Source organism: Esox lucius, chromosome 1 (genome assembly GCF_011004845.1).
Source record: "Esox lucius isolate fEsoLuc1 chromosome 1, fEsoLuc1.pri, whole genome shotgun sequence".
Taxonomy (NCBI): Eukaryota; Metazoa; Chordata; class Actinopteri; order Esociformes; family Esocidae; genus Esox; species Esox lucius.
This window is the reverse complement of record NC_047569.1, coordinates 5,385,046-5,457,134: the sequence shown is the minus strand read 5'-3', so window position 1 is coordinate 5,457,134 and position 72,089 is coordinate 5,385,046. Positions and strand designations below refer to the sequence as shown.

At 41.8% G+C, this 72,089-nt stretch overlaps 2 protein-coding genes and 1 pseudogene across 3 annotated transcripts; 2 read left to right on the top strand and 1 right to left on the bottom strand.

Annotated features, from left to right (window-relative positions):
• Positions 1-23,670: 23,670 nt before the first annotated feature.
• Positions 23,671-27,676, bottom strand: LOC105008361 (succinate receptor 1). Its single transcript, XM_020046293.2, has 2 exons — positions 27,608-27,676; positions 23,671-25,016 (listed from the first exon to the last, which is right to left on the bottom strand). The coding sequence occupies exons 1-2, from the start codon at positions 27,608-27,610 to the stop codon at positions 24,003-24,005; spliced, it is 1,017 nt and encodes a 338-aa protein (XP_019901852.1). The 5' UTR covers positions 27,611-27,676; the 3' UTR covers positions 23,671-24,002.
• A 6,795-nt stretch (positions 27,677-34,471) lies between these two features.
• Positions 34,472-65,354, top strand: LOC105006436 (succinate receptor 1). Of its 2 annotated transcripts, none has more exons than XM_020045305.3 (3): positions 34,472-34,634; positions 62,891-62,998; positions 63,274-65,354. In XM_020045305.3, exon 3 carries the CDS (start codon positions 64,083-64,085, stop codon positions 65,046-65,048), a length of 966 nt encoding a protein of 321 aa, XP_019900864.1. In that variant the 5' UTR covers positions 34,472-34,634; positions 62,891-62,998; positions 63,274-64,082; the 3' UTR covers positions 65,049-65,354. The 2 variants fall into 2 exon arrangements, with proteins under 2 accessions (XP_019900864.1, XP_019900836.1); XM_020045277.3 differs by lacking the exon at positions 34,472-34,634 and adding an exon at positions 60,854-61,001.
• Positions 39,652-42,758, top strand: LOC114837854 (annotated as a pseudogene).
• Positions 65,355-72,089: the final 6,735 nt, after the last annotated feature.

The window sequence follows — 72,089 nt, the reverse complement described above, 5'->3', positions numbered from 1 at the left end:
ACACGACGCAAAATTGAAGACACTTGTTGCTAATGCTGTGACCACATGTATAAAAGCAAGTTCAGAGTGCACAGTTTGCTGAAGATTCCAAACAAACACAATGGATGAAGGCAGAGTCAGGGGAAGAGGAATTCGAGTCAGAGAAGGGAGAAGAGCTGGCCATGGAAGAAGAGGAGCAGGCCAACAAGGAAGAGGAGTTCAAATCAGAGGAGGAAGAGGAGCAGGCCAACAAGGGAGAGGAGGAGGCCAACAAGGGAGAGGAGAAGGTCCAGGAGGGAGAGCAAGACAACCTCGCACCATCATTACGGACAAGATGCGAGCAACAGTCATTGACCATGTCATTGTCCATAGCATGACAATGGCTGAAGCAGGACTAAGAGTTCGTCCAAACCTGAGTAGGTTCATCGTGGCCACCATTATCAGGGCATTCAGACAACACAACAGGTATTGTACTCTATTGCTTTCTTTGTCACAATACAATTTTACAAGCCTGTGAAAGTAGTCTATTGGTTTCAAATCAGTTGTTACTGTATTGTAAAACATGTCAATAGACAACACATGTTTCTTTCTTTAGAGCTGAAAGAATGCCACATAGAGGTGGGAGGGTTGCCATATTTACAGCGGCACAGAAACCCTCATTGTGGATATGGTTCGTGAGAACAACCTCATCAGACTCCGGGAGATCAGAGACAAAGTCATTGCCGATAATGTCAACTTTGAGAGCATTGATGATGTCAGCTTGGCCACAATAGACCGAGTTCTCCGGCGCCAAAAGATGCGGATGAAACAGGTCTATAGGGTTCCCTTTGAGCGCAACTCTGCGCGACACAAAGACCTACGTTACGAGTATGTGCAAGTAAGTATACATCCATGTTCACAGTACAGTTAGTGGACATACTGTGTTGCTCAGTGACCTACATTACTTCTGGACAATACTGTGCTACCTGATTGACTGTTGTTCTGAACACCTGTGCACTTTCACATTTTCACAGAGGATATTACAGTTGGACGCGATGGCCAGACCTCATGAGTACCTCTTCCTGCAGAAACGAAGGCAAAGAGGCCGTAACATCATTGGCCAAAGAGCTATCACTGAGGTTCCTGGCCAACGGGGGGGTAATATTATTCTTTGTGCGGCCATGGGTTTGGAGGGGCTTGTCCACCGCCATGCTGTCCTTGGGTCTTACAACACTCAACATCTCCTCACCTTCCTAGAGGAGCTAAAAGACATCCTCCTGGACCGCCAACAACACCATCCTGGGCCCGCACATCACATTTGTGATCATTTGGGACAATGTACGCTTCCACAGAACAAACCAAATCAGAGAGTGGTTCACCACCAACAGCAACCACTTTTTAAACGTCTGTCTGCCACCCTACTCCCCTTTCCTGAACCCTATAAAGGAGTTCTTCTCATCGTGGAGATGGAAGGTTTATGACAGACAACCATACACTAGAGAGAACCTCCTAAGGGCAATGGAGCTGGCCTGTGTTGACATCCCAGTGGAGGCCTTCCAAGGATGGATTTGCCATTCCAGGGCGTTTTTCCCGCGGTGTCTGGCAAGAGACAATATAGCCTGCGATGTGGATGAGGTGATGTGGCCCGATGCAGCTCAGCGACATGATGCCGCACAGTGATTGTGGTGTGTGTGGTGTGTGAATAAAGTAAATAAAAAAACTTCACACCCTGATCATGTTTTCAAGGGTACTGTTGTGTGCAATAGATTTTGTTTTTGCATTGAGTTGTGTTACAGTAGTGTACATGCAGAATTTACTATAGATGTATTCTGTTCATATGAAACTCACAAATCTAAATGCCTAATCCTCTGCCGAGATCTAAGAAGATCCATTACTGTAAAGTTTCTAAAAATATGCATTGACAGTTATGAAACAAAGAACCTTCTCACAAATTGAGCATTGTGTTTTCAGTTGTTTTGCTGTAGTGTGTAATGATGTGTATAGTGTAGGGGTGTAACGATCCATCTAATACATCGATGTATCGATTTATAATACTATGATCCAACTACATCGATTTGTGCTCAGCAAGTTGGCCTTCCGGACGACATATATCGATCTAACATCATTTTAAAATGTAATCAATCGATTGTATCGATACTAGGAAATAACCCATTGGATTTAAGCACGTCAGACTTTATAGGAATGTTTTTTCTTAGCACTTTTAATGATAAAGGCGATAAACGTTACTCGATTCAGTCTGCCTATCCGTGACGTCATCGCCCCGGGCCAGCAGCAGCGCAAAGACAACAAAAAATAGCATGGCTGATGGCAGAGGAGAAGCCGACAAGTGAGAAATTATCAAGCCACCATTGCGGCCCAGTGTGTGGAAAGTGTTGGTTGCACTTCATTTTTGATATTAATACTGTATTTGTATTATTTCTATGTTGAAAAACAACAGCAAAAGTAGCAGGTAAACCTACTGTTAATTCAACCTGAAGAAATGTTGGTTGCACTTTATTTTTGATATTAGTACTGTATTTGTATTATTTCTATGTTGAAAAACAACAGCAAAAGTAGCAGGTAAACCTACTGTTAATTCAACCTGAAGAGATGTTGGTTGCACTTTATTTTTGATATTAATATAGTAGTATGTTTATGTTGAAAAACAACAGCAAAAGTAGCAGGTAAACCTACTGTTAATTCAACCTGAAGAGATGTTGGTTGCACTTTATTTTTGATATTAATATAGTAGTATTTTTATGTTGAAAAACAAAAGCACAAGTAGCAGGTAAACCTACTGTTGAAATGTTGGTTGCACTTACTGTACTTTTATTGAAAATTTTGGAAAAAAAAGTCAACTATGGGACAAGAATATGGGACAAGAATCATTCAGAAGAATAAACTGAACTATAGAAATCCCTCAACATATCATTTATTATTTTATTATCATATGTATAACCCTCAGCTGTTTCTATCTTTGTAATAAGTTGTGAGGCAGCTGCTTGTTTAAGTTGATGGGCAAGAATCTTACTAGCTTTGTCGCCAAATTCATAATATGTGCGTCGGGATCTCCAGAGCATGTTCTCTGCTACACTGGTTGATACGGTGTCAAATTTATTTTTCTCAAGCAGAAGCTCCTTCAATAAGTCAGGTGAGGGGGAGTTTGTGTATGCTAGTTCTAATTGTGAGATTCGGGCAGTTATGTCTGACAGTTTTTGATTAGCTTGCTTTTTATTATAAGATATACGTGAAATTATCTGGCCTCTCAGATAAGCTTTTAGTGACTCCCACATAGTTGTACAAGAGATTTCCAGAGAGGAGTTAACCTCGACAAAAAAATCCTATTTGGTCAGCTACAAAGTGCACATTATTCCTCCTGGGATAATGTAATGGAACTAAGTCTCCAGCGAGGTCTAGGAGTGTTGTGCGCAAACCTAAAAGTAGTTGTAAGGGGGGAGTGATCTGATATTACTATGGCATTGTATAGACAGGCTTCGGCTGAAGATAGTAAACGATTATCTACTAAGAAATAATCAATCCGGGAAAATGTATGTACCTGGGAGAAAAAGGAGTAAGTCCGAGCAGTGAGGTTCATGCTTCGCCATAGATCTGAAACGGCATAGTCTTTAAGAAAGGAATTAATCACTTGGGCAGATTTAGATTGTTTAGAGGGGTTAGCTGAAGACCTGTGGGTGGGTGTCCAAATTGGGTAAAATATATAACAAATTAGAAGAAAAAAATATAATTGTCCCAATTAGGTGCATATAGGTTAGCTAGTATCACAGGTGTATTAACAATACGACCTGTAACGATTATGTAGCGGCCCTGAGGGTCTGCAATGACATCTGAAGGGGTAAACTGCAGAGATTTATGGATCAAAATAGCTGTGCCTCTTGACCTGCTATTGAAGAGAGAGTGATATGATTGTGCTACCCAGCGACTGCGTATCCTTGTGTGATCTGACTTGTTTAGATGCGTTTCCTGCAGATATGCAACTTTTGCTCCCAAGCTATCAATGTGAGAGAGAACCTTATTAAGCTTGGTGCCCACGGACATTCCAACTGGCAAATGTTATTGATGTTCCTATGGGGCTTTGTAATCCACTAAGTGACACCATAAAATAGAGCTGTTACATGTTATGTCATGGTGTCTACACACAGTGTGACTCCCGCTTGGATAATTTGCGAGTTCATCTCGAGATGTATTTCGTAATATATCAAACAAAAACGAACGAAAAATAAACAAAGTCATGAAACAGAGAAAAAGACAAAAAACACCCGCCCTTACACCTCCCCAACTTAGGTGCATACAAGATCCCATCAGACTTTCTATTAACATAACCCTCAGAAGAGTCGCAAGTTAAGGTCTGTTCTACATATTACCTGCAGAACTGTCAAAATCGCCAAGAAAATAATGTATATACTCAGTCAAAGGAAACCTATTTTGCTCTCTTATTACTTTAGTCACAAATTCAGCATCTATAGATTGTTAACAACAATTAACAATTAGTAACACTGCGGTCGGTGGTGTAGTCAGGATAAATATGGACAATCGTCACTTTGTACATCAGGGGGCCCTGAGAGGATTTACGCAGTATCTCATCCCTCATATGCGTGTAGTGCACGCGCATGATAAACACACGCGGGGGTTCCCCGGGTTTTGGTTTTGCTCGTAGTGATCTATGAGCACTGTCCAGCAGCGGGGCTTCGCTCAGGTTTAGGACGTCTTGTAAAAGTTGACCATTCTCCAGTCCTTCCTCAACACCAGTAAGCCGCAAATTGTTCCATCTTCCAGGTCTTCACATTTTCCCCGCAGCTCCCTCACATCACCTTGAAGTTGGGATACAATGGCGCGGAGCTCAGTAGTGCAGGCGCCATTATAGTCAGCAGCTTTCTCCAGCTCCTTCAGTCGGGTATCATGTGATGCTAACGAGGCCCGCAGGCTAGTGACCGCCGCCGATAGCTCGCCCTTCACGAGTCAATATCTGATTTGATATCATCCCGCAGTGCCTGAATGGCCACCCCAATCTTTGCACAGACAGAATCCTGGAGCGAGTTGAGCGAGTCAGAGAGCATCTTCGGTGTTAGCGTATCGTTGCTGGACGAAGCCTCGGGGGTAGCCGAGGTAGCTGTAGCGGCCGGCGCCATGCCTGAATGAGTGCTACGCTGTTGTTTCGCCGACTGGTTTTGAGTGTTTGAAGCAGCCATTATAGTCTCAAAACAGTTTCAACTTGTTGTTCAACACTTAAATTACTTTAAGACATATGAGTTAGGTCTCGGCACTTGTTTTGACAGAGTTATATTAAGTTAAAGAAAAATAAAAAATATCGACCTTGTAGGAGCTTGCAAGAGACGTGTCTACATTCTAGCTTGCGCAACAGCGCCCCCTCCAAAATTTCACTATTTCTGCCAGTGTATGCAAACCTATGAGCACAATAGTCCATATTCAAGTCAAGTTTCAACAATACAAGTGTATGGTTGTATTTTTTACAGATACACTAATAGGCTGTGATAGACCATGACTGGATATCTAAACTCCAGCTGTAGACACCATAGCTCGGACCAAGGGCCTTTTAAATGAAGCTCATTGCAAACTACTATACATTTATTTAATATACTGTAACAAAATCTTGTTCTGTCTAAATTGGTTAAAATGTTTTAACCAAGTCAAAGATCATATACTACCAATTGAGCCAAAGGTAACATATTACTGTATACATACTAAAAAAATCTAAATTCTAATTTAGAAATAATGTATGCATGTTTTCTTTATCCTTAGCAAGGAAAACATAGTTTCAGAAATGTTTAACAAATTTGCTTAATTGTGGTGAAATGAATGCCTGATAGTCGTACTTTCAAACATGATTTGCCACAGCATGACTGGTTTGCAGCTTGGCCCCAATGGTTCCTTGCTGTGGGAGATTCACTGGTATATTTTCATGTATCATCATATCTAGTATTTTAACCTTTATAGTAGGTATATCTTGAGATTAAACTGTATTTTACCTGATGTAAAGTAAGATCAATTTGGCCAAGCATTGAATTACAATAAGCCCCATTTATAGAAACGCTTAACAAAATTATTTAAAATATTTAATCTATCCTGCCCTGGTGTGGAATATTTCCTGCTCTGCTTATGGCAATATGAATGCCATACTTCCATATACTTTAACTAAATTCAATGACCCTTGCACCTCACTTTGGATTTTCTGGTACATTTTAACCTAATCATATTATTATTTTCTTAGATTCAGTTCCAATAATTATATTTATATCAGATTTGCAAAGACAGCATTGAAAAGTGAGTTTCAAAAAAACGAGCATGTTATTGTGTTAATGGTGTAAATCAAGCATGCATACATGTTTTTAAAGTGTTAAATTAAATCCTGGAGGGCCAGATGTGTTCTGAAAGTTAGAAAATATATAACCATAATAAACATTCTTCATCAAATATGTAAAGAAATTAATAACACAAACATTTGCTGTTAATTTTGTTCTTAAGGTCAGCCGTTATATAATCACATTTTAGGCACGGTTAGCTAAGAGTTTCTAATTTTGCTGCAAAGAGTTTCTAATTTTGCAACCAAGTTTTTGCAAGCCGAGCCAAATATTAGATAACACAAGGTCTCATATTGGCGCTCTTTTCTCTCAACGTGTCTTTCAGTTTAGCACATAATTTGTTACGGAGAGAGATCAATGAAATAGAGCCAGAAAACCCACAGAACCCATCAAAGTTGAGTATTGACCTTTTTCTATTAGCTATGTAGAATATGATTACACATTTGCGTATGATAGTTGTTTTACCTCGGCAACAGTAATAGGTAGATGTAGTTATCGGTGTTAGCTAGCTAGCTAGTTAGCTATCGCCCCATCGATATTTAGCCCACAGCACGAAAATTCTTTTAGTAATTATTTCATGGGGATAAATGTGTAGAATAGATTTTTCGTAATGTTTTCGGGATACATTATATTTGTGATTTGCATCAAAAAGAAAGTTTAACAAAGTTAACTGCTGTTGTGCTATTGCTTACTACACTACATAGCTGGCTGTAATTACCATGTTAGGTTATAGTTTCTTATCAAATACAGTCAGTATCATAAATGGAAATAAAGGCACAAAAGGCTCAGAGGCATAGATAACATTATAGTTGCTGTTTATTAATTTAGATCATTTTTACTTCATGGTAGATTTTGATAATGGCTTAGAACTACTCTAAATTTCCCATATATGTTCATCGATTGCCTGAAAGGCAGTATTCCAGGTAGCATTTACATATAAATGACATTTCATTTAAAATGAATAACTGAATCATTCAGCACTTAAATAAAACAGAATTGTAACTGAATGGAATAAAAAATCCAATTGCACTTCATGCCAAATTATTAAGTGTCAATTAAAAACTTAAGCAAATACAGAAAAATTACTACCTCAAAAGAATGGCCAGGAGGATGCCACAGGTGGTAAGAGATTTATTTAGTAGATCAACATTGACTCCACCAGCTTTCTGCATCACTTTTACGTCCAATTGAAATTGGTCTGAAACATCTATTTTGGGAAGGACCAAGACATCCACCAGAAGGTCAACTATTCAAATTTGGCAAGATGGTAATGCATGACAAGATTATATAATGTCAAGAGGCTATACCGACACCCAGCAAATGTACAGCTCTGTGGCGTAGTGGTAAAAGACACAGCTGACCCAGGTTCAAATCTCCAGAGGGCAACAATGATCAACACTTTCTTTTGCGGGCCGGCTGAACTAGGCTTGCCTGGTTTCTTGTTTCATGACATCAGTAATCAACTAACTATATTACTTAGAATAATCTGTGTTCAATTATCAGTTATAAACACATCTTTATGATGTTCCTACCTTGATCTATTTTTCTCTGCAAACGTACATAGACGTTGATTGGATGACTGAGCTGGAGGACCGGGTATGAGGGAAGTGATGTTGTAGAAATCCGCTGTCAATCATTCAAATGAATGATAAAATTGAATGAGTCACTAGAAAAGTCCCGATTGACTAAAAAGATTTGTTCAAAACGAACGAATCATTTGCAAACTGCGCATCACTAGTGTGCACTTGGGGAAGAATTTTGCGAATGGACTCACTTATCCAAGCTACCCCGACCGCAGTCTCAGGCCAGGGAATAAATACATTATAAAGCGTCCTTGAAGACCTATACTTTTTACAATCATTATTATTTTAATGAGCATTAAAAGAAAATTTTGTGGGACCAAACACATTTTTTTTCTCATTTGAACCCTGTATAAGGGGACATACAATCAAGCTCCAATACAAAAAGAAAACATTGAAACCAAAGTCAGAGGAGTTTTTGGTTAGTTAGATATGTTTTGTAACATAATTTTCAGGCTTAGGGGAACTGTCAATGTCTACTCTTGATTCTAGGCCGTGTTAACTTTTGGAGTATGCAAATGGTGGTCAATAAAAGTGTTGAAAGAAAAAATAAAAAGATCAACTTTGGAACATCAAGCACTGGTGAGCTCATCAATTGCAAATATAGTGGATGTAAAAAGTGTACCTACCCTCAGTGAATATTTAGCTTTTGTTTGTGTAAATGCTGTGTGGATATACTGAATGTATAAGTTGTCAAACTGTTGTGAGCATTAAACCAAAATATTGAATGTAGGTGGCATAAGCTGAAACTGAAAGTTGCAAGTAGAAAACAGGAAATCTTATTTAGGCTGTTTCTGGGGAACGAGAGCAGACTGAGCTTGTATGTCAGACTACAGGAAACAGAGGGGGACAGACTAACAACACACACACATAGTCTGGGCAGGGCTGAATTAAGAATAGACAAGACAGAAACCACAAAGGGCAAGATGCTACATTTACACATATAAGGTAAAGAACATAGAATGGACCAATGGCACACATGCTTGGCTATCTCAACCCCCCCCCCCCTCCCCCCCTCCAATTTAAGGCGTTTTTGAAGTATAAATAATACTGGTGTGACTGCTAAATCTTTGGACATTGTGCGGCGACACACTGTCTCCAGAAGCTTCTGTAATAAGTGGAATACACGGTACGGTAATTGACCTGACTCCTGGTGTGTTATTCTCCTTTCCAACAAATCCAGTCAGACCTTTTTATTTTTATTTTAATATGTTATTATAAACAACTACATTGAAGTGAAAAATAAAAGAACAATTTCTCAGAAAAACAATCATTTTCAGAAAAAATGTTGATGTCATAGTTTCCTCTCTATAGAGGAAATAGTGTTGACACACATGCACAACATTCACACAAAAAAAACCAGTTAAGTTGACTGGTAAATACATTCTGATTTACAAGAAGGATCTTGGAGCAATTAATGTTTACTGCTTTGGGACAGAATAAAATATTTTATTTGGGATTTATTCTGTCTTTCAGTCTCCCTTTATATGCATTAACAACTTGACAACCTATTTTGGGTATTTTAAAAGTTACATTTCTAATCACCTGAGAATAAACTTCTGGGCATGGCATCAGTAACAGCATAGGCAGGAATGTGGTGTATTTGTTCACACTGAATTTCTACAGAAACCAAGAATTACCGTGTTGTGGTTTTTATTCATGCACCATGGAAGGAAGTCTAGCTGCTAGCAGAGTTCCTCTAATTAAACTCAGGTCAGTCTCTTTGTCATATAGTAAAGAAATACAATGAACTGTCCATTTAAGCTTACAAAATGTTTAAATGAATACTTCAGAATAGACACACTCAAACATAAAGTATGTGTCTATCATAGTGTCCTATCACAAATATTTTGGTCCAGACTCAGCTTTGTAATGGTATACAATACAATACAGTTTGATAGAGTTACGGGAAATATATGCTGCTTTAAAAGTTGGCTATCTGCTCTACCTAGTGAAAAACATTTCTCACTTGCAAGGGAGCTGCTCTTTGTTTACACCATTCAGCATAGTTTACACCCTTTTGAGACTTAACCCCACCCAGCTCTTTAAGTCTGGTTGGTCTCTAATAAACACTCTATATCAAAGCAAATAAATTAACAAACTAAGATGATCGTAAGTGCCACACTATCAGTGTGTTTCCCTGAAAGCATCGTTACTTAAGTGGCACGTAACATTGTGCGTTAATTAACGAGTGCTCAGAACCTTTCATTAGTCCATCGTAACAGGCACTGTTACTGTTTTTGTACGATAGTGCCTCCCTAAACATTTGAGGAGTGATTGCGAACAGTTAATATTAAGGCAGCAGTACAAATAAGAAGTTACAAAACTGTTTTGGTGTTGACCAATTTATTTAAACAAGAAACCAGGCAAGCCAAGTTCTAGGAGGCGTTCGATGGTTGGTGGTGTCCATAAATGGAAGGGCGCCACGGTATTGGACAGCAAAACATGGATTTGTGATATGTGATTTGCTAAACAAAATGGAATTTATAGGCAATAATTGGACTGAGTAAATGGAGTGGCGATTAGTGAATGGCTGTATAAAATGGAATTGTGATAAGTGATTGGCTTTACAAAATGGAATTAAAGGGTGATGATTGGACATTTTTTGCCATACTCCCACATGGAAAGAACCTATATGCACATATATGCTGCATATATACAGCATATATGCACATATATGATAATATATATGCTGCATATATGCGTGTATATGCCACATATAGGCAAAATTTAGGTGCATATATGTGCATATACAGGCCATATAGGTCTCCTGTATTGCTTCTTTATATCCACATATAAGCCCTATATGTACATACAAGATACGTCTCCTAGCTCATGACAAGATCTGGTCATTTTGTAGCTCATATCTCACTTTGGCAACTGTCATACATGCCTAGCTCATATTTTCTATTATCAAGGCAATAACTAAGAACTAACTAAAAAAAATTATGCAAGAACTTATGTTTGTGCGAACACGTGAAATTGGTATCACATGTAATTGGCATGTTATGGAATTTAACTATGGCACTTAAGTGAGAGGAGATGGAAAGCTATGATGTCTACACGTTTTCCTGAAACATTTACAAGGTCAATTCATTCTTGTATGAAAATAGTGGAAAAGAAGGAAATGTATAACAAAATGGTTTGTGTTTTTTTTTATTTTGTCAATCAAGCCTTTTTTCCAATTTCAAGTCACTTCCAGATTCACATTACAGCTCATACACATCCACACATTCACCGTTACATCCACCAAATGCAATGCAAATGCAATGTTTTCTGTATTGTCTTAATGCATTTTCTAGAATATGGCTGAAAGGTCATTATAGTCTAAATGTAGCAAAAAAACAAACAAAAGAAAAGTACATAGAACATACATTCAAGTAATCATCATCATCCCACATCTATCTGAGCATTTCACTGTGGTTAATGAATTTGAAGACAGTGTCAACATTTCTGTTCACAGTTTTAATGAACAGACACTTTTCTTTTATCTGAGATGCTTGTATAGCAACTAAAGGCCCCTGACTTTTCCCTACAGGGATGAAATAACAAGGATTCTTAAATTGACCACAGATGTCCTGTTTCACTTTTTGGTAGTACTTCCCCACTGCATAACATGCCTCCCCCTGCCCCAGATCACAGACAGTGGATGTCCTCACAGAGAAAATACTTTCCTCTCGATCAGAAAGAATGACAGTGCACGAGTTTCTCCCAAAAGTACGCAAGTAGTTTTGTGAATGAACTATTTCAAGATTAACCACTACTCTATTTTCTCGGTTGCTGATGCTGTCAAGGCCGGAAAATCATAATTTCTGATCATACAAGTTTTAGGCCTACCCAGAGATGTAACACCATGATAGCGACTTACTTCCTGCACCATTTTTTTCTCAACTGAAAAAGACTCAATGTTGGTCTGCTGTAATAAAACAACCACATGTTCCACTCGTGTGCCTTCTTTTTCTCTTTCACTGAGCGAGGGACACGGGAAACATTACAGGGGGGTTTAATAGAAGTTAAAATGTCATCAATCTGTTCTGTTGAGTGTCCGATATACCATGGCGATTGGTTGTTTTCAGAATGAAACCACAGCGTGGTGATGCTTCTTGCTACACCCAGCAGCACACTGTGCATATAATCTGGAACACAGCCATCAATGATATTAAAATCAGGTAGACAAGACAAAATACTAGGCCCTTTCACTCCCTTAGTGGGGTTTCCAGCAAGAGCCTCTTCTACCAGATCATCAGTCTGGGAGGGATTCCTCAACTCTGCTTTTTCATAGGGATAAGCCCTTACACGCCCCCTGCGTTTTAACACACTCGTTCCTTTCTGCATACAAAAAGAACACCCAAACTCACCATTAAACTGTTTAAAGTTCTGAATCAGTGGCCTAGCAACTGAATCTGCCACCATGGTAGTAAGCAGTACTTTACTTGTACTTTAATTTCCCCACTTTCACTATCCCATATAAGACAATTCGAGTACAACTCTATGCATTCATCGACAAATGGTTTCATGTAAGTGTTCATATTTGGTTTGTTTTGACCAAACCACAGGCCACAAAGCACAACATGTTTTGCACGTAGCTGTATTGGCAGTTCATTAACAGTACACAAAATTGGCCACAAACTTTTTGTGTTTGATTTGTGCACTGGCACTCCATCACAGTTGAAAGTCAGTGATATTCTGTCTGGTGATGCAAGGGGTGATAGTTTTTTGTATAAATGTCCATCGTATATATCTTTGATGGAGGCATCCTTCTTCTCAAAACGGTGTTTCAGGTGTTTCCCTAATTGGTGGTCCTCAAGCATTTTTTATTTGGTATTTTAGTGGCAAGTAGAAAAAACACTGGTCTTTTTGTGCATGCATTTTGATGTGTCCTGGTCACAGACTGGGCACTTGACATTAAAGGGACCTTCCTGCATGCTTACCTTGCAACTCTTGCACACATAATGTACTTCTAATATGTCTTTCACTGAATCAAATGCTTTGTAGAAAAGGTACTTTGAGCCACTAACCAATTCCCCACCAGGACCAGCAATAAAGTTGATAAGATGCATGATGTCCTCCAAGGCTCTATTTGTTAATCCATGTTTGAGTTTTAATGCCAGCAGCAGGAGTTCCACCTGTTCTTTTGTTGGTTTCTGGTCTAAAGTTGGACCTGTGGGGTCTTCTAGATGTTCCTCTACTGGCTCCCCAGGTGAAGAGCTAGGGCCAGGTATGGGTTGGTTCATCTGTGAATTTAAATCATTGGATTAGCAATCCCAAATTTGCACAGACTCATACAAATGTACCATTTCATGTGGTTGGTAACCACTTGCATTTGAAGTCAGGCTCAAGTGCATTTGTTTATTTTTTTAACAGTCTTCTCCATTGATTTTTTTTGTCATCATCAATAAATTTTATGCCCCCTTTTGTCCACATGTATATTTTTCTGACACTTTAAGCAACATCAGGAGGAATTGGGTTGTGGAATTATCTATGATGATTTACATTAACTAGTGTGCATGCACATGCACGAACAAAACAAAAACACTTAACTTTAATATTTTAGGAATTTTTAGCAACTTACTGTGTCATCTGAAGCAGTAGACACCGGGTCATCTTGATTGTCCTCAGGGGTGAGATACCTAAAATAAAAATAAAAATCCTTCAGCAAGAAATATGTAGGCCCAATGCGTGTGTGCGTGTTTTCTACTTACTGAGTTGTAGAAGAAGAGGCCACAGCTTCTTCATCATCACCCATATCTTCAGAAATGTCCCTAACAAAAATGTTGTGGTAATGTTAAAACACTTCATGCATCACTCAATATAATAGGATTGATATGACTGATTGATTAAGTCCAAGCAGGTAAATTCCATTCATGAGGTGAAACCTTTAAGACTGTAGATTCAAAACACACAAAGTGAAATATTTTCCTGGCTAGAGTTCCAACTTTTTTTTTGGGGGGGGGGGGGGGGTACAGTGGACATGGAAAGATAAATGTTACCTTTATACAAACATACTTAACATACATTAAGGGGAATTATGCCACATGCGTTTACATGGTATAGGAAATTATCTGTAGCTGGTAGCTTTGTTAGCTGGCTAATTTAGCAAGCTAGCTTCTAGTATGTTTTGTTACAATACTTACTTTCGTTTACGTCTTCTCTTTGTTCTTTCTGGAACGGGTGCTTCGTCGTCAATGAGGTACCTTTTGTAACGTACTGGATCCATATCTATTGCTTTTCATTGATTGCGTCTTATTTCCATAACGTTATTTATACTGGCAAGCATTTCTCCACTCTGCTGCTACCGATCAGCTGCTACAGCGTTGCGTAGTTGATGACGCCATCCGCATGCGGCCCAGCACGCTATCTTTCGCGCCAAAAGATAACGGCTGGGCGTAAAATGGCGATATCAGTGTTGGTGATCCGCTATGTCCTACTTGAATGGACTGAGGGTGAGGATAGAGGGGCCCATAGTATTTTGGCTCTCGACTGTGTCCGGAATTTTTCAGTTAAAGATTTTCCTTGAAAGGACTGAAAAACCTGAGAAGCTGGTGGAATGGCGAAAAGGCCGCCAACCCTGGCCGGTGCACCGAGCAAGAATTATTGACGTGGCAAGTATGTTACACGCTAACTTTAGCTGACGTTATGTAGTTACATACCACATTTAATGTTTTTTCTCGCTCTTAAAGAAGTCTAAAATGGATCTTGCTAGGTACCTGGCTAGCAATAGCTTCGCTTTCTGGCTCATGTTAGCTACATAACTTGCTAATGTAAGCAAAGTCCAATTGGGACTAATTTTAGATTTGGTAACGTTAAACATGATTAGACAAACGTTTGCAGTTCATGATAACATTTCAATTTTATTGCACCAGAATTTGAAAAAAACTCTCCAAATTAAACTGTGTGGGATTGAGATGGAGAAAGAAGTCACACAGCAAACAAAACATCCTCACATCCCAAACTCAAAGTACCGTGATCAGGGGCAGACTGAGAAGGCTTCAAAGAAAAGGGTAACTGACTGCACCAATTGGTGCTTTACTTAAATGATCTCCCCCTCTCTCTCTTGTTTCTTAATGTATAGGCATGTGTGTAGGTTTGTAATTGTGTCATCTATGATGATTTCATGTGCTTTGTTGACAAGATGTATGTGCAAGGTGGTGTAACGTAAGTTAATAAGAGTTGGGCTAAAAGTCAGTCTGTTTCTCTCTGTCAAGGTTGACAATAAAAAGAGATGTCCTTCTAAATACAACCACGAGGAGGAGGAGGAGGAGAAGAAGGAGGAGGAGAAGGCGAAGGCGGCGGAGGAGTATGAGGCGCGTCATGACAGACCTTCAAAGAACAAGGTACACTACCAGTCTGCATCCAGTGTGTGTTGTTACATTGCAATACAGTAAAGATAAGTAAGACTTTTATAATAAAGTGCATTACCAGTAGCTGTTACAAGGTATGACACCAGCACAGTAGGCAACTTTGTCCTCTCACTTTCTCTCTCCCTCCCAGCAGGCCAGCGAAGAGGAGGAGCGTATTGGGGATGAAGAGGACATAGTACCACCCTCTAAGAAAGAGGTAGCCTAAATGATGACATCCAGTGTGTGGTGTATTACATACATATATTACATGAAATACAAGATGTGGAAGTTTCATGTTTTAAGTAAGGAATAACCACCAGGAGGCCGGACAACCAGTTACATATAGCCAAGTGGAGGGACTTCTGCCCTAGACTTCTTGCCACCTTCCTCTTACACCTCTCGTGACATCCTCCCAGCCAATCAGAATCAACCATTTACAAAATAAGTTATGTTACAATTAGCCGTTGTTCTTCTCTCTGTCTCTTTCTCATAGACAGCTGCTGAATTTAGAAAACACATGGATGAACAGATGTGGGAGAGAAGGAAACTTGACCAAATGCAAAGAAATTAGCAGGAGTTGAGAAATGAAGTCCTTTCTCTTAAAAATGAAAATGCACGTCTGAAAGACATTATCATCAATCGTAAGTATTCCTTTAATATTTATTAGCAAGGTTTTTTCTGGAGATGGATATTGCGGTGGCAGAGAAGTGTAAACTTAGAAATGTTTTGGGCTGAAATATGTGTTTGGCAAAATATGTTGTTAGCTGGTGAGTTATTGTATGTGCTCATATAGCCGTTGATAAGATTCAAAATAGAATTATATTTATTTGTCTCTTTCTGGAGGAATTAGAGAACATACAGTTAGAGAACATACAGTTCAGGAGAATAAATGATGCTTTTCTGCCTTCAACGGCTCAAGAAGGCAATCGGCTCCAGAAAAAAACCCTGGGGAATTAGAATTTGGGAGAAATTGGAGAAAGAAAATTGCGTTCACAACCAGGTTTCCTCTGCAGAGCCTTATCAATGGGCTTTGGAGGGTTTTAGCTTGAGTTCAAAGCTGCAGGAAGAGTAAGGGCACTGAGTTGCTGGGTGCTATTTTGATCTAGTGATTGTAATTATTGTTTTTTCTTTATATAACCTCTTTCTAGAAATCCCTCAAATGAAAAGTGACCCCGCCATTATTGCTCAAAAGGTAAGTTCCTCTGATTTCCATTGCTTTTTAAAATTGTTTCCCAAGCAGAACTGGAGAGATGTTGGGCTGATTGATAGTGTTAATTATTTGATGTATTTACATTTTAATTTATTGAAGAGAATAACTATATTTTTCTTCTATGAAGAAGACAGGTAGGACTCCTGTGGAGGATCTAGATTCCTCCTTCTCGACTTTTGGAGAAGTGCAACCGGTGAGTAACCCCCTTGCATTTTTATTTATTTATTTATTTTACTTGTTACTCAAACAGAGCTATATGGATTTCTATGATGTTTGGCTGATTACTTTTGGATGTAACTTTAATTTATTGGCATGTTTAATGTTTTCCAAGCCCCCCCTGTAAATAAGAATCTATAGTGGCTTGCTTGGATGAATAAAAATTGGTGAGTTTTACTATGTTTCTTTCTTCTCTAAGACTCCAGAGAGGAGACAGAGCCCAGAGGAGACCGAGCCCTTTAAAGAGAGTCCCATGGTTACTGAGCGCTTTCGAGAGACACCACAGGTGTGTTTAACCCTTTTATACCTCAGATTTTACTTAAGGCTCCAACTGAGCTATAGGGATTTTTATTTTGGGATAGTTAGTGGTAATATGTAATTTACTTGCCCCATATGCATAAAATTGTTGAAGAGTTTAACAATTTTTTTCTTCTCTAACAAGACTGCAGCAACAGCTGAGACCTCAGCGAAAACCCAGGTGAATAACATATTATGTAGTAAGGATGGGTATAAACTGTGTGCTCTATAGGAGCCAATTAGTGTAATAAGTGACAATCATCCTCTCCTCCTGCCCCCCTTCGCTCCTGTCCACTCACTGTCTTTTCTCCTTCCCTACTCCCCATCCAACCTCCTCCTTTCCCCCCACCCTGTCCTCCTCCTTCTCTCCTTTAATAACGTTTAGGGCAATGATTAATTTGTTTCATTTCTTTATCATTCATCTGCATTTATACATATCATTAATCTGCATTTATACATAAAAACCTATTAACTATTGGGAAGCTAAGCATAAGAATCAATATGAAACATGAAAAAGTTTCTGAAAGTTGCCAATAAATTAATATTGTGATATGTAGTGCATTCCAATCCTCTTAATTTCACTGGTCATTGAAAATAGTCACGCCCTCACTCCTGGATCCAGATTGGATTATTTAGTTTATCATCACTACACCCTCCTACTTCCATTAATTTGATTGGCCTTCAAACATACAGTCTATGCCTGTTTTGAGCCATAATCGGAAAACAATGTGTCATCTCCGCTCTTTTATTTATTTAACATCCTAAATGTAATTTGCTACAACGGACTTGAGTCCAGTCCCTATAATGTCAAATCGCAAGGCAAATTATCGCCAACAGAGAAACTGGCCAATGCAGCAGTGTGCACAAAATGCAAAGATATTTGTCGACACAAGCTAAGACAAAAGCAGAGAGGAAATCAATAGACTGAAAAGAGTGAGAATAACCAATTGACCAGTGTTTCATTTGCAGTTACTTCTGATATTATTTGCCTTCCCCATAAAAATCTGTTTGTCATGTCAAATGAAGATAGAGAGGATCTGCATAGGGTTTTCAGATTTATTATATCCATTGAGAAACCAAACTTTTGCACACCTGTTGGGGAAGACCAATGGTCGATTCAAGTAAGCAAAAGAACTCCCGCACCCAGTCTGTATAACTAGCAATAAGAATTTAATAAAGTTTCATTACCAACTATAGGTTGCCTACTGAGTGTAAACTGTTGAAATCTTGGTACCGAAACATTATTAAATTCTTATTGCATGTTAGGCAGACTGGGTGACGGAGTTATTTTGTTCACGTTATTATATCCAAACAGGGATCTTGCCCTTATTCAGCTGACATTGTTTCTTGAACTTTGCATTATAACATCAAACATCTTGTGAATCTGAATCCTCAACCAGCCTTTTTATAAAGGCTTTTATTCAGTGACTCCTTTATTATTTCATTTTTCCTTTGTTGCCATGTTTAACAGCCACACACTTGTAAACAATAAAAAATATTATTTTGGAACAATTTTGTTGCACTTTAAACATTGGTTTAAAACCATATAATATACTAAATATGTTTCAGTGTGTGTAAATGATAGTATACAACATTTTAAAATAACTGTGTTATTTCACTCAATGAACCTTTTTTATACAAATTTTTGTCCAAAAGTACAACACTTTAAGTATACTGATTTTAACTTTAGGTTGCCTGTTGAGTGTAAACTGTTTGAGGTGTTTCCAGAAATGTCAAGAGCTGACTTCTTACGACTGGTTAAAATAGTTTAATATCGCAACTTCTCTGTACTGGCCTTTTACCTGTCACCATTACAAAGATTTTTACTTGTATGTATTTACTTGTATCGAAACAGGCCTTTTCATGCAGTGTTTGTGTTGCAGTGTTCTGTACAACATCAGTGACATTGAGCATATTTCCAAGGCAACCATCTGTCGGGCTGTCAGAGATGTGACTCTTGCACTGAAACGTTTACTGTACACTTTAGTAGTGTTCCCAAGTCACAGACCCACAAGACTCATCAAAGATGAATTCCACAGAATTGCAGTAATCTATTTATTTAGTATGAAACTTTGAGACTGGAAGCACTAATCAGTTAATATTTTAAGGCTTCCAGGTTTGATTGGCTGCATAGATGGCACTCATATTCCTATCACAGCTCCTTCAGTAAATGAAGGAGATTGTTTATAGGAAGTCATTCCACAGCATTATGTGCAGGGAGGCCAACAAAGAAATGTATTTTTGAATTGTTTTTGCCGGACCGCGTAAGCAAAGCTGGCTAAGAAGAGCGAATGTCTCTTACTGAGTGAGTGAGTGAGTGAGTGAGGGACTGACGGACTGACTGTACTTAGTATCTACATTATGGTAAGCCTGAAATAAAACAGTTTACGGTTATATTGCGACTGTTTCTGGTGGATTTTCAAAGTACGCATTCATGCATGCGTTTTGGGTCAGGATGGACAAACACATTTGCTGGCTTAAAAACATAGTTATGTTGCTTCTTGATGTTAGTGCTGCTTTTGACACTATTGATCACTCCCTTCTCTTAGAGAGACTGGAAACCCATATTGGGCTACGTGGACATGTACTAGCCTGGTTTAAATTAAATTTACCTGAAAGATATTAGTTTGTTAGTGTCAAAGGCATATCCTCCGAAAGGTATGTTTTGGTGTTACTTTATTAGCAGATCTCACTGTGAACCTCGACGGCTGCATGGCTGATCCCTGATGCAGAAAAACTAATCCATGCTTTTGTTACTTCTAGACTAGATTTCTACAATGCTCTACTTTCCGGTTACCCTGACAAATCAATAAATAAAGAATCCTTTTGATAGAAATGGTTTTGCAAGTAGTTCACAAATATAAGAATTGCGACAGATAAATGTAATAGTTTCCAAAATTGGAATGTAAACAAAAGGGCTCTGCACGACACTTGTTCCTGCAACTTCTGTACCATTTTGTAAACTGTGAAAATCTGCCTGAAATGACTCTGAGGTTTCTGCATCACCACTTTGACAATCCTTATCATGCACACTAATCAAATGCTTTTTAAAACCTGAAAATGTTGAAAACTGACGCCTACAATGACCCTGTGCACAAACTAACTTAAACCTAGTGCTTGGATAGAAACTGTGGCAGATTCGCAAATGAGTTATGAGGCCCTGGCTGGTAGCATGCACTGCTTGACATATGAGACATTTAAACATATTCATATGTCATTCAAAAGTTTTGCCCGCAACTCACGAACTCTTGGAGACTCATCTTTTGTGGTAACATCAATGTGGTAGACCGTTGTCTGCAGAAAAGTGTAGAAATGGACCAGGGACTCATCATAAGATAAGTTGAACACGTAGTGGGATTTAAACAGCGAGCTGGTGGCTTGACAGAGGATGAGCGGTTTGTCAACGGCGATGTAGAATGTATCAATTGCCTTCTGGGTTCGGCCAATGGCAAGGATGTATGGTTGTTTACTCTCTCTTTCCAGCAGATATTCATTGATGCTGCAGCATGACAAAAAAAAAAATATATATTATGTGTACACCTTCAAGTGAATCTGGTACTTGCTGGTCCATGTTAATGTTATACTTTGTAAACTGCCCCATCCCCATTGAGATAATTTGCTTCACTGGAAAACGGGCTTCAAATAATGGGGACATACTGGCCTGCAAAACCATTCATTTGGAAGGAACGCACTTTAAAAGCAACATATGGCCAGGAAAAGCTTGCTAATGCATATAACTAAAAAACTGTCTCGTGGAATTTTAACATATGACGCATATAATGTACCTTATGAAAGTGCACCATTTTGTCCACTGCATCACTTGGACTTATTTTGGTCCTCTTCCGTCCAGCTGTGGGTGGCAAGAGATAGAGAAGAAGCAGCATAAAAGCGATGTCACTCTCCCAGTCTATTAGGAAGAAAAACAAGGCATTAATGTCTAATAGGAAAAAATTTAAATAGCTAACTAATTTGTAATATGAACCATGCATGCTGTGTAGCTTACCCGTTTCATGGTTCTCTGCGAGTTTCTCAGCAGCTTTTAGAAGTCGGCACAGCTCAGTTGTCTGAGTCAGTTGTTTGGCCTCTTTGATGACTTGGGGCTCGAATGATGTCTCCCACTTCTCAAGCATCTTGGAGGATGTTTCAGCACCAAACAGCAGGAGGAAGTCTTGATTCACCTGTTGATTATACACACACAAGCATATATACTGTATGAAACCAGGACTCAGTGCATTGTTAATGGTGTGCTTAGTGGTTTTTGATATCAGTGTGTGGTATATTAAACCAGTGTAAATCAGAATAAAGATTTTGGAAAAAAGAATACAGTCAATAAGCCAGGAAGATGAATGATTAGGTGTTTTCATGGCTAACATCCAGCAAAACATGGGATATTAAAGACTTCAGTTTAAATAAAAGAAATGTACAACTCACCAGTCCTTTGACATCCAAAAAGCGTGGAAATATTTTGAAGACATCTGTGCTTCTTTGTGGGTCATGCACTAGGTCCTAACGATGTTGAAACGTCATCTTCATCTTCTGAAATACACTTGCTTAATCAGGAGAGTGAACAAGAAATGAAATGCCCTCCCTGCAGGCATCTCCATCAAGCTGCTGAGGCAGTGTGGTTGCTGATCTTCGGCGCTTTGGTCCTTGTGCTTGATGCACTGAGACTTCCTTGACTGGCCATTTTCCTGTAGTCCTGGAAATGGTTTTGAGCTAGCTAAAACTGTGCTATCATAATAGAACCATAGTAAATACAATGTTAGGCACTTTTATCACATTTAAACACGCAACGTATATTTTTACCTGTAACGTTAACGTACAGTTGATCAATTTAGATAAGGAAAAAATGCTAAATTAATTGCTAGCTAATGTTACACACACAAATCAACACCCATTCACTCAGAATAATTTACACTGTGAATTTAACTCAAATTAACACTACAGATTTTGCTGTGTAGGCTGGAAAATTGGGTATGACTCTCCGGGACTGTCCTTGATTGGTTCAGATCTTATCTAGATGGCTGGATTTAATTTGTCACCAATGGTAATCAGGGTGGCTATGACATGCAGATTTCCACAGGGATCAGTTCTCAGACCGCTTCTGTTCAATCTCTATATGCTACCTCTGGGCCAAATTCTGCAGAACAACAACATTAATAGACTCATCTCAATAGACTCTCTGTCACAGTATAGAGCACATAAATATCTGGATGAACCAAAATTTTGATTATTGTGTTTGGCAACAAAAATAGAAGAACAAGTATTAGTAAAGAGCTGGATTCTTGGTCCCTTAAAACCAAGGATCAAGTGTGTAATCTTGGTGTTCTGATCGACTCAGACCTCACATTTAACAGTCATGTCAAAGCGGTCACCAAAACAACATTCTATCATCTAAAAAATATAGCCTGAATCAAAGGCTTGGTGTCCCAAAAAGACCAAAAGGAGCTCATCCATGCTTTTATCTCTAGTAGGGTTGACTACTGTAATGGCCTCTTAACTGGACTCCCCAAAAAGTCTGTAAAACAGCTGCAGCTCATTCAGAATGCATCTGCTAGAATGTTAACCAGGACCAAGAGAACCGAGCACATCACTCTTAAATCTTTGCTTTGGCTTCCAGTCAGTTACAGAATAGATTTTAAAGTGGTGCTTTTAGTTTATAAATCTCTGAATGGTTTGGGACTCAAATACATTTCTGATATGTTTGAAGAATATAAACCGAGCAGGGCTCTTCCATGAACACAGGTCAGCTAGTAGAGCCCAGAGTCTAAACTAAACATAGAGAAGCTGCGTTTAGCAGTTTGTACACAACTCGAATAAACTACCAGAAGATCTTAAACGTGCCCCAAACGTATACATTTTTTAATTCAGGTTAAAACACTTCTCTTTTCACGTGCCTATGACTGAGCACTTAAACTTTGTTTAGCCTTATATCTACCTATGTTTTATCCTGTTTTCATTATTTTTATATTTTCTTATTCTATATTTATTATTATGATGTTGTTTTGATGTTTTCATTTGAGTATTTGTTTTTATGTTATTGTACTTTCATATTCATTCTTTGTAAAGCACACTGAATTACTTCAATGTATGAATTGTGCTATATAAATAAACTTCCTTACTGCTATACTGACACTCAGCAAATGTACAGCTCCATGGTGTTGTGGTTAATGACACAGTGTTTCATGTGGATGACCTGGGTTCGAATCTTGAGATGGCAACATTTTCTATTGTGGGCCGGCTCAACACTGCTTTTATACAGACAGAGGTTTTGTAAGTAATCAACAAAAGTTGGGATACCTGTAGCAATTTTTAGCATGAACTTTCAAGGCTTAATTTACTTCCATTGTTGCAGAACTGCAGTAAGTTGTTAATCCATTACTTGTTTACTGAAAAATGCCTTTTTATAACTTATAACATTTCAGGTTATTCACTGGTCTTGAAATACATAAAGTAATATCGTGGTGAAATACTGTGGTGTTTTAAAAACAGTTTTTGCAATTACACAATTACACAAGATGTGAAGACCGTGAAACCACATGGGATCCATGCTATTAAAGGTTTCATATACTTCATGAAAACAGTGAATATTTTTATGAATTTGTTTAATTGCACTTATTCATTATTAACTTAGTTGACATGTTATGCTTGATGGCATTAATACATGAGTAAAAAGAAATGTATATAAAGACGAAAGAAACCTTAACTCTCTTCTCACCATGTTTTTCAAAAGACCCAAATGATGTCACCTCCAGGTCGTCATTAGATTTTTTGGAATATACCATAACATTTGACATGGGTGGATGTATAAGAGTAACATAATTGACCAAAATGCAGGGGATGTCAATAAATGGAGTAAAATCTTTTATTTAGCATGCAATAAATCTGGAATGTCAAGTTTACAATGATAAACGACACCATGGCATGTCTAAGAAAAGTTAATTCCACTTATTTTATGTTTGATGTCTATGTTTTTAGCTTTTTTTTTACTAAAAGTCCAGTGAATTGACTCATATCTTAATTTCTTTGATCTTCCTATTTCTGTGGCAGCCTCTGTTTCTAATTACATTTGTGTTTGGGTTTGAATGTGAGTTTGTGTGCAACTATGCATGCCTAAGTCTGGGTTTCTAACAAGATCTGAAGTCCGTGACACTCTGTTTGTTTGTATTACTCTCCCTAGCCCTCTGATCTTGGCCAACAGCAGCTCTCTAAACTGGTCTCCTATGAGGAAGTAGAACACAGGGTTGATAACGCTGTGGGCAAATGCCACAGGCCTGGTTAACATGTAAGCACCCTCTATACATTTTTGCTGGTCCAGAGACAGCCCTGCCAGGGAAAGCTGCGACATTATCCTCACATTCCGCATAACATGATACGGTAGGTACAGTATAAAAAACAAGGCTGTTGCAGCAGAGACCACTCTTAGGGGCCGGCGGAACGTTGACTTCCTGCCCTGTATCACACCCTCCTGGGCATGGAGGAGCTTGTAGATGTCGTAGGAGAAGAAACAGAGTCCCAGCAGGGGAAGCAGGTAGCCAGTCACTGTCAGCGCCAGACTATATCCAAGGGTGTAATCCACATCCCCTAGGCTCCCAAAGTCACGGCAGATGTTATATTTGTTCAGGTCCTGGACCATGTAAGAAATGAGGGGGGCAACCTGGGCATTTACTGACACCCAGGTAAGGATGGACAAGCAGACAGCCGCACGATTTGTCAGCAGAAAGTGCTGACGTGATGGGTATCGTATGAGCAGGAAGCGGTCCATGCTGACCCACACCATGAAGAGGATGGAGGAGTAGAGGTTGGTGTGCAGGATGTAACGGTTGATTATACAGCTAGCGATGTTCTTTAGGTTGTTGGCATACAGGTAGGAAAGATGTGGAAGCGTACACAGGAAGACTAGGTCAGAGACCGTCAGGTTGAACAGGTAGATATTGGTGCTCCTCCACTTCTGCAGGCAGAACACATAGCCCAGGACCACCAGGAGGTTGCCAGGGAAACCCAGGGCAAACTCTACAGCATAGGCAGGCGACAGGTAGTAGATCCGCAGCAGGTCTTTCCACTCTGTACAGTTAAACTGAATGGGGGGGGGGTAGAAATCAGAGTTAAGACATGGGAGAGGGTTTTAAAGTGTTTCATAACTAATGACATAGCAAGTGATATCATTATCTCAACACTGTCATTACCCATATTTTTTTATATTTATATTAAATTTAATTAAAAGTTTGTTATGATACTAGCTTGAGGGTATAGCCTGTGGGTAATGTTAACCTATATCACTGCAAACCATTCCATTCCATTAGTTCCTAAACAGTTATACTCACTTATATTACTCTCACACATATTAACCATTAGTAAACATAAGAGCAACATCAAATGTAATGTTTTAAATTACCCTGTGGCATGCTTTTCAACAAACTTCTCTTCATTATGTCTTCAAGGTATTGAACATGACCTTACCATAATTACTGTGTAAAACAACTGCACTTGGTTTACCTTAGCCTCCTGAGACCCGGCCATTCATGAACAGTAGTGTTGAATAACACATATTAGCTCACTGACGGGATAGAAGGGTTTTTAATAAAATTGTTGAGGGTGACACCCAGAACTAGACCTATTAGATGAGGACTTTCCAGAGGCAGAGGTAGAGGCTGTATGAAGGTGCATTGCACAGTGCAGCTGCCATAGATGGTTTATTCGGCCAGAACATGCACAAGCAAAGGATGTACAGGGAAAATGTACATCAGATGTGTCAAATGTTTCTCTGCTTAAACAAAAAGATACACTATAAGACCAGAAGTATGTGGACACCCCTACTAATTATTGAGTTCAGGTGTTTCAGCCACACTTATTGCTCACATTTGCATAATATCCAGCACATAGCCATGAAATCTCCATAGACAAACATTAGTGGTGCAATTGGTTGTACTGAAGAGCTCAGTGACTTTAAACATGGCACTGTCATAGGAAGCCACCTTTGCCATGTCAGTTCATGAAATGTCTGCCCTACAAGATCAACCCTGCTCAACTGTAACTGCTATAATTGTGAAGTGGAAGTATCTTGGAGCAACAGCAGCCATGCTACGAAGTGGTAGACCACGCAAACACACAGAGCGGGGCCGCCGAGTGTTGAAGCACATGGAGCGTATAGATCGCCTATCACTCACCAGTTCCAAACTGCCTGGAAGCAACATCAGCACAATAACTATGCGTTGGGAGCTTCACAAAATGTGTTTCCATGGTTGAGCAGCTGTACGCAAGCCTCATATCAACATGCACAATGCCAAGTGTCGGCTGGTGTAAACCACGCCACCACTGGACTCTGGAGCAGTGAAAATGTGTTCTCTGGAGGGATGAATCTGGGTGAGGCAGGTGCCAGGAAAACAATATCAACTAGAATGCATAGTGCCTACTGTAAAGTTTGGTGGAGGAGGGTCTGGGGATGTTTTTCAGGATTTGGGCTAGGCCACTTAGTTCCAGTGAAGGGTCAGCTTAATGCTACAGGATACAAAGACATTTTAGACAATTGGGTGCTTCCAACTTTGTGACAACAATTAGTGTGATTGTTACAAAGAGATATCTACTATACATGTATTGTGTGATTCAATCCCTGTATAATAGACATCGTTTTTGAAGTTAGGGGTCCTGATGTCCTCTACATAAACCCAACAAATAACAAAATGTAAAAAATAAAAAGATATGGTATTATAAATCCAAACAATTATAATGTGAAATAAAAAACATATTTGAGCAAAAATTTTCTCCCTGGGTCTCAGGAGGTTAATGTACCATATTTTCCTTATCTTAACCTGTTACTGTGTATGATGCCTTTTAAGACATTTGAAATATACTGTAAAATGAATTGGTAACACTTTCCTTTGAGTTGACACTTATTAATATGTACCTGCTATGTAAATACATATTAACTACTGTATTAAAAACAATGTACTACCGCAGGTAATTACAGAATAAGGATTTATGGGTATAGGTTATTACACTTGGAAAAACAGGAGGTATTTACAAAACATCCTGTAGGATGTTATTCCAAGGGTGTAATTACACATACTTTTTGTTTTAATAATAATACTATGTCTTGTTACACATGTAAATAAAACATTTTGGAAATACACTTTTACAGTTGGCTCTGTTGCACCCTATGAATAAGTACACAGAAGATGTTGTCTCTGTAGCTAATCCTAACATAGTTGTCACTCCTACGGATAGATGCTGATCCTCAAAACAGCCTGGCATCCAGAGTTCGGAGTTTAGAGTAATTCTACTTACAGATTGTGCAGATACACAGATATCAAGTTTGAGGTTACTTAGAAATGTCCTTTTCTATGAAAACATGCTTAAAATGAGTATGAATAGGAAATATAGCAACATTTATAGGAAATAACCATTGACATGGTTAGAAATAATGATTTTCAGTTGAAATAATACTTCTGCATGTTATGTGGCGGTGACATCTTCACCTATAATCAAATGTCTAATAAATAAAACACTGATGCAGCACAATGAATCATTTAACTGCACAAAACATAAATGTATAAAAAGCTAGATCCTTATTATGTAATGTACATTTCAAAACTGAAATGCACATTCGTAAATGCAATCCTTATTGACAACAATAAGTATAATTTAATTGAAACAACAGACGTGACCTACCATTTTCCTCTCTGTTGTGTTTGTTGTGGGGAGTGAAGCTGCTATATGTGCACTGAAAGCAGACCACTGTCTGGGTGTTTCTTCATATGTGTTAAAGCTGAGATCCACTAGGGGCCATCTATGCAGGAAAACAGATCACACTTGTGATGTCACCAAACAAAACAGTGGAATGTGCAAACCAGTATGGTTCACATATTAAGGATCATTATAGATTTTATACCATGGTGTTTTAGTTTAATTTTGTTCGATTAATTCCAGGTCATTCAAGATGGACCCTTTTCATAGAATTTAAAACATCATGCAAAAATGTAAGGAAGGATATTACACAATATGTATGGAACTGTACTTGAAACCTATGGTTACAGCTGTCCATAGATATTAAAAACATACTCTAAATAACATTGATATTACAAACATACTATATATAAATGTTCAGTTTAAATACAAAGTATGCAAAGTGTTAAAATTAAAATGGGTACAAAAACAGAGCAAAGCAATCTTCATAGGATTGACTAAAATGCCTGGGTTCTTGAAATATTGATGGCGCTTTACAGTTGTGCTAAAACGTTTGCATACCCTTGGAGAATTGGTAATAAATGTAGCATCTGTAAAGATCATGAGTGAGCAGGCAAAACACATATCTTTTATTTCTTATGGGATTCACATTCAACTGTAGGTCATAACAGAATGGCACAATCATAAAACAAAACATGGGAACAACAAAAAAATAAATAACTGACCCCTGTTCAAAAGTCTGCATACCCTTAGTTCTTAATACTGTGTATTGCCCCCTTTAGCATCAATGACAGCGTGCAGTCTTTTTTGCAGTTGGTATACCTGCCCATTCTTCTTGGCAAAATGCCCCCAGGTCATGCAAAGTTTTTGGTCGTCTTGCATGAACTGCACCTTTGAGATCTTCCCAGAGTGGCTCGATGATATTAAGGTCAGGAGACTGTGATGGCCACTCAAGAACCTTCACATTTTTCTGCTGTAACCACTGGAGGGTCAACTTGACCTTGTCCAATGGCGTCCCATGTGCAGCTTTTGTGAAGAAGAATGCAAATTGACTGCCAGTATTTTTGGATTACCTGCTGCATTCATCTTGCCATAGATTTTCACAAGATTCCCTGTGCCTTTACTGCTCACACACCCCCAAAACATCAGTGAGCCACCACCATGCTTCACTGTGGGGATGGTATTCTGTTTACTATAGGCCTGGTTAACACCTCTCCAAAAATAGTGCTTATGGTTGTGACCATAAAGCTCTATTTTGCTCTCGTCACTCCAAATTAATGTGGCCAGGCTTTTTGTGGTATTTGCGCAGTAAAGGGCTTCTTTCTGCCAACTCAACCATGCAGCTCAAGTATCGTCATAATGTGCTCCTTGAAACAAACACACCATCTTTTTCCAGAGCAGCCTGTATTTCTCCTGAGGTTACCTGTGGGTCTTTCTTTGTATCCCGAACAATTCTTCTGGCAGTTTTGGCTGAAACGTTTCTTGGTCTACCTGACCTTTGCTTGGTATCAAAAGATCCCAGAATTTTCCACTTCTTAATAAGTGATTGAACAGTACTGACTGGCATTTGCAAGGCTTTGGATACCTTTTTATATCCTTTTCCATCTTTATAAAGTTCCATTATCTTGTTACGCAGGTCTTTTGACAGTTATTTTCTGCTTCCCATGGCTCACAATCTAGCCTGCTCAGTGCATCCAGGTGAGAGCTAAAAAACTCATTGACTATTTATACACAGACACTAATTGCAATTTAAAAAGCCACAGGTGTGGGAACTTCACCTTTAATTGCATTTTTACCTGTGTGTGTCACCTTGTGTATCTGTAACAAGGCCACACATGGAAGGGTATGTAAACTTTTGATCAGGGCCATTTGGGTGATTTCTGTTTTCATTATGATTTTAAAAGGAGCCAAACAACTATGTGATAATAAATCGCTTAATATTATCACTATCCTTAAATAAAAGACCATTTTTTATATTTCCAAATATTTCCAAAATCAATACAAAAATGTCACAATTTCTGCCAGGGTAGGAAAAACCAATATAAAGTGTTTTAGTATGTTGTTGAGAGATTCTACAAGTCTCTGGAACTCTAATGGAGGGATGGAACACTATTCTTCCAAAAGATATTCCCTCATTTGGTGTTTTAACCAAATCTCTTATGGGTGTAAATCTCCCATAGGTGTTTAATTGGGTTGAGATCTGGTGACTGCCAAGGCCATAGCATATGATTCACAACATTGTCATACTCATCAAACCATTCAGTGACCCATCGTGCTCTGTGGATGGCATTGGCATCCTGGAAGAGACCCCTGCCTTACGGAAAGAAGGGTTTCACCATAGGATTAAGGTGATCACTCATTTTGTAATGTTTTGCAGTAAGCCTCCTTTCTAAGAGTACAAGTGGACCAAAAACATACCAGGAAACTGCTCTAAACAACATTACAGAGCTTCCGGACCCCGTCTCTGTGGCGGTCGAGCATTCAGGCTTGTACCGTTGTCATATTATATGGTACACATGAACTTGCCCACTTGTGGTGAAATACCCTGAAGGTTGACACATCTGACCATATCAATCTTTTCCACATCTCTGTAGACATGTTTTTTGCACCATTGTACTCCCATATGTGCATTTGTCTTTGTAATGAGGTGTTTATGCACTGCAACCCTACTGTAATATCCCTGTGTAGTTTTCGACAGACGGATGGTTGGGGACCATAGTGTACTAGCTGTAAAAATGTTGGTTGTGCTTGTCTTGAAACATAGTGCTCTCTGGTGGCTGTACAGAGCAGACACTATGATGATATACAGTTATTACCTTTCCTCTTGCCATGTTTCTTCTTGCCATCTTGATCCTAAATAAAGGTCAACAGGGGCCTGCAACCATTTTCATAGATGCCACAGAGCATGATATAATGTTAAATGCTTAATTATATTATGTATGGAAGCATCGGCATGCATAATGTTCATTGAACTGTGTTTATTTATAAAATTGTTTTCTTTTTAGAATATCTATTTTATTGCCGAACTGCGTAACTGGAGCCAGCCAAGAAGAGTGAATGTCTCTTACTGACTGAGTGACTGACTCCCCCTTGTTAAATAGCGTAGTGGTTATAGATGCAGACCTGTAACTAATAGGTCCTGTGTCCGAATCTCGTCAAGCTAATTATGCATTAGGATTTATTCTGTATAGATACGAACTTTGCTGACTATAATCTTCAGTATCCATGTTATATTAAGCCTCAAATAAAACTGTTTGCATTTATGTTGCAACTACTTCTGGTGGATTTTCGAAGTATGCAACCATGCATGCTTTTTGGGTCAGGATAAACAAATACTTTGTTGGCTACAACCTTCAGTAGCAACATTATAGTAAGTGTAGAATAAAACTTTATATTGTGACTATTTCTGGTGGATTTTCGCAGTATGCTTCCGTGCATAATCAATTAAAAAAATTCTTGACATGCGTTTTTCTGGATTTTTTTGTTTTTATTCTCTCTCTCACTGTTCAAATGAACTTACCATTAAAATTATAGACTGATTGTTTCTTTGTCAGCGGGCAAACGTAGAAAATCAGCAGCAGATCAAAAAAAAATCCCTCACTGTAATCCTCCCTTCAAGAATGAAAAGATGATCTAAAAGTGTATAAGGACAATTTGTAAGACAACCTGGACGAATGGACATGTTCTCATGTTGAAGGATAAGATGAGTAATGTATTTTCAGTGAACGTGGCAACAAGCAAGTGAAATACAAGAAATGAACGGTCACATCTGTCAATCAAAGAAAATGTTGTCAAGCCTTTTTACATCAGCAATAGAAAATACAAATACAATTATCATTTTATTATCATTTACCTCAAACACATTTCCATATGATCCTAAATTCACTCATGTAAATGTTGCCCACTATAGACCCACAGGAGACTTGAAACCATGTTCATCAGGTAAACCTTTAAAGACTGGATTAAACCATTACCCCGCTATTTTGCATATTTCATGTTCACCAAGTTGTCATGGTTCTGGTATCCTTTCTCCCTCTTCTGGCCACACTCGCTCTTACACACGCGCACACACGCACACTCCCCATGACGCACACACACCACATGCACCTTCATTCACCCTCAGCTGATTCTTGTTTGCAACCAGCGATCGCGCTAATTCTCCCACACCTGTTCTCTTTCCCCCCCTGATTGTGTTTGCTACTTCTAGCTCTCCTTTTCCCTGCCTCTTTGCCAGATTATTCCGTGAGTTTTCTATGCAAGAGGCGCTCCCTTTCACTTGTTTGTTTCCCTTCCTGCCTTAGTCCTGTTTGGTTCTGCTGTATCCTGTGAGACCCGAGATAATACGCCGCTACACCTGGACCTTTTGCTGTACCCTGCTCCTGTCTCTGGAATACCTCTGTATCTGGAATAACGCCCGTATCTACGGCAATTTCTGTTTGTTATTTATAGAAGAGGATTTCTGTTCACCTGGACTGTTACTCTTTCATTATTAAAGACATTGCATTATTACATTTCGCTTTTGGGTCCTTCATCACCTGTTATAACACAAGTGTAGTAAAATCTATCAATAATTAAACAATTGCAAATTGCTTTCATGTTAACTCGAGCAGAACAAGGCTGAGCAAGATAGCACAGTACTAACTGAAAGTAACAAACATTCGACAGCTAACTGGAGCCAGCAAATTACCAATTACAAATTACCAATTACCAAAGCCAGCTAAGGGAAGCTATTTAGCAGCTGACTGGAGCCAGCTAAACCTTACAGTGCACCAATTGCAAAATTTCCAAACAATACAGTTGCAAGATTCTATTATATAAAATCTTGGGATATTGTGAGGATTCATTAAATAGTACTCCCAAACACCAGTCTCAACATCAACAGTGAAGAGGCAACTCCCATCTTCCTCTGTCCATCTTCCTCTGTCTTTTCCTTTTTATTGGCCAGTCTGAGATATGGCTTTTTCTTTCTCTCAACAAGGCCAGTTTTATGCTTCTTTAAGCAGCCACAACCATTTTCAGCAATGCTAACATAATTGGAAATGGGTTTTCTAATGATCAATCCGCCTTTAAAAAAAAAAAAAAGATAGATTAGCAAACAAAACATGCCATTGGACATTTCTTAAAAAAAGATAGATTAGCAAACAAAACATGCCAAAGGACATTTCGTAGTGACCCAAACTTTTTAATTGTAACGCATGTATGTTATTGCAATCATACATTTTCCAGGCCCTGTTATTTTTTCCAAGGGACAGAATCATAAAATAAAACATAAAAACAAACATACACACTCATATACACCAAAGTCTATTCATTTTACCAACATGTGTATCAGGACATAGCTAGAGTAAAAGAGTAAGAGTAAGTTTGAATAGCAGATGTCCCCCAGGGCCTGGACACAGTCATCCAGCAGATAATGTAACCCATGTGGATATTCCATAGTGTGGCAATCATGCATTAGAAACAAACGCCACTTGCTTACAGTATTGTTGAGGGAAACAACTCCACTAGTCATAGTTTGGAGTGTTTTGGAAGAGTTTTCCGCTTGCAATGCAGCTTTTGTAAAGCGGGACGCATTGTCTCCATTCATTAATATGGACGATGCTAATAATGCTAACTACACACTAAGACAGAGCTGAATAATGGATTGTTTTGAAAAATGACTATCTGCCTTCAGGAACAACCTAGGCTAAGTGGGCTTTCACCTAAATATGAATCTGGGCTGAACTATCCATTTAAGGAAGTCACCTGGTATGTTAATCTTATAGTAAATACAGCTCTGGAAAAAATTAAGAGAGCACTGCACCTTTCCAAAAAAGTAGAAAAGGAATGTTTTGAGTGAGGAACAGAAGCATTAAATTAAGTGGGCTCTTAATTTTAACCCTTCTGTTCCTCACTCAAAACATTCCTTTTGAACTTTTTTAAAAAGGAAAGAAAAAGGTGCAGTGGTCTCTTTATTTTTTTCCAGAGCTGTATATTGGAAGATAATTAACCATTTACTTTCACAATTGTGAGCCATCCAATTTATAGCAATACATTTATTTCTGAAAATTAATTTTTTCTTTTGATGAAATGAGACCAATTTATCATTAATATAATTTTTACCTAAAAGTACTCTTAAAAACTGCCAGAAGAATATGATTATGAGATTAAGAGTATACACGCACAAAACATTTGCTGGTGCATGAGAGATTATTGAGACAGAAGTATATTGCAGCCTTAAGACTGTTGTGACTCCTAATATGTGCTGTGATCTGCCACCAGAGAGCACTGTGGAACAATACAAGATTTACCAACAACTACACCTAGTACAATTATGTCCTTATCAGTCTGCAATGCCAACAAGAGGTCATTGCTGACAGAGATTGTGTCTGACAAATACATTTTACAAAAATAAAAGACACTGCTCGATCAAGTAGAACATGTGGTTACTGACGAAGAGGGCAAACTCAACACAGCTCATTTTCAAAAACATGACATTCCCTGCTGCGTCATTGACAGGAAGCTTAGACTGCACAGTTCAATACTGTGTGGCCGACCACTTGCAAATGTATTTCTGTTTTTATATCTTCATAGTATGTATGTATTGTAATTATAACAAGGTATTGTATTTCCTCATTTCTAACTGTACACATGAAATATAGCACCACCAGTTTTATAACTGACCTTTTAGGCTTGCCTAAAGTTTTACATTTTATTATGTTAATCAGTGTCCATCTTTATAGCACCTCATGCAGAATGATTCAAATGAAAAACCTATTATATTCATGTAACAAAATACATTAGCAAGCCAAAACCCCACCATATAACATATAATAAACTTTACCATTTTAACCTCACTGGTTTGCATGTTCTACCATGTCAGATAGTGATTCCAAAGTGTAATAGATTTCTTCTGTTCTCTAAATTAAATGACATGGGCCGTTGCTGACATCCACCACACACCATATGAGGAAACACACAGACAGTGTTTGGCATCCACACGAAGCAGCCTCATCACTCAGACAGAAAAATGGTAAGACACCTGTTCATAAAATAATGTCCTGAAGATTATTTTACATATTAGATAGTCACTAGTATGCTCATGTTCTTAAATAGTTGCAAGTTATTTTGTTTTTATGTTTGTTTCAATTTCTATGTTTTTGTATTTACATCAATTAATTATGAACTATCAACATATATTTTTCTAAAATGTACTATATTCCACTTGGTATTAATACATTTGTTGCTGAAATGCTTATTCCAGTATAGCTGTTTAAGGTGACTAGGCTAAGTCTTTCCAAACCTGGCAGTAATTTGGAAAGCAGGTTTCAGGGGAAATCACAATTTGAAATACTGAAGCACCCTACTCTGGCACGATTACATTAGGAATTACGTAATGTCAGTTGCAGGTTTAATGTGGCTAGTAAAATGAGTTGCAGGCAGATGTATTGTACATAATAAAATAAAAATGACAACATCTTCATAATCTCATTATGACAGTAATATGACTTACTTTGATTAATACAATAACTATCACTGTCACTAGCAAACACAATAATGGGTAGTAATGAGCTAATGAACATAGACAATTATATTATACATTGTTTATTCAACAATTGAGAAGAAACTGTAATTTACAATGACCTGGCCAAAGTCATAAAAGACAACCCTCAGTTACATATAAGTGCAATCAAAACACTAAGTACAAAAAAAGAAATTACTATATAAACTGAAACTGTATACAAATGGACAAGGTGCATAGCAGGTGCATTAATCAGCTAGTAGCTAAGACTGTTTGGTTTTTAGGATTAGGGAGAGATAAAAGTGTCAGGTTTAAGAGTTACTTGATGTTTCTTTCAGTCAATGGCATCAGATAATGAAAAGGAATGACGGCCAAATTGGGTGTTGACTAGGAGTTACCAGATCACAAATTTCTGTTGGATTCGCAAATGCTGAGGAGTGAGCTGAAGCTGTCTTCTTCTTTCCATCTCTCTCTTCTTGGTCTTTCCAGCTGTCTATGTGCTTCCCCAAATATCTCTGTCTTAAACAGCATATTTATACTTGAGTAAACCTTCAACACATCCCCTTCACTATCTGGCTGTCTTCCAATCATACATGTGTATTCTACATCCTAACCTTGTAGGGCCTAGTATAGTGTCCCCCCTTGGCTCCACTCACAGACACTTATCAGGTTGTATGGGACCCTTTTCAATTGTTTGTGATATGGTACCTGATAACGAAGTTCCACTCCTCTGTGTATAAAAGACATGCTTTCACACACCTGTGGACAGTCCTCTTCAGATCACCCCACAGATGTTCAATATGATTCAGGTCTGGGCTCTGGCAGGGCCCATTCCAAAACGTTAATCTTCTTCTGGTGAAGCCATGCTTTTGTGGATTTGGATGTGTGCTTTGGGTCGTTGTCTTGAAAGGTGAACTTCATCTTCAACTTTCTAACGTTTAGTGCCAAAATTGCCTGGTATTTGCAACTGTTCATTATTCCCTCCCCCCTGACTTTTAATTAAATTGTTTACATTATAGGTCACATTAAAAGTGGAAAAAGTTCTGACATGTTTTATCTTTGTCTCATTCTTTTACATCACAAAAACCTGGCATTTCCACAGGGGTGTGTTGACTTTTTATATCTACTGTATGTCGGTTAAAACGTGTTACAGCATGCCTCCCCACACACATTGACCTATTGCTCTTTCAGTGGATGTTGAAACACTGCAGTACAAAGGAAGTGGGAAGATATTGAGTTATCATGCTATTCACAAGAATTCTAACTGACATTGTAGTTGCAACTCATTCGGCAATTTTCTATCTTCAGCTCCAGGGCCACCAGCCAAGTACATATCCTAGTCTCTTTATTGTTATGCAGCTGTTACAGTCTGTGCAGAACAACGTGTTGTTCTAAATGTGCCGTCAATACTGATGAGAATTACTGTAATGCCAGACTATAGTAAAAATAGGTTTCCTACAGATAGACATACAATATGGGGCTAGGTAGCTACTTAGTTCAACAATCACTTCCTAGCTAGATAACTACCACAGTTTGGACCTTTTCCATGGATATTGTATTCTTGTTTACATTTTTCTAACAAACATGACAACAAGCAAACATTATATTAAATTTAGCTGGCATCAGCTAATGTTACCCTGCTGGTTGTTCCTACTGTGCTAATTAGTAACAATGTTCTGCTACCAGAGGTTTTACAAACAGTAATGACGTTACCTCGCATTAGCTACCCAGTATTAGCTAATGCTTATTAGCGTTACCAGCGACACTTTTTGTCACATCTGTGCGTTAGCTATTATGTTAGCTAACACCTACTAACGTAACAATAGCTAATGCTAACTAATATGGGGTTGTTGCTTAAAACAGTAGTAGTCAATGCTACCTAAATAGCTAATGTAAGGTAACTTCACTGTAGTGTTTGCAAATAGTTTACCAACCTTAGAAACATTTGACAGGTTGAACAGAAATAGTGAACCTGCTAATTGCAAGTACTTCAAATGGCTTGGAGCTTCCTAGCTGCCTCAGTGACAGCTAAAGAAAAACATCCTCTCTCATCAGATTAATCTGATCAAAAACCAGACTAGTGCCTCACACCCAAATGATATGACACCAGGGTTGGTTTCCTAATTCCATTTACTTTGAATGGGAAACGATTTAGCTTGTTAAACCGAAGAATCCTTGGCTCTGGCATGATAAATAAATAGCAGACAATGAGTATCTCAGACACCTCATATAGTTACTAACATCTCCAGAAATTTTAATGTCTCTGAATTATATGGCAGATTTTGGGTGAATTTCCTAACACTAGTGATATCTTTTGTGCCACAATGAAACAGCTGTGCGTAACTTAGAGGGTTCATACCCGGCCTAGATGATTACCAGTATAGCATGCTGCAGAGCATCCATTTATTGCCTTATAAAGTTATAGCTTTATTTGACACACCTATGTCAAATTAAATTGCTGATTGTGTCTGTTCATCAAGGCGGAGCTAATTCAGTCCCAAAAGCAAATACAGCTCCAGAAAAAATTAAGAGACCACTGCCCTTTTTTCTTTCCTGTCCAAAAAAGTTGAAAAGGAAGGTTTTGAGTGAGGAACAGAAGGGTTAAAATTAAGAGACCACTGCAAATCAAACACTTCTGTTCCTCACTCAAAACTTTCCTTTTCCAAATTTTTGGAAAGAAAAGAAAAAGGTGCAGTGATCTCATTTTTTTCTGGAGCGGTATGTTTCCTGTGAGGACGTGGAGTTATCCAGCATTTTTTCATTCTCTATGTCAAACTGAGTAAGTGGCATGAACTTGCAAATTTGTCTGGTTCAACATCGTCCCTGTGTGGTTGTTAAAAAAAAAAACTAGCAGTAATTTTTGTCCTATTGTCTTTGCCAACATATTCATCCAGTAGAGTAATGATGCCATTATCCTTGTAGTATTAGTTTGCATAATAGTTCAAAACCACACCCACACACGTGTTTATTGGTCAATAGCGGCCATGTTTTTTGACCTACTGGGTCGGCTTTTACAGACGTTGGTCTATAGCCAAATATAAAAGGATGTGAGGATCGGTCATTTGGTGCCATAGGAGTATCATTTTAAAGTTTTTCACAAAATGCAAAACGGCAGAAAATCTAATAAGGCAGAGTCCCAATTTAAAAAAATGTCATTGTAAGGAGATAAACCAACATTTGTGCTCAAAAGTTGGCATAACTTTGGAGAGTTGGTAATATAGGTACCATTTCTAAGGAAAACATGAGTGAGCAGGCAAAACAAATGGCTTTTATTTCTAATGGGATTCACATTCAACTGTAGGTTTGTAGGGGTCTCTCAGACACGAGAGGAGGTTTCGCCGCCGGCGTTCCCCTCTGCCTTAGGGTCTCTCTGACACAAGGGTGTCCCCTCTGCCTTAGGGGTCTCTCAGACACGAGAGGAGGTTTCGCCGCCGGCGTTCCCCTCTGCCTTAGGGTCTCTCTGACACAAGGGTGTCCCCTCTGCCTTAGGGGTCTCTCAGACACGAGAGGAGGTTTCGCCGCCGGCGTTCCCCTCTGCCTTAGGGTCTCTCTGACACAAGGGTGTCCCCTCTGCCTTAGGGGTCTCTCAGACACGAGAGGAGGTTTCGCCGCCGGCGTTCCCCTCTGCCTTAGGGTCTCTCTGACACAAGGGTGTCCCCTCTGCCTTAGGGGTCTCTCAGACACGAGAGGAGGTTTCGCCGCCGGCGTTCCCCTCTGCCTTAGGGTCTCTCTGACACAAGGGTGTCCCCTCTGCCTTAGGGGTCTCTCAGACACGAGAGGAGGTTTCGCCGCCGGCGTTCCCCTCTGCCTTAGGGTCTCTCTGACACAAGGGTGTCCCCTCTGCCTTAGGGGTCTCTCAGACACGAGAGGAGGTTTCGCCGCCGGCGTTCCCCTCTGCCTTAGGGTCTCTCTGTGACACAAGGGTGTCCCCTCTGCCTTAGGGGTCTCTCAGACACAAGAGGAGGTTTCGCCGCTCGCATTGCCTTCGGGTCTCTCTGACACAAGGGTGTCCCCTCTGCCTTAGGGGTCTCTCAGACACGAGAGGAGGTTTCGCCGCCGGCGTTCCCCTCTGCCTTAGGGTCTCTCTGACACAAGGGTGTCCCCTCTGCCTTAGGGGTCTCTCAGACACGAGAGGAGGTTTTGCCGCCGGCGTTCCCCTCTGCCTTAGGGTCTCTCTGACACAAGGGTGTCCCCTCTGCCTTAGGGGTCTCTCAGACACGAGAGGAGGTTTCGCCGCCGGCGTTCCCCTCTGCCTTAGGGTCTCTCTGACACAAGGGTGTCCCCTCTGCCTTAGGGGTCTCTCAGACACGAGAGGAGGTACGTCGCCTCAGGGTCTCTTTGCCTCTCGCCCTCGCCTTCGGGTGTCACAGACAGGAGCAAATCGGCAGCGCGCACGACCCACCCCTAGGGCCCCAGCGGAGGGTGTACGTAGCGCGAGAAACAGATACTAACATTGGTCCCGTCCCCCCCACCCAGCGGCGCGTGTGCGCATCCCGCTCGGACGTTCGCTGTCCGGTCCTCGGAAGCGATGGCAGGAGCAGCTAGGCGCCTGGGGAAACAGGTTCCGGAGGCACGCGGCCCGCTCGGCGTCCGGGGCTCTGAAGCGATGCCCGGAGCCGCCAGGTGCACCGCGAAACAGGTTCTAGAACGGATGTTGGCTAATCGCCCGCCCGCCCCGGAGGAGGAGGACGACGAGGAACAGGAGGAGGACGAGGAAAAACGGGAGAACGTGCCAGAGGAGGGCCGGGAAGCGATGCCCGGAGCCGCCAGGTGCACCGCGAAACAGGTTCTAGAACGGATGTTGGCTAATCGCCCGCCCGTCCCGGAGGAGGAGGACGAAGACGACGAGGAACAGGAGGAGGACGAGGAAAAACGGGAGAACGTGCCAGAGGAGGGCTGGGAAGCGATGCCCGGAGCCGCCAGGTGCACCGCGAAACAGGTTCTAGAACGGATGTTGGCGAATCGCCAGCCCGTCCCGGAGGAGGACGAGGAGGAGGACGAGGAACAGGAGGATGGCGAGGAACAGGAGGAAGCGTCAGAGGAAGAAGACAACCAGGAACACGAGCCGGAGGACGAGGCCTCGTCCTCCTCCTCGTCGTCGGACCAGGAACAAGAGCGATACGCTCCCGGGGCGGAGAGAGATACGTTCCGGTCGAAAAACGGAACGATCGCGTGGTCCTCGGTCGCGTATCCCAGACAGGGCAGGCCGTCGCGACCGAACGTGGCGGCCACGATGCCCCCGGGCTCCACGGAGCACGCCATCTCCCGCGTGCGGGACGTAGCCTCCGCGTTCCGGCTGTTCATCACACCCGCGATAGAGAGCGTGGTCCTGGAGATGACAAACCTGGAGGGCTCTCGGAAATACGGAGACGGCTGGAAGGCGATGGACGCGATCGACCTGCGCGCGTACGTGGGGCTGCTGATCCTGGCGGGCGTATTCAGGTCCCGAGGCGAGGCCGCGGCCAGTCTGTGGGACGCGGAGAGCGGAAGGCCCGTGTTCCGCGCCACCATGCCTCTGAAACTCTTTCACACGTACTCGAGGCTGCTGCGATTCGACGACCGCGAGTCGCGCCCGGAGAGACGCGCCACAGACAAACTCGCGGCCATACGAGAGGTCTGGGACAAGTGGTCCGAGCGGCTCCCGTTTCTCTACAACCCGGGCCCTCACGTGACGGTGGACGAGCAACTGGTCCCGTTCAGAGGTGGGTAGCGCACGCGCTCACGCACGCTAGCGGCAGAGGCGCGTTTGTAGGAAAAACCTAGGGCCGCCAGACACCCGGTGACTATCATCATGATCATCATCATCATGATGACCGTCTCTCCTCGTCTCTCCCCCCCGTCCCCAGGTCGTTGCCCTTTCCGCCTGTACATGCCCAGCAAGCCCGCGAGGTACGGGATCAAGTCGTGGGTGGCGTGCGACGCTAAATCCAGCTACGCGTGGAAGATGCAAGTGTACACCGGGAAGCCAGCCGCGGGCGGCCCGGAGAAGAACCAGGGCATGCGGGTGGTGCTCGATGTGACAGAGGGGCTCAGGGGGCACAACGTGACATGCGACAATTCTTCACCTCCTACGAACTGGGACAGCGCCTCCTGGCCCGGGGGCTCACGATGGTGGGCACGGTTTGCAAGAACAAGCCCGAGCTCCCTGCCGCGCTGCTCGCGACCAAGGCCCGAGAGGTGTTCTCGTCCAGGTTCGCGTTCACCCCGAGCGCCACTCTAGTGTCCTACCTGCCCAAGAGAAGCAAGAACGTGTTACTGCTGAGCACGCTGCACACGGACGCGTCGGTGAGCGAGCGCCAGGACAGGAAACCCGCCCTCATCCTGGACTACAACAGCAACAAAGGAGGGGTGGACAACCTAGACAAGGTGGTCGGAACCTACAGCTGCCGGCGGATGACGGCCCGCTGGCCCCTGGCGGTCTTCCACAACATAATCGACGTCTCCGCGTACAACGCCTTCGTGATATGGAGGGAGCTCAACCCCAGCTGGATGACCCGTAAGAGGAACAAGAGGAGGGTCTTCCTGGAGCAGCTGGGGAAAGCTCTCGTGACGCCGCTCATGGAAAGAAGGGTGCGTATCCCGCGCACACACTCGTCCGCGGCGCTCGTGAAAGCCGCGCAGAGCGCTAGAGCCGGGGTTCGCCCCGAGGGCCTGGAAGCCGTTGCCCGTGCCCCTGGCCCTGCCCCTGCCAGTAAGAGGAAGAGGTGTCAGAGCTGCCCGCCCAAGAAAGACTGTAAAACCCACACGGTGTGCAGCGGGTGTAAGAGATATGTATGCAAACGCTGCACGCACGCTTACTGTCCCACGTGCGCCGACTGGGGGTTTACACAAGAAGAGACGGACTGACCCGGGGCGCGCGGGGTGTTTGTTCAGCCCCGGGGGTCCCCCGGACCCCACCGATTTATCCCGCCACCCTGCCCTCGCCCTGGGGTCTCTCCGACCCGCCGTTAGCATACCAGTTCCCCTCGCCCTCAGGTCTCTCCGACCCACGGTTATCCCGCACCCTCCCCTCGCCCCTGGGGTCTCTCCGACCCGCCGTTAGACAGCACCCTGCCCTTGACCCTGGGGTCTCCCCGACCCACGGTTAGCAAACCAGTTACCCTCGCCCCGGGGTCTCTCCGACCCGCCGTTAGACAGCACCATGCCCTCGCCCCTGGGGTCTCCCCGATCCGCCGTTAGACAGCACCCTGCCCTCGCCCCTGGGGTCTCCCCGACCCACGGTTAGCATACCAGTTCCCCTCGCCCTGGGGTCTCTCCGACCCACGGTTAGCATACCAGTTCCCCTCGCCCTGGGGTCTCTCCGACCCACGGTTAGCATACCAGTTCCCCTCGCCCTGGGGTCTCTCCGACCCACGGTTAGCATACCAGTTCCCCTCGCTCTGGGGTCTCTCCCACCCACGGTTATCCCGCCACCCTGCCCTCGCCCTGGGGTCTCTCCGACCCGCCGTTAGACAGCACCCTGCCCTCGCCCCTGGGGTCGCCCCGATCCGCCGTTAGACAGCACCCTGCCCTCGCCCCTGGGGTCGCCCCGATCCGCCGTTAGACAGCAACCTGCCCTCGCCCCTGGGGTCGCCCCGATCCGCCGTTAGACAGCACCCTGCCCTCGCCCCTGGGGTCTCCCTGATCCGCCGTTAGACAGTACCCTGCCCTCGCCCCTGGGGTCGCCCCGATCCGCCGTTAGACAGTACCCTGCCCTCGCCCCTGGGGTCTCCCTGACACGATCGAGTTGGCGTGTACACTGCAAGGTGTGATCTGACCCGCAGGACACGGGGGGTACGCGCGGAACGCAAGGGCGACACAAGGGTTAATAATTGATTTAACAGTACTGACTGGCATTGGCAAGGCTTTGGATATCTTTTTACATCCTTTTCCATCTTTATAAAGTTACATTACCTTGTTACGCAGGGCTTTTGACAGTTCTTTTCTGCTCCCCATGGCTCAGTGTCTAGCCTGCTCAGTGCATCCATGTGAGAGCTAACAAAGTCATTGACTATTTATAAACAGTTTTCGAAAGGCTACGTGAATGTGTATGTTCAGTTGACTATTTTCGCACTTGAAATAGCCTATGCATTGTGCACAGAGTGGTCGGTGTCTCTTGTGTGTGTGTAGAATGCGTTATCATTGGCTCTGGGATGGGTGTGTCGTGTGATGTAGGCTACGTCATCTAGCGTGTCTGTCTTCTTGGCAGCTAGCCAGTTACTACAGGCGGCAAATTGAAGCAGTGAAGAATATTTTACGTTTGTTAGTGTTAACATGGGTGGCGAGACGGAGGACAAAGATGACAGTGTGTTCACAAAGACTGACAGGCCAGTAAAAAAGAAAATGAAATGATCGACCTACTTTAATAATGACTGGATGAAATGACAATTACTCTACATGGCTAAAGCCAACACCAGGCGATCCACTATATGCTACCTGCTCCGTGTGCTCAGTTAAAATTCTGATTAAACATGAAGGCAAAACTGCTTTGGATGACCATGCTAAAATGAAGAAACATCAGAGTCGAGTTCAAGTAACCAGACAAACAAAGCCAATTTCATCATTCATGATTACAAAAAACTCAGAGGACAAAATTACTGTTGCTGAAATAACAGCTACATATCACGATGTGCGACATGGCCATAGCTACCTGTCAACTGACTGTGGGAACAAGGTCAGTGCAAAAATATTCAGTGACTCTGAAATTGCAACTAAAACGTCTTGTGGCAGAACTAAAAGTGAGGCCTTAGTGGAAAATGTGTTGGCACCATTTAGTCAGCAAAGATTAGCAGCAGAGTTGCAGAAAGCGCACTATTTTGCCGTATGTTCTGATGCATCCATTTCTGGGCACACAAAATTGTTTCCCTACACAGTCCAGTATTTCTGTGCATCTGAGGGTGTGAAGTATGGATTGTTAGACTTTTACGACGACTCCAACGAATCTAGTGAAGCCATATTCAAACAAATAGAGTCTATTACTGAGAACAATGGACTGTCAGTCAGCCAGATCAGTGCCTATGGTGCAGATAACGCATCAGTTAATTATGGTCGGCACAACTCAGTTTTTCAGAAACTCAGAGAAGCTAACTCACAAATTGTGAAGGGCAATTGCAAGTGTCACATCATAAACAACACTGTCAAACAGCTAATCGTGTCTTTGGTGCTGGAGGGTGTGACGTGGAGGCCTTTGTGCTGAAGGTGTATAGTGAATTCAGTTGTTCTGCTAAAAAAGTGGAATTGCTTAAGGACTTCTGTGAATTTACTAATACAAAATACAGGGAGATTCTGAGACATGTCCCCACACGCTGGCTGTCTTTGCTGCCAGCGATACAGAGGATTTTAGAGTGTTGGCCAGCTTTAAAGTCTTATTTTGTGTCCCTGGTTAAGGAGGACTGCCCAAGTATCATCTGGACTTTTATGTGTGGTGCAAGTGATGCAGAAAATGTAGACTGTACTGTAGCTGAATGCATCCTGGCGTTCATGCACAATGTGATGCAATAATTCGATTAATCTATTAGGGTGCTTGAGAGTGACAGTGCTACTGTGATTGACGTTTACCATGCCATCCTGGGAAAACTATGATCTTCATTTTAGCTGCACTGCATTACAGGTCACACTTTGTTAGCTAGCGGTTAGCTGACGTTTGCTAGCGGTTAGCTGACGTTTGCTAGCTAGCTACAGTTACACATAAACCAGCTTTTGCAGCTCTTTGAATTCGAGTCAAAAAGAGAAGCTTGCAATTGTTGAAGTCTAACACTTCCCCGAGTTGGGTTGTTGGAAAGGAGAATAACACACCAGGTCAAATACCGTACCGCATATTCCGTTTATTACAAAAGCTTTTGGAGACAAGTGTCGCTGCACAATGTCTAAACATGAACTGTCATAACAGCATTATTTATACTTCAAACACGCCTAAAAAGTGGGAGCGTTAAGTTAGCCAAGCAGTGTGCCATTGGTCCAATTTATGTTCTATACCTTATATGTGTACATACAGCACAAGCGTCATATTTGGGCTTTATGTCTTCAGCTTGAAGTTCCTCAGTATGTGTGTGCATTGTCAATCTGTGTCCTGTTTGCCTAAGACACCCAAGCTAAATCTACTTCCTCTTCTTAGCAACCGTCTAAATAAGATTTCCTGTTTTTTCTATTTGCATCTTTCAGTTTCAGCATTTTGCTACAGACATTCAACATTTGGCCTTAATGCTTACAACAGTTTAACAGCTAATACATTCAGTATATCCACACAATGCGATGTATTTAGTGTTCCTTACCTGGCAAAGTGACTGTTCATGTCAACCGTCTGAACGCCACTCAATGCACATAGCTAACGTGGGGTTAATCCAGTCAGTTTGTTTTGGTAGGGTTCACACACAAGCTCAATTGGCAGATCTAGTAGCAAACTGATGGCGCAAACTAAAACAGTATTACAGCACTACTTTTGTTGAGAAAAAAGCTCAACGTTATCTTCAAAAGTCTACCTTTTCACTGATCGCATTTGTCCATTACTAAATGCAAGAATCGGAATCTATAATTTTTTGAGAGCTTCTGAATAATTACGTAAAACAATTTACACAACACCTATTGCCTAATAGATTGCGTATGTTTTATTAATACAAGTGAAGCATTTCAGTATCTTTCTCGCCGCAATCTTTAGAAATAGGACAGCATTTTTAAGATTGGTTCATAATTATTCAATATACATTTTTAACAGATACTACCGGTAGAAGTTTGTAAATATAATTTAAATAAAAAATTAGATGCATAACTAGTAAACAGCGTGGTGTTTTTGGGATCAAATTTATTGTGACGTCACAATTAAATTCTGGAACTCTGAGTAAGTGCTGAACTCACACGCAAAAAATCTCACTCTGGGTGGCCGTTAAGGCATATTTGAAACTCACGCGTGAAAAGGTTAAAAAGGAGCCAAACAACTATGTGATAATAAATGGCTTCATATGATCACTATCCTTAAAGTGGAACTGAATCGATTTATGAAGTATGGCCCCTATTATTGTTATACGATCACAATATTTTAAGTGTAAACTGTTAATAAAAACGTTTTAAACTTACTTAAATATAGGGCGCACGTGAGTGACGTAACAAGCATGGTAACTTCTCACTGACAGCTAGCAGGCATTACTAGATACAAGATTGACAGATTGATAACAGGGGGTTAAAAAAACTAACCAGCAAAAAAGAGATGCAAAGGGAAATATTGTATAGCCCCAGGTACCACAAATGAATTTTACAGTACAAAAGACTACCATGTCCTACCTCTCAAGTGGCAACCAGACCCGCAACCAAGAGTAGCCACTGTGTTCAGCCGGAAGAGAGAGCATGAAGATGTGCTAGCCGGCTAGAGAAGGTATGGTCTCTACCTGCTAGGCATAGTATAGATATGTATATATTGTAAGATATATAGACTGTACCAAAATAATTGGTGGTACCGATACATGTTTTCGTGGGTACTGCTTCTTTCTAACCTGCATTTTATGACTGTTGTATTCTAGTTTGTTTCCAAGTAGTTTTAGATCAGTTAGTCAATAATTAATTATTGTACCAACTAGGCAACCACTATCACCTCAAATCTCACAATTTGAACATCACAATTCTTTTGCTGTTTAATAACCCCAGTATTTACTTTTTATTTCGCAACTGCCTGAGAGGACCTGTCACATAACATCTGACTCTATGCAGTGGTGATTGGTCATTAGGGGCACAGCCCCACCTGTTGTCAACAGAAAGAACCGCAACAAAATTATTAAGGGTTCAAGCACGAAGTGCTGAAACCCTATTGTTATAGTACAGATTTTTAGGGGTTCAAGCACAAAGTGCTGAAACCCTATTGTTATTGTACAGATTTTTATTATTATTCTTCTGCCGTAAAACGCATCGTGCAGCCCAAACCGTAAGAGCTGGAGCTTTGAAACTTTGGCATATGGTAGTACAAAAATCGAGGAGAGGTTATCAAAATATGAGCCCGATTGGCCCATAGGTGGAGCTATAGCGACCTAAAGCGCGAAAGTGGTCATAACTCCTAGATCGTATGTCGTAGACTCAAGTGTCTTATATCCCTGTAATCCTTGGCTCAAGACGAACAAAACGTATATCTCCGATTACATTTCCGCCATGATAGATTTTCCGCCATTTAGAATTTTGTCAAAAAACTACTTTTGCGAACTAGTCCCTGGATTTTCGCCCGATCGGAACCAAACCAGTGTAGAAATGTTCTATGGAGTCTGAAAATCAATAATTATCAAAAAAAAGTTTAAATTTCGATTCATGGTCGCTAGGGGGCGCAAAATTAAAGTTGTGGGAGGAGCCTATTTTACTAAAAAGGCTATAACTCAAGAAGTAGTTAAGTAAACTTCACCAACCTTGGTATACATGTGTTAGAAGTCAGTCTGAGGTCACAGTAAAAGTAAAAACTGCGTCGATTGGCCACATGGTGGCGCTATAATACGAAAAATAATATGAAAAACGTATAGACACCTGACCGTTTGTCCAAATTACTTGAAATTTGGTATGCAGTGTCTTTGCCCAAGGGGCCATGTATGCCTAAGAGGATATTGGCTATCTCAAAAAACATGGCCACCATTGGCCAATGAAATTTGAGCACCTATTAAACCAGGTTGACATACTCTGATCAGAACGAAACTTGGTGGGCATGTTTGGCACAAGGTCCTAGAGGTCTGTAAGAATTTTGAAAGAAATCGGCCACTAGTTGGCGCTAACGAGTTTTAAGGCTCTCTAATCACGTGTTGTTACAAATTTCGTCAAAAAATGCATATCATTTGATAGATCTCCTCATGCTGAAAAACTTTGCCTCAAGAACCACTACTGTCAATCAAACTGTTCATTTAATATTTGCGAATATGTTAAAAACCTACTTTCGCGAACTAGTACCTGGACTTTCGGCCTTTCGGAACCAATTCGGTCTACGATGATTCTCTGGACTCTCTAGATCAATAATTATCGATTTATGCTCACCAGCTGAACCTGACCTTGCAGCAACTTTATTCAGCAAGGATGAGCATCCTGAAGGTGTTTTTTGCTGATTTCTTTCTGCCACTCCAAAACGTGTTGCAGCACTTGCTGAGGCAACACAGAGACGCATTCCAAGGCCACCCACTGTACCGATGGAACTTTAAAAGTAGAACTGTCAATGCAGTTTGGAAATCCGCGCTGCGCTGCTTACTGGGAATGGGGGACATACGCACACAGCCAAGATGGGATGAGGCCACCATAAATGAGGCATACAGCCTTTCAAAAAAACTCTGGGACTGCGCTTTTCTGCCGTTGCTGGAATTTTTTGTATTCCTTATACCACAATATGTTTTTTTCTTCCTTATGTTTTATACAACACTACAAAAACGGAGCATTGATGCAACTAGGATTAACAGTGCGCTCACCCGTTTCAGGGAGAATGTCCAGAATATGCGGAAGCAAACTGATGAATGGGCTGCCACCGTTCATGATGGAACAGACGAGCCAGGCCGACAAGTAACCAACACAGTGCCGGTGATGAAGGAGGCATGCGACACAGTCATCTCCCAGGTGAAGCAGAGGTTTTCACAAAGGGACCACCTGATCGCTGCCAAGCTGGTTGACAGCTCGCTCTTCCCACAATTTGTCCTGTCATTCCCTACATCTGAGCTTGACTGTGCGGTGAAACCACAGCCTCTAGGTAACGAGGAAAAGTTTAAGTCTGAGCTGACCACTCTACCGCCACACTGAGCTTCACACTGGTAAGACGACCCTGTCTCCGTTAAGATCCATCCATGAGAACAACCTAGAGGAGGCTTTTGCTGAGACCATCACTCTGCATCCGAGACATCCGAGTCAGAGAGGAACTTTTCCACCTTGAAGAGGGTAAAAACCTTCACTACTCACTATACCATGGGACAGCTCATTGCTGTTCACGTATGGCCCTGTAGGCACATTGGTTCTGAGCTTGGTTGCATTCCTAATTTATGTTTGTAAATGTGACAGTGGTAATTTTACATGTGTGTGAGAGAGAAGGAGAGCAATTACACAAGGTATCTCTCTCTCCAGTATGTGTACTAAAACACCTGGTAAAGCAAGCTGCTCTGTCATTAAAGTGTTTTGTGGACCCATGCTGTTTGTTGTGTTAAATAAACACATCAGTAGCAAGAGGGAGTTTTGTAGCTTTACTGGTATGTATCCTATATTTTGAAATGGTTTGTGCCCCACACATTTTTTACATATAAAAATGCCACTGACTGTATGAGGCTTGTGAAGCCACTCACAGACCTTGTTGAAGCCATCATGATGGTTGCATGTGTAACCCATTTGCTACCGAAGTGACCTGGGATAACCATAGCTTTCTTAGCACACGTCTTCATTTTCAATTAAATTGTTACGGCTTTATGCTGAAACATGTTCTGTTCTTTATAACTAATTAAAAAAATTCTGACTTGACCTTGGTTTCCTCAGCTTTATTTTTGGCCTCATTTACAGAAGCAGTCCAATCCAATTCACTTATTTTTTTTTAGCATTGATGGCCTACTCCATTTCTGGTTTTCACATCCTTATTATTTTGCGACCAGTATATATAGAGATATTTACTACATCAGGTAAACGTAGTCAACTATCAAGTAATAAAAACATTGCCGGCATTCACACAGAAGAGTTAGAGAGTGTACATTTATTCAAAATACACTACAAAAAGAAAAAGGCAATTGCCAGGAAAGCTTTCAGGCATGTCTCCGTGTGGCTGCCGTAGATCACAACAGCAATGTGGCACAGGATCATGCAGTTACAAGGGACAGGAAACTGCAGTTCAGGCACCAGTTCTCCAAGGCAGCAAAGCAGTATGTTGTTGTCCAGAACAGGAAAGAGAAGACATACTTCAGGCAGTAGATCATGGTTGGAATAGCTAACCGGTGCAGAGAGAAGACCATCCAAGAAGTACTGAGGGAGCAGACTGAGAACAAAGTATGAGAGTTGCACTAGGGCAACACAGAGGGATTGAGAAAACAGACAAGGGATTATCAACTGCTAAGAATCTCAGTTGCTTCCATAAGTAAAGGGTACGGTAGAAACAGTGTAAATGGTTTCCTGAAACACCTATTGTAAAGCAAATCTGCATTAAGTACTTTTTATGTTTTTGGTTGTGTTTGTATAAACCTGGTTAAAGGCAGTGACATTCATATTTTTATAAAAGTTGATCTGTATGTGTTTCCCATAAATGGCAGTAGCTGCAACTCACCAGCTATTTATAAGGCACTCCAAACTTTCTGCCCGAACATCCTTCAGAGAAAGCATCTCTAAAAGGTCTTTCTCTTCACAGAGCATGGGGAAAGACCTGTGGTCAAGGATGCATGACAATTCTCCTGAACCATCAATACCAAGGTCGTGCAGGTCTGCCTCTTTGCAGCAGACTGTCTTCGTTGGCATTGCCGTGCAGTTACGACAAGAGCACCACTCTGTGTTGTTCAACGTGTTATCTTTATGTATTCCGACACAACTAAATGTTCTGCCTCATATGAAACAACTACAGGAACACATTTACGTATTGGTTCAAAAGCATATGCCAAGGGATGAACAGGGACAGGTATGATGGGTCGGTCTTCCATTGTTCCTGCAGTTTGATGGGGTTGATATTATAGCGCTACTATTCTAGTGACGTCAGCTGTATACGTCATTCCAACATGCCGGTGCCTCATACTTTAAGTACACAATAAGAATTTATATTATTCATACTATATGGCGTACATTTTTATCATGTATTCTTTTTATGTTATTAAATATACACCCAATTATGATATCAATGTGTGTAATCATGATTCATTTTCACATTAAATAAAAGACAATTATTTCACATGATTAATCATATTTTCAAAATCAATGCCAAAGGTTCACAATTTCTGCCAGGGTATGCAAACGTATGAGCACAACTGTATATACCAATTTTCAAGACTCATGGGGTCTGGTGATTTTCCAAATTGGGCCTTATCGCCAGGGAGTTAGGAAATACTCCCTGGGGAAATGTGTATTTATGACAAAAACTATAACTATTTTCCCCAATCACCTGCCATTTAAACAACTTCATATTGAGTCTTGCTTGTTTTGTAAGATGCAAATGCTTTAGATCAGAATAAAAATACCTGATATTGTTGTCAAGTTAGTTTTTTTATTGATCAATGATATATTTCAAAAATTCTACAGAAATGCATAAGAAGACTTTATAAACTAAACCTATACACTGATGAGCCAAAACATTATGACCACTCACAGGTGGTCTCCTAACACAGGCACATGTCAAGGTCTGGATAGATTCCCATAGTCAATGTGTTGGCGGCAGGAAAAATGGGCAGGATTGAATACCTGGGTGACTTTGACAAGGGCCAAATTGTTATGTCCAGACTGGGTCAGAGCATCTCTGAAATGACTTTGTGATCCGATGGAGGGACTAAGCACAAGCTGGGGACATGATGTTGGGCACCCAAGGTTCATCGATGTGCGAGGGCAACAAAAGCATCAGGATGCACTATGGGAAGACGACTAGCTGATGGAGGGAGTTTGATGTTCTGGGCAATGTTCTGCTGGGAAACCCTGGGTCAGGGCATTCATGTGGACATCACATGCCACCCCGTGTCACCTCCCTAAACATTGCTGCAGACCAGGTACACTGGCAATAGGATTCCCTGATGGCAGTGGCCACTTTCGGCAGGATAATGCACTCCGCCGCACTGCTCGTGAATGTGAATGTTATGAGGTATTGCCCTGGCCTCCAAATTCCCCAGATCTCAATCCAATTTAGAAATATGTGGGATGTGCTTGACCAACAAGTCCAATCCGTGGTGAATCCACCTTGCAACTTACAGGTATTGAAGGATCTGTAGCGAATGACTTGGTGCCAGATACCGCAGGACAACTTCAGGGGTATTGCAGACTTCATGCCTTAGTGGGTCGGGGATGTTTTGCCGGCACTTGTAGGAACAACAACATATTAGGGAGTTGGTCGTTATGTTTTGGGGAGTTGGTCATCAGTGTATGTTAAACAGTTATCAGCACTAAATTCACTTTGAAATGTAATTTGGTCTTCCATGTTCTATCGAAAGAGTTTTATAATATTAACAATATTAACAATATAATCCCTAGTTTAAAATAAAAAGGTCAGAGGAATACATTGATTCATTCAAACCTTGGAAATCATTGAGGGCAAAGCAATATACCCTGCTCTAAAATCACGCATCCCTGCTCTTAATCACGCATCGGGTTTCAATGAAGGAAACATATTAAAGATCAAAATCTTCACTGTACACTGTGTAATTAGTTGAGAACAAAATGATGAAACAATGGTCAGTGGAATCCAAAATCACCAACTGATTTAGGGCTGGATTCAAACACACCGAAAATCAAAGTAAACTATTGAAATCACAGGCTGTTCCAGCTCATGTCTCAGTAGTGTGTATGGCCCCCACGTGCCTGTATGCACTCCCTACAATGTCTGGGCATGCTCCTGATGAGATGGTGAATGGTGTTCTGTGGGATCTCCTCCCAGACCTGGATCAGGGCATCAGTGTGCTCCTGGACAGTCTGTGGTATTACATGGCGGCATCGGATGCACCGATACATAACATCCCAGAGGTTCTCAATTGGATTCAGGTCTGGGGAATAGGAGGGCCAGTCAATGGTATCAATGTCTTCGTCATCCAGGAACTGCCTACATACTCTGGCCACATGAGGCTGGACATTGTCCTGCACCAGGAGTAACCCAGGGCCCACTGCACCAGTGTGAGGTCTGACAATGGTTCCAGTGTGAGGTCTGACAATGGTTCTGAGGATTTCCACCTGGTACCTAATAGCAGTCAAGTTATTATTGGCTAGGACGTGGAGTTCTGTGCGACCCTCCCAGGATATGCCTCCCGAGAACATCACTGACCCACCACCAAATGACGTCGGGCCCTCATGGCACCCTCGTGGAGTCTGTTTGGTTAGAAACATGTACACCAGTAGCCCGCTTGGGTTCATTTTGTAGGGGTCTGGCAGCGTTCCGCCTGTTCCTCCTCGCACAAAGGAGCAGATACCGATCCTGCTGCTGGGTTGATGCCCTTCTACGGCCCGGTCCAGCTGATCTCGTTTAACGCCCATCTCCTGGTATCTGTTCCATGCTCTTGAGATTGTACTGGGTGACGCAGCAAACCGTCTTGCGACGGCACGTATGGATGTACCATCTTGGAGGAGCTGAACTATCTGTGCAACCTGAATGGGCTGCAGGTACCACCTCATGCTACCAGTAGTGACAAGGACACTAGCAAAACGGAAAACTAGAGAAGAATCAGTCAGGAAGTATAAGGAGAGAGCAAATGTCTGTGGCCCCCACCTGCAAAACTATTTATTTTTGGGGGGTTGTCTTGCTGTTGCCTCTCCAGTGCACCTGTTGTAGTTTAACAAACTGCTATAATAATCAAACACATTACTCAGTAAAATTAAGTGCCATAAATTGTATACCAGAGACTCCTTGAAGTGGGTCAAACTCCAAAGTCCTGTCAGGAGAGCCGAAACAGAAACCAGGATATGAAAATCCTCATAATCTGCCTGTCTGTCTGTGTATACTTGAGATTTTATTTAAAGAAGTTTGGAGGTATTTTAGAGGTTTTTATTGCTAGGAACGTAAGAAAAAGGCTAGGGAGATGGATGAAAGGCAGACAGCTGGCCAAGCAGGGGCTGGAAACCCTTCACCAGGGGGAATGTGCGGTCCAGATTAGAGAGATTAGACTGCTACACCAACAAGTACCTGAGTTTTTGTCTATCAAAAGCACAATGAATTGCTTCTATATGTATGAATTGTGCTATATAAATAAACTTGCTTGCTTGCTATCAAATCCCTCCAGGGTCACCCTTTCCAAGAGAGATTAAATTAAAGACTTAATACAGAACTAAGAGTATGAATCAGCCAATTCCTTTATGGTACCATTTCTCAATATCTTGGTCTGCTATGAGTCTGAGTTTACTGTAGATGTCAGTGACTCAGTGACCTGTTTCAGAGTGACCATGCGAGTAAAAATATTTTTAATGATGACAAGTAAAAGGCCAGTACAGAGAAGTCGCAATATAAAAAGATTTTAACCAGTCCTAAGAAGTCAGCTCTTGACATTTATGGGAACTCCTCTGTCTTTGCTCATGCAAATTAGCTCTTGTCACTTGTCTTTTATCCTTATTCTAATTTCAACATTTACACTCAGCAGGCAACCTAAAGTTAAAAAGTAAAATACTTAAAGTGTATTATTTTGGAACCACTGTTTTAATTTAGCACACAAAATAGTATTGAAATAATTCAGTGAGTGAAAATGGACCAAAAATGTTGTATAATTGTATATAATATATTTTAAATACAATAATTGTGTCCATCTTAATACACTGAAATATATTTACTATTTATATATTTTTTTTTGGGAGACCATGTCATTTTGAATAGGCTGATTATTTGACTGTTGTTCCCATTTAAGAATAAGTCGATTGAATAGGACATGAAATAAAGATTAAGAATTATAATAACCACATTTAACTAAATACAGTTGTACTCATACCTACCCTGGCAGAAATTGTGACATTTTGATTTTGAAAATATGACTGATCATGAAAATAAAAGTGTATTTTATTGAAGGACAGTGATCATATGAAGCCATTTTTTTAAGCCTTTTTGAATCATAATGTTAACAGAAATCTCCCAAATGGCCCTGATCAAAAGTTTACATACCCTTGAATGTTTGACCTTGTTACAGACACACAAGGTGACACACAAGTGAAAATGCAATTAAACGTGAATTTACCACACCTGTGGCTTTTTAAATTGGAATTAGTGTCTGCGTATAAATAGTCAATGAGTCTGTTAGCACTCACATGGATGCACTGAGCAGGCTAGATACTGAGCCATGGGGAGCAGAAAAGACCTGCGAAACAAGGTAATGTAACTTTATAAAGATGGGTATAAAAAGATATCCAAAGCTTTGCAAATGTCAGTCAGGATTGTTCAATCACGTATTAAGAAGTGGAACATTTGGGAATCTCTTGATACCAGGCCAAGGTCAGGTAGACCAAGAAAGATTTCGGCCAAAACTGCCAGAAAAATTTTTCAGGATACAAAGAAAACCCTGCATGGTCGAGTTGGCAGAAAGAAGCCTTTACTGTGCCGATGCCACAAAAAAGCCTTGTTACAATATGCCTGACAACACCTTGACACGCCTCACAGTCTCTGACACACTTATTTGGAGTGACGAGAACAAAATAGAGCTTTATGGTCACAACCATAAGGTCACAGACATCATCTCATCTTCATCCGCTTATCTGGTATCGGGTCGCGGGGGCAGCAGCTCCAGCAGGGGACCCCAAACTTCCCTTTCCGGAGCCACATTTGCCAGCTCTGACTGGGGGATCCTGAGGCGTTCGCAGGCCAGTGTCGAAATATAATCTCTACACCTAGTCCTGGGCCTACCCCGAGGTCTCCTCCCAGCTGGACATGCCTGGAACACCTCCCTAAGGAGACGTCCTGGGGGCATCCTTACCAGATGCCCGAACCACCTCAACTGGCTCCTTTCGATGCAAAAGAGCAGTGGCTCTACTCCGAGTTCCTTACGGATGGCTGAGCTTTTTACCCTATCCCTAAGGGAGAAGCCAGCCACCCTTCTGAGAAAAACCCATTTCAGCCGCTTGTACTTGCGATCTTGTTCTTTCGGTCATGACCCAGCCTTCATGACCATTGGTGAGGGTATTAACGAAAATTGACCGGTACATCGAGAGCTTTGCCTTCCGGCTCAGCTTTTTTTTCATCACGACGGTGCGCTAAAACGAATGCAATACCGCCACCGGTGCTCCAATTCTCCGGCCAATCTCCCGCTCCATTGTCCACTAAATCGCGAACAAGACCCTGAGATACTTGAACTCCTTTACTTGGGGTAACGCCTCATTCCCTACCCGGAGGAGGCACTCCATCGGTTTCCTGCTGAGAACTATGGCCTCAGATTTAGAGGTGCTAATCCTCATCCTCATCAGTGCTGAAGGTCACAGACAAAAATCCGCAAAAAGCAGCGATGAGATCCCGAGCCCACCGAACTGCAACCCCTCCCCACCCCGACTACGCCTCGATATCCTGTACATAAAAGTTACAAACAGGATTGGTGACAAAGCGCAGCCCTGGCGGAGGACAACCCCCACCTGGAACGAGTCTGACTTACTACCGAGAACCCAAACACAGCTCTCACTTTGGACGAACAGGGATTGGATAGCCCTCAGAAGGGACCTCCTCACCCCATACTCCCGCAGCACCTCCCACAGTATCTCCTGGGGGACCCGGTCAAACGCCTTCTCCAGATCCACAAAACACATGTAGACTGGATGGACATATTCCCAAGCCCCCTCCAGGATCCTTGCAAGAGTAAAGAGCTGGTCGGTTGTTCCGCGACCAGGACGGAATCTGCATTGTTCCTCTTCAATCTGAGGTTCGACTATCTGCCGAACCCTCCTTTCCAGTACCTTTGAGTAGACTTTCCCAGTGAGGCTGAGAAGTGTGATTCCCCTGTAATTGGCACACACCCTCTGGTCCCCCTTTTTGAATAGGGGAACCACCACTCCGGTCCGCCACTCCTTAGGCACTTTCCCCGACTCCCATGCAATGTTGAAGAGGCGTGACATCCAAGACATCCCCTCCACACCCAAAGCTTTCAACATTTCTGGATGGATCTCGTCAATCACCGGAGCTTTGCCACTGTGGAGCTGTTTGACTAACTCAGTGACTTCTGCCATGGAGATTGACAATGATTCCCCATCAGCCTCCAGCTCTGCCTCCACTATAGAGGGTGTGTTAGTGGGATTTAGGAGTTCCTCAAAGTGTTCCTTCCATCGCCCAATTACCTCCTCAGTTGAGGTCAACAGTGTCCCATCCTTACTGTACACAGCTTGGATAGTTACCCGTATTCCCCTCCTGAGGTGGCGGACGGTTTTTCAGAAACACCTTGGTGCCGACCGGAAGTCCTTCTCCATGGCTTCCCCAAACTCCTCCCACACCCGCTGTTTTGCCTCTTTCACAGCAGAGGTCGCAGCCCTTCGGGTCTGTAGGTACACTGCAACTGTCTCCAGAGTCCTCCGGGATAACATATCCCAGAAGACCTCCTTCTTCAGTCAGACGGCTACACTGACCACCGGTGTTCGAGGTCACAAACATGTGTGTCACAATCAAAGAAAATCGTTACATACCAGGCAATAGAAAAACAGACATTTCTCAAATGACATTTCTCAAATTCCACGATTCAATTCTTATGACTATTCCAGTAAGTTAGTAGATTACTGCCTATTACTGGCTAATACACTGTTAAAACGGCCAGTGGCAAATGCCATAGAGTTCATAGACACTATTTGTGGTGGAAGTAAACTTAGTAAGAAACGGTAGTCAGTTTATCTGTAATAATAGCATTCACAAATGGCCAATTAGCTGTTAAAATGGCCAGTGGCAAAACAGGATTTGTTCAGGGTAGACACAAGAGGCTATACTGACACCCATCAATTATATAGTCTTTTGGTGTATTGGTTAACTACACAGCCTTCCACGTGGGCAACCTGGGTTCGAATCTCGAGAGGGCAATTCTTTCTATTCCAGGCAGGCTGAACTAAGCTTGCCTGGTTACTTGTTCACCTATAGTTTTTTGTTTCTTTATTGCCATGTTTGGTTTTATGATTGTGCCATTCTGTTATGACTTACAGTTGAATGTGAATCCCATAAGAAATAAAAGCCTGCTCTAATCAGAAGTGCAAATAGAAGAGGGCAGAAATATGTACGTATTAGGTATAAGACTGACTGTAAATATATATACAGTCTGCATGGACCAGACACTGTGTTAGCAATCATCTGCCTTGCACTTTGACATTATAGCGATATTAAATGTATTAATACCGCCAATATGCAATAATAAATATCTTGACTAACTCAAGTCCGTTGGAGCAAATTACGTTTAAAAACCAGGATTTAGGGTGTGATGATTTTTAATGACGAATGAAATTAAGAAGAATGGAAATCACTACCATCCCGCCTTTTTTTTTAAACTTTTCGCCTCATAATTTTTTATCAAAATCTAACATTTCAGTACAGCATTGAGAATGCATTTCAAAAATTCCTATGCAACTCGACAATCCATGGAAATGATTACTGAAAATGTGACAAGTTCCAGGCATTCCAAGTAATTGTGTTACTCCAAATCAAGGTAAGAGCATACATTCAGTCAAGGTAAGAGATACATTTAATCAAGGTAAGGTTGACTAAGAGCATACATTAGCTAGCAATTCATTTGGTAGCAAGTTGTTTTTGTAACAGCTACCTAGCTAGCTGGGTACAGTAGTTAAATACAGTACACAATAGTATGTGCATTGTAGCTAAATAACTAACCCTAGTAAAACATTACAGTGGGGCAAAAAAGTATGAGAGAGGCCTGTAATTTTCATCATAGGTACACTTCAGCTATGAGAGACAAAATGGGGAAAAAAAATGAATTTATTGGTAAATTATGGTGGAAAATAAGTATTTGGTCAATAACAAAAGTTCATCTCAAGACTTTGTTATATACCCTTTGTTGGCAATGCCAGAGGTCAAATGTTTTCTGTAAGTCATCACAAGGTTTTCACCCTGTTGCTGGTATTTTGGCCCATTCCTCCATGCAGATCTCCTCTTGAGCAGTGATGTTTTGGGGCTGTTGCTGGGCAACATAGACTTTCAACTCCCTCCAAAGATTTTCTATGGGGTTGAGATCTGGTGACTGGTTAGGCCACTCCAGGAAATTAAAATGCTTCTTACGAAGCCACTCCTTCGTTGCCCAGCGGTGTGTTTGGGATCATTGTCATGCTGAAAGACCCAGCCACGTTTCATCTTCAATGCCATTGCTGATGGAAGGAGGTTTTCACTCAAAATCTCACGGTACGTGGCCCGATTCATTCTTTCCTTTAAACGGATCAGTCGTCCTGGTCCCTTTGCAGAAAAAAAGCCCCAAAGCATGATGTTTCCACCCACATGCTTCACAGTAGGTATGGTGTTCATTGGATTCAACTCCGCATTCTTTCTCCTCCAAACACGACTAGTTGAGTTTTTACCAAAAAGTTCTATTTTGGTTTCATCTGACCATATGACATTCTCCCAATCCTCTTCTGGACCATCCAAATGCTCTCTAGCAAACCTCAGACAGGCCTGGACATGTACTGGCTTAAGCAGGGGGACACGTCTGGCACTGCAGGATTTGAGTCCCTGGCGGTGTAGTGTGTTACTGATGGTAGCCTTTGTTACTTTGGTCCCAGCTCTCTGCAGTTCATTCACTAGGTCCCCCTGTGTGGTTCTGGAATTTTTGCTCACCGTTTTTGTGATCTTTTTGACCCCACGGCGTGAGATCTTGCATGGAGCCCCGGATCGAGGGAGATTATCAGTGGTCTTGTATGTCTTTCATTTTCTTATATTTGCTCCCACAGTTGATTTCTTCACACCAAGCTGCTTACCTATTGCAGATTCAGTCTTCCCAGCCTGGTGCAGGTCTACAATTTTGTTTCTGGTGTCCTTTGACAGCTCTTTGGTCTTGGCCATAGTGGAGTTTGGAGTGTGACTGTTTGAGGTTGTGGACAGGTGTCTTTTATACTGATAACAAGTTCAAACAGGTGCCATTAATATAGGTAACGAGAGGAGGACAGGAGGGCTTCTTAAAGAAAAACTAAAGAAGAAGTTACAGGTCTGTGAGAGGCAGAAACCTTCCTTGTTTGTAGGTGACCAAATACTTATTTTACAGAGGAATTGACCAATAAATTCATAAAAAATCCTACAATGTGATTTTCTGGATTGTTTTCCTCATTATGTCTCTCATAGTTGAAGTTTACCTATGATGAAAATTACAGGCCTCTCTCATCTTTTTAAGTGGGAGAACTTGCACAATTGGTGGCTGACTAAATACTTTTTTGAACAAGTATTTGATACACAGCCGATTTTGCAGGTATTCCCACATACAAAGAATGTAGAAGTCTGTAATTTCTATCATAGGTACTCTTCAATTGTGAGTGACGGAATCTAAAAAAAACAAACAGAAAAACACACTGTATGATTTTTAAGTAATAAAAATTTGCATTTTATTTCATGACAGTATTTGATATATCAGAAAAGCAGAACTTAATATTTGGTACAGAAACCTTTGTCAATTACAGAGATCGTACGTTTCCTGTAGTTCTTGACCAGGTTTGCACACACTGCAGCAGGGATTTTTTGCCCACTCCTCCATACAGACCTTCTCCAGATCCTTCAGCTTTCGGGGCTGTCACTTGGCAATATGGACTTTCAGCTCCCTCCAAATATTTTCTATTGGGTTCAGGTCTGGAGACTGGCTAGGCCACTCCAAGACCTTGAGATGCTTCTTACAGAGCCACTCCTTAGTTGCCCTGGCTGTGTGTTCCGGGTCGTTGTCATGCTGGAAGACCCAGCCACAACCCATCTTCAATGCTCTTACTGAGGGAAGGAGGTTGTTGGCCAAGATCATCGCGATACATGGCCCCATCCATCCTCCCCTCAATACGGTGCAGTCGTCCCCCAGTCTGTCCCCTTTGCAGAATAGCATCCCCAAAGAATGATGTTTCCACCTCAATGCTTCACGGTTGGGATGGTTTTCTTGGGGTTGTACTCATCCTTCTTCTTCTTCCAAACACAGCGAGTGGAGTTTAGACCAAAAAGCTACATTTTTGTCTCATCAGACCACATGACCTTCTCCTATTCCTCCTCCGGATCATCCAGATGGTCATTGGCAAACTTCAGACAGGCCTGGACATGCGCTAGCTTGGCAATATTTACCCCCATTTTTACAACATGCGGTCAGGGACCTACATAATACTGCTGCCGCGGATGAAAAGGCTGCATGAAAGGTGAATGTGAATTTATATTACTTTAAAAAACAAAAAGCATAATAAGATTCAAAACAAATAAAACAATAAGTGTTTGGTGGCTGTGTGAACTACTACATTTATATGGAGTTTGATATCTGCCAAAAGGTTAAGTGTACATATTTTTTTAATACATTTGTATATTGGTATGATCGTAAAAAAGGTGATACGTAAAACATGAAATGTAAGCGTCAAATACCATCTGTGAATGTACAAACATCATTTTACAAGTTTGTACGTAGAAAAACTATTTGTAAACAAATAAAAAGAATTGAACAGTCCATAGCTGGTTTTTAAGAATGCATAACGACATTGCACCAGTAGGTTGGTGGGTGTCCCTTTGGTTGATGCTTGGCAATGTGGGTGGATGGAGGCCTATTGGGCCTTGTCCGGGGCCTCCCCCAGATAGGGCCACAGTGTCGCCGGACCCCCCTATCTCAGTCCCAAGGTCTTACGCTGCTATATTATTGTGCCGGGGGAGTAGGGTCAGTTGTCATTCTCCACTAAGTTCTTCTTCTCCACTATAAATCCTTGTTAATATGAGGAATGCATTTTCTGAATTTTTCCAGTCTCCTCCCATTTTGATCTTAGGAGGGCATGAGGTCCTGGCCCACATCTGCGGAGTACCTGGCTTGCTGACCTGTTGCTGTCCCCATCCAGAGTCCTCCTGGTTGTGTTGCAGATCGAGTTGATACCTGACAATTTAAGCTGCCACTGTGCTGACACCTCTCCCTCCCCCGTGTTGTCCCTCTCCTTGTCCATCAGGTCATGCTTCAGACCTGGACTAAGTTTAAATAGACTCTAGACTCAGCTCACATGCATTTATTAATTATTACAATTGTAATCTTAATATGTTCAACTGGCACAGCCAAAAGAGAGCATGGGCTTCCTAAATGTTGGCATTCTTAGGGAGTATTTCCTAACCACTGAAATTCAACACTACTGTTGATTGCTCCTTGGGGTTTAAGGCCAGGTGTTTTCTAAAAGCCTTTTGTGACATCTGCTGATGTCAAAAGGGCTTCATAAATACATTTGATTGATTGATTGATTGATTGATAGGCTATCATGCGTTTAGGCATTAGGTAAAAATACTATTGTGTGAAAATGACAAGGACACAGTATATCCTTGCATAGAATATCCTTCTGAGCTGCAAAATACAATGAAATGATTTAGGTCAAGATATTCCTTTAAATAAAGTGATTTTTATTACACATGAATCGTATGCACAAACAAAGAACAGTTATGCACATTAAAATCAGTTTTCAATATGCATGCATAAAAAAGAAGACTTTAAATTGAAATCTTGCAGGATACCCATTTCCGGTTTCTCTGATTTCCTGTTGTTCACACTGCCTCTGCTTGTTGTATTAGCACTCCTCCCAGAAAGTTTCAGTTATGAGGATGAGATGAAGCTGCCAAAACTCCAGATCATGATGTTGTCCTTAAGAATTATAAAACTAGTTTCGTACAAGCCTAAATTATTAGTCTGTCATCGTAACAGGGTGTGCACAGATCTAATTTCACAAATAAGTTTCATGTTTTACGCAGATATCTAACTCCATATATTTATCATGCAAATGTATTAAACAAGATTAGGTTTGGGTTGTCTGGATTGAGGGCATTGGGGGAGGCATAATTTTACAATAAATATTGTACATAGTTATATAAATTGGTTAACACCGTGTTACTTAAACTTGTTTAATAAACTTGTTAATTACTATTTGTCTATAGACACAAGTGTAGAAGGTGTATGGCAAAAAAAGATTTTCACATTTATTCCTTTACTGCATTGTTTAAATATGTACATCACCTGCGATAAATGGCTCCAATACTATACTGAAAAGGGAATGTTTTGTCTTTCATATCTCAGGTAGAACAGTCCACACAACACTGGTGTGGTGGGATTAGTGGTAAATCAGATTAGTCTAAAAAGTATTGATGAAGAATGGAGCAGGAGAGATGGTGCAACCAGCGACAGGTTTGTTTATACATGTGCAGAAAGAAAAAAATATGCTTTGAGAACCTTTGTTTTATATTAGATAGGAAATGATGACTCTTTTTTCTTACAAAATGAATAAAATAAGGCCACATGTAAACATTTGCGTATATCCTTTTTAATATGTATTTGAATTTATCCTAGCACATTTAGCTTCCTTAAATGTGAAGATGTAAATTTGGACAGCTCTAGATTTTTACAGTTTGTCATTGGACTGTTTTGACATTGTCAATTTATTGTCTACTGTAATTTCACAGGCTTTGGCTAGTTGGCTGAAAGAACTCTTGGCTGAAGAGAAGTTGCCGTTTTCCGGGGCAACTGAGGACATGATGTTTGATATGGAGACTGACCCCGTTGGATTTTTGGTTTCCTCTCCTAGCTGGCACTCTGCTGAGTTTGAGTACCTGATCAAATCAGCTGATGAACAAAGGAGAGCCAACCGCTCTTATGGGGAAGAGAGGTGTCGCCAAAACAAAATTTTGAGAAGCTATGGTTCTCTCCAAAACAAAAGCAGAGTTGTTGGTCGAAAAGTGGTGTTTTAGTTTCTCTCCATACAGGCGCCTGGCTTCTTTCACTGCCTTACCGAAACTGTATTTTGGCTCTCTGTACTTGTCTCTTTTAATATCCTTTGCATGATCTGTATAGGTCAACAACCATCTGGCTCCTTTAGCTAACAGAAGTTTGGTTTTACTGGTAATAATGACAAAAGGATTTGACATATTTATACCCCAGAGAAAAAGGACAGATGAACGGCATCAAAACAGTTCCTGGAGACTGACACAAACTAAAATGCATGAAATATCTCATAAATTCTTCCAATATTGCAATACTTTTGATACTTATGTTTTTGCAGAAACCTTTTTACTACTCCATATGTTTTGTACTTCAGAAAAAAAAAATATTGAATTAAAGTATATGGCTGCCCTTTATGCTGGGCCCAAAATATAACTAATTGTTTATTTTTTTAATTCACTTTTGGTTAATTTCAATAAGGGGCCAGTACTTCTTGAATTGACTGTATGACAGCAGTTATGAAATGTATTAAAATACTCCAGTCTGAAATTTCATGTACTTTTTCTTTCTTCTCCCTCTATTTCCTCTGCCCCCTTCTCTTCAGGAGTTTAACTGTACAGAGCTAAAATACCTGCTGTGGGTCTACTACCTGTCACCTGCCTATGCCGTAGAGTTTGCCCTGGGATTTCCTGGTAACCTCCTGGTGGTGCTCGGCTATGTGTTCTGCCTGCAGAAGTGGAAGAGTACAAATATCTACCTGTTCAACCTGGCAGTCTCTGACCTAATCTTCCTGTGTACTCTTCCACGGCTCTCCTACATGTACGCCAACAAACGAAACGAAAACAACATTATCGCCTGTTATATCAACCGGTACATCCTACACACCAACCTCTACTCTTCCATCCTCTTCATGGTGTGGGTAAGCATGGACCGTTTCCTGCTCATACGTCACCCAACACGACAGCACTTCCTGTTGACCCAGGAGGCAGCCCTTTCCTTGTCCATCCTGACCTGGGTGGCAGTGAATGCCCAGGTTGCCCCTCTCATATTTTATATGGTCAAGGACAAAAAGGAAAATGTCTGCCTTGACTTTGCAAGTCTGGGGGACTCCCTGGGATACAGTCTGGGTCTGACAGTGACTGGCTACCTGCTTCCCATGCTGGGGCTCTGCTTCTTCACCTACCACATCACCAAACTTTTGCATGCCCAGGAGGGCGTGATACAGGGCAGGACGACAACGTTTCGCCGTCCCCTACAGGTAGTCGCTGCTACAGCAGCCATGTTTCTGCTACTGTACCTACCGTATCATGTGATGCGGAATGTGAAAATAGCATGGAATCCTTCCAGGCCAGAGGAGTCTCAGTGCCTGAATGAATATATAGAGGGTGCTTACATTTTAACCAGGCCTGTGGCCTTTGCCCATAGTGTAATCAACCCTGTGTTTTACTTCCTCATGGGAGACCAGTTTAGAGAGCTGCTTTTGGTAAAGATTAGACAGATATTAAGAAACTGTGGGTAAGCCACTTGAGATCCCATTGGACATACACATTCTCTCTCTCACACACACACACACACACACACACACACACAAGTTAAAGGAAGGGGAAGAAAAACACAAAAACAGGAAGTGCAGAGATATTGGGAAATATAAGTTGAGGTTGAGGACAGACATTAGCAGACAATGCAAAACCTCTAGCAATGTTCACATGTACTCACAATCCCTTTGGTTATTTAACAATGAATCAATGCCTTATATATACACTCGCCTAAAGGATTATTAGGAACCCCTGTTCAATTTTTCATTAATGCAATTATCTAATCAACCAATCACATGGCAGTTGCTTCAATGCATTTAGGGGTGTGGTCCTGGTCAAGACAATCTCCTGAACTCCAAACTGAATGTCAGAATGGGAAAGAAAGTTGATTTAAGCAATTTTGAGCGTGGCAGGGTTGTTGGTGCCAGACGGGCCGGTCTGATGAGTCTCGATTTCTGTTGAGACATTCAGATGGTAGAGTCAGAATTTGGCGTAAACAGAATGAGAACATGGATCCATCATGCCTTGTTACCACTGTGCAGGCTGGTGGTGGTGGTGTAATGGTGTGGGGGATGTTTTCTAGGCATACTTTAGGCCCCTTAGTGCCAATTGGGCATCGTTTAAATGCCACAACCTACCTGAGCATTGTGTCTGACCATGTCCATCCCTTTATGACCACCATGTACCCATCCTCTGATGGCTACTTCCAGCAGGATAATGCACCATGTCACAAAGCTCGAATCATTTCAAACTGGTTTCTTGAACATGACAATGAGTTCACTGTACTGAAATGGCACCCACAGTCACCAGATCTCAACCCAACAGAGACTCTTTGGGATGTGGTGGAACGGGAGCTTAGTGCCCTGGATGTGCATCCCACAAATCTCCATCAACTGCAAGATCCTATCCTATCAATATGGGCCAACATTTCTAAAGAATGCTTTCAGCACCTTGTTGAATCAATGCCACGTAGAATTAAGGCAGTTCTGAAGGCCAAAGGGGGTCAAACACAGTATTAGTATGGTGTCCCTAATAATCCTTTAGGTGAATGTATTTGTGTTCTGTTAATATAAAATGTGTAAAAAAAATTATGATTATTTTGTATGTTTAGGTCTATTTAATAAATGTTAGATTTGCATTTCTAATAATTAAAATTATTCATATTTGTTATGAATAATTTAGTGCTTAATGATATTTGATTTTAAGAATTTCTGAAAGACAAAAAAAGTATATTTGTAATATAGTAATAATCAGTTTGCATTCCTATGTCAAGATAAACAGATACCAAAACTGTTTGCCAAATTGACTCTCCCTTCAAGAGAGTAAAATCCAGCACAGAAACTAAAGCAACTGCTACAAGTCTTCCTCTGGCTACAGCTAGAGGAAAGAGCACTGCATGCTAGATAATATCTGTTATGGTCGGAAAAAGTGACAGACTGTCATATGACACAAATGAAAAATTTTACACAAAAATAAATTACTGATGAGGACTTATCATTTAAGTATCAAATTATTTGGGGTAACAGGTTTCCACACAAAACATGAGTTAGGACAAAGGGTCACATTGTACAGGGCTGTGAAAAATGTTGTTATTGTTGATCTTGCAGATGAATGGTCCTTGCCAGTTTGGCAGTACAGTATGTGGATTTCTAAACATAGGTAAAATTAAATTGTGCAGGTCGGTTTACAAATGCCTAGAGTTTGTCACAGTTATATTTTATAGATTAAAACTGATCACATCAATATCTTGTTATGATTATTTCTGTGCTAGTTTGGCTGAAACCTGATACCAGACCTAGTTTGACTGATTACTGACCTTTCCAGACAGCCAGGAAGGGTTGTTATGATGTTGTCTGCAAGAGGCATTGAAAATGAAGCATATTCATCCCCATTCTTCACGACAGTGTCTTCTGCTGGTTGGATATCCATATTTCAAATTAAATTAATCATGCTCTGTTTTACCTGTGGGTTTAGCAAAAAGTAAATAAGAAACAACATTGCTGTTACAATAGGCTCCTGTCCAGATGAGCGAGTTACATGGGCCCCATCAGAAAATGTATCATTCAGTGTAAGCAGTGCAATTAATATACTTGATCTCCACTGTAAAAAAAGATGTAAACATTATTTACCCTTGTAATTGGTTTGCAATGATGGATGTTTGTACAAACTTTGCTAACTTACACTCCAACTTTTAAAGCATGGTTTTAATTTTGAATAGCGATCTCAATGGTACCAGCCCATATGAATATGTCAGGAGAAATAACTTGTACAATAATACTTGCAGCTGCTCTACTCTTATGCTTAAATTTGTTGGCATTAGCTGGGCATTTGTCTAATGTTGAAAAGACAATGTAAAAAGCTGATATAGAATTATCTAGTAATTTTTTAGTTAATTCATTTACCGTAATAATCACTTCCTTGTTTACAGAAAATGGTTAAGATTACATTTAGATTACATTCTATTGTGTCAATCTGCTTGCTTGATGAGCGAAAAAGAATAAAGAATATGTTCAATTTATCATAAAATCACCCTTGCCTGTGACCGCCCAATAACTCAAATTGATGTATTCAACCATTTAGTTTGAACAATACTAATGGTTCAGCGTACCCTGATTAGAATATAATTAACTGGGTATTTTGAGCGCTGAATGCTGGTAAATTAGGTCACATTACTATGCGACATTTACAACCCTTTATAAATCATGACATATGGTTACAGATGGTTTGTAACATGCAGTTTTTTTTAACTAAATCTCTCACCCTGAACCACTTATGTAGTGCTAATTAAGTTATTATTAAGGGCATTTATTGTGTCCAAATTGGTTGTTTAATTTAAATATCTGCGATTTGAAAACAAAATGATTAATCTTATACCATATTTTACAACCTACATTGTTCAAAACCGACCTGATATGTAAATAACGGTAAATTCATATATAGACTGCACTCTCTCTGCTCATAGCCATCATATATGCTTAACCTGTGGTGTATTGTACATACTAGTGACAAACCATGGCTATGAGACGTAGTCATTCCTTGTGGGACAATATCCTGTAAAACATTGTATCAAACTGAAATTTAAAATAAGACAATAAAATATTCTTGAAATTTTGTTTTTATTATAACTTAATTTTTGCCAATGTCTGCTACAGTCACTCAAAAAGCCTGCACAAACTAGGAAACTGCTAGCTATCCACTCTGTTACATATATAAGGATATCTTTTCTCCTCCAAAACAGTCCCACACATTGCATGTAGTTTATTTTACAGTCATTCCAAAATGCTGCTCTAATACAGAAAAATTGCCATTTCTTTCTGTCTAGTACCTGGTTGTGTTATTTTGGCTGTTTACAAAATATATTGAAGTTACAGTTAAATAATGAATATGGGCTTTAAAGTACAGTTTCTCAGCTTTAATTTGAGGGTATTCACTCCCATTCCAAAATAATTAAAATTTGGTTTACCCCTCTGCCAATTGGCAGGCACTGAAAATTTAAATATGCAAATCGCACCTCTCATGGCCATTTGCCCCCATGGCTATAAAAGAGGTTGTCACACCCCAATCTGCCTCCCGACATACCTTTCTTCACGAGAAAAGCAGTCAGTGACAGGTCAGGGTATGAACCCTATGGGCGACGCTCCACTCATAGGACTGGGGTTACGAAAGTAAACATTGTTCTATATCGTGAAGCTTTGCCCATAGGGGCTTTGCTCCTATTGGTTTAGGGCAAAGCGAGCGAGCCCAAGATATACTCCCTGCCTGTCACCCACCTCACCAAAAAGATAAGTGCCAAACAGGACGGCCCAGGCGTGGAAACCACGACACCGAGCCGCTTCCACGGCTGGTGAGCCAACGCGTCCACACCCAACGGGGGCCTGTCTTGCGCTCGAAGAGAATACCACAGGGGGCAGTGCGTGTCCTCCCAGGACGCGAACAGATCCACCTGTGCCTTCCCGAAGCGTCTCCATATCTCGGCCACAATGTCGGGATGAAGACGACACTCGTCGTCCCGGGGACCTCCTGCATGTGCGCCCATATCTGCACCGCCAACAGGTGGAGGGGAAGAGACCTAAGCCCGCCCTCCCTGTTCACGTAAGCGACCGCCGTGCTGTTGTCTGACCACACCAACACGTCCCGACCCCGCAGGGCCTGTGTGAAGTGTAGCAACACGTGCCGGATCGTGTCCAAATCCAGCCAGTTGATGTGGCGCCCCGAAGGCGGCCACACGCCTCTGACCGAGCGCGACTGGCACGTGGCGCCCCGAAGGGGGCAACACGCCTCTGACCAAGCTCGACTGGCATGTCACGCCCCAGCCCATCAGGGACGCGTCTGTAAACACAGGGACCCGAACCAACCATGGGAACCCCACGCAGCAGAACGTGCGGATCTCTTCAGAATGCCAAATCCCGCTCCAGAGAGCCCGGGATCTTGACCAACCATCGCCAGTGACGCACCGGATCCAAACAGAGGGGGGCAAACCAGCGCTGAGGAGCACTCTTTTTCTAGTTCACCGCAAAGCCCAGGCGAGTGAGCCGAGTCACCAACCGGAACGTTCCGCCGAATGTGCCAGAACCAATAGGTCATTCGGGTAGGCCAGGACCCTGACCCCCTGACACCTCAGTGGTCCCAACGCAGCCTCTACGCACTTGGTGAAAGTGCAGGGGGGCCAACGTGTCCCTGAACGGAATCCTCGTGTACTCATATGCCTGACCATGAAAGGCAAACTGCAGGAACTTTCTGTGGTGCGGCAGAACAGGAACATGGAAGCAGGCATCCTTCAGATCGATGCTGACGCACAAATCCCCGGGGTGCACACACTCCAGGAGACGTTTCGTCGTGAGCATGCGAAACAGCCTCTTTGACATGCATTTGTTAAAAATGCGCAGGTCTAGGATTGGCCTCATGCCCCTTGTCTTCTTGGGTACCAGGAAGTAAGGGGAGTACAGCCACTTCTCCCTCTGCCCTAACGGGACGAGGGACACCGCCTCCTATTCCAGGAGGTCCGCAATCTCCCCCTGTAGGGCAGTGACCTTCAAAGAAGACGTCATGACGGTCTCTACAACCCCCGAGAATGAGGGAGGCTGGAAGTGAAAATGCAGCGCGTACCCCCTTCTCAGCGTCATGTCTAGCCACCCCGGCAGAGTGCATTGCCGACGCCACTCTGAATAGAACTGAGAGAGCGGGCGAGCACGCAGCTGAGGGGCCGTTGTCAGCCACTGATTGTATACGTCCTCGGCCCGACCGCCGCGGGTGAGGAGGAGGAGGGGACGACCTCTGGGGGTGAGGTTTCCGCACCTCATGCTGCGTCGGGTGCGCCGCGCCCGGTTCAGCTGGACCCGCCGCCTTAGCACGGTGATGTTGTGCCCGGCGACGCAGACGACCCCCAGGCCTCCGCAAGGCCTCAGGAGGAGCCGAGGACGCAGCAGATGAAGAAGGGACTGGCAAGAGGGGACCCAAACGGAGACGCTCCTCCCTGTCCTTCTTCTGGCGCACCAGCGCCTCAGTGATCACAGCGCCGAACAGTTCATCCTCCTGAAGTGGCGCGTTCAAGAATGGAACCTTTTCCGGCTCCTTCAGGGAGGTCAACGCCAGCCATAGGTGCCGAATCTGCACCACTGACCTCCCCATCACCTGACCAGCCGAGAGGGAATTGACCTGAGTCAGCTTCAAAATGGCCGCCGAGGCACGCGCCACCTCGCTCACCTCGCTGGGGACTAAGAGGTGAGACCCTCCATCATCCCGGCCACAGCTGCAGCCAGAAGGCCCACATTGTTGCAGGCCGTGAGAGACTGCACCGAAAGGGCGTATTGTTTCTCCGCCAGGCTGGCAGGGACACGGTCCCTCACCGAAGGTAGGGCGGGGCGCTTGTCGGACCAGGTACTCAGGCCCGGAACCAGGGAGGACGCCAGTGCTGTTTCCAGGGGCGGAATGCCCCTGCTCAGCGTCTCCAACCTCCCCTCCACAGATGTGAAGGCGAGATGCGACTTCACAGTCACCCGAGTCATGAATGGAGCACTCCACACCTCCTCTGCGTATTTTGTTATTGACTAAATACTTATTTTCCACTATAATTTACCAATAAATTCATTTTGTCTCTCATAGTTGAAGTGTACCTATGATGAAAATTACAGGCCTCTCTCATCTTTTTAAGTGGGAGACCTTGCACAATTGGTGGCTGACTAAATACTTTTTTGCCCCACTGTGTATGTGAGCTGTATTGACAATGTTTTGACACTGACCGGCCGGTCTGAGTATTTCACAATCTGCTCAGTTACTGGGATTTTCACGCACAACCATTTCTAGGGTTTACAAAGAATGGTGTGAAAAGGGAAAAACATCCAGTATGCGGCAGTCCTGTGGGCGAGTACTGATTCAAGCTGATGGAAGAGCAACTTTGACTGAAATAACCACTCATTACAACCGAGGTATGCAGCAAAGCATTTGTGAAGCCACAACACGCACAACCTTGAGGCAGATGGGCTACAACAGCAGAAGACCCCACCGGGTCCCAATCATCTCCACTACAAATAGGAAAAAGAGGCTACAATTTGCATGAGCTCACCAAAATTGGACAGTTGAAGACTGGAAGAATGTTGCCTGGTCTGATGGGTCTCGATTTCTGTTGAGACATTCAGATGGTAGAGTCAGAATTTGGCATATACAGAATGAGAACATGGATTCATCATGCCTTGTTACCACTGTGCAGGCTGCTGGTGGTGGTGTAATGGTGTGGTGCAGAGATGGGGACAAGTCACACATGGTCAAGTCCAAGCAAGTCTCAAGTCTTAACCATCAAGTCTCGAGTCAAGTTTCAAGTCACAGTTCAGATAAATCAAGCAAGTCAAGTCAAGGATTCACCCTAAGCAAGTAAAGTCGAGTCCTTATAAGTTTCAAGTCAAGTCAAGTCACAGTACTAAAGAGATGAACACACACACACACTGTCCTCTGTTTCTGACGTGCGCTCGGTGTGAAGCTCGATTTCAAAATAAAATATTTTTCTCCTCCGCGGTACAATTTTTTGGGGG

Coding starts and splice junctions, on each gene's coding strand:
- LOC105006436 (XM_020045305.3), top strand. CDS start 64,083: ATGTACTTTTTCTTTCTTCTCCCTCTATTTCCTCTGCCCCCTTCTCTT.